The 71,653-nt window shown below is 45.9% G+C and overlaps 3 protein-coding genes across 5 annotated transcripts; 2 read left to right on the plus strand and 1 right to left on the minus strand.

The window, feature by feature from the left end:
* Positions 1-4,404: 4,404 nt before the first annotated feature.
* Positions 4,405-5,987, minus strand: LOC100502420 (LIM domain-containing protein PLIM2b). The gene is made up of 3 exons (NM_001196898.1): positions 5,688-5,987; positions 5,017-5,498; positions 4,405-4,893 (listed from the first exon to the last, which is right to left on the minus strand). The coding sequence occupies exons 2-3, from the start codon at positions 5,164-5,166 to the stop codon at positions 4,630-4,632; spliced, it is 414 nt and encodes a 137-aa protein (NP_001183827.1). The 5' UTR covers positions 5,167-5,498; positions 5,688-5,987; the 3' UTR covers positions 4,405-4,629.
* An 18,743-nt stretch (positions 5,988-24,730) lies between these two features.
* On the plus strand, positions 24,731-29,181 carry LOC100272454 (uncharacterized). The gene is made up of 3 exons (NM_001146928.1): positions 24,731-24,981; positions 25,452-25,581; positions 28,237-29,181. The coding sequence occupies exons 1-3, from the start codon at positions 24,846-24,848 to the stop codon at positions 28,844-28,846; spliced, it is 876 nt and encodes a 291-aa protein (NP_001140400.1). The 5' UTR covers positions 24,731-24,845; the 3' UTR covers positions 28,847-29,181.
* A 6,633-nt stretch (positions 29,182-35,814) lies between these two features.
* Positions 35,815-44,845, plus strand: LOC100194030 (uncharacterized). Of its 3 annotated transcripts, none has more exons than XM_035967731.1 (10): positions 35,815-36,637; positions 37,059-37,119; positions 38,966-39,200; positions 39,423-39,661; positions 40,474-40,725; positions 40,836-41,016; positions 42,488-42,576; positions 43,191-43,264; positions 43,345-43,492; positions 44,203-44,845. In XM_035967731.1, exons 1-9 carry the CDS (start codon positions 36,270-36,272, stop codon positions 43,421-43,423), a joined length of 1,578 nt encoding a protein of 525 aa, XP_035823624.1. In that variant the 5' UTR covers positions 35,815-36,269; the 3' UTR covers positions 43,424-43,492; positions 44,203-44,845. The 3 variants fall into 3 exon arrangements, with proteins under 3 accessions (XP_035823624.1, XP_035823623.1, NP_001346307.1); XM_035967730.1 differs by having other exon boundaries at positions 36,011-36,637; positions 37,026-37,119; NM_001359378.1 differs by having other exon boundaries at positions 36,172-36,637; positions 43,345-44,797.
* The last annotated feature ends 26,808 nt before the right edge of the window (positions 44,846-71,653 follow it).

Here is a 71,653-nt window from a genome sequence, read left to right on the forward strand (position 1 = left end):
TTCGACTCTATGTCGATTAGAGGAGTCTAGGTCGGTCTGCCGAGCCTAGACAACCCCTAGGATCTCTCCTCCCCGACGGGGTCCCTCTCGGGAGCGAGATCCAGGCGCCGCCGGCGACCTATCGCCGCCCCTGCGCACGCGCGGACCGTCCGGCCCCAAGGCGTGGACCGTCCGGCCGTCAGGCAGGGAACGTCAGCCCTGCGCCAGGTAGCGGACCGTCCGGCCCCTGGCCGCGGACCGTCCGCGCCTGTGCAGAGAGCACCGCCGCCAGTTCTTGTTGAGTGTTTGGCACCCGAAAAAGGTGTCAACATACTTTTTGGCGACTCCGCTGGGGATTAGGTGTCTAGACCTGCTAAAAATCGACCCATAGATGGTCGATTCTAAGGATCACACCAAGATCTCCACCACCAACATCATCAAGCCGACCATGGAGGCGCTCCCGGCTGATGACCAAAGACCCTTTGAAGACCTCATAATGTGCGATGAGAAGGAGGTGATGCGGCAATGGAACGAACAACGCGACAAGGAAGAGGCGGAACTACTGCATAAACTCTCCGAACGGCGCAAGGAGGCGGCAGAGAAGTATTTGTCACACTTCACGATGGATCGCCACCAGAAGATCATCCGTCAAGGGGAGATCGATATGGAATCGCTCCTACCTCCACTTCTGGGTCCCGCTGTAAGTACTCCAGATCTATCTCTTACGACTTTCATGGATCAATGAGGAGATCAGTTAAAGCAATATGTAGATGAATCTATTAAAATGCATTTACGTGCATACGAAAAATCAGCTGCTCCTAGCTTTCCATCGCGAGAGTCTAATACAGAGCCACCCACGTCAAACACATCGGCTATAAACAGGTCACCCTTGACCCGACCATCATATGGTATGCCGATGCACACTTTCGTGTCACCATCACAACCGCAACCACTAGGCACGCGACAGGTACTAGACGCGACCGGACCGTCCGAACATCATCTCAGACAGTCCGGTTATACCGCGGACCGTCTGGCGTATTTCGTCGGACCGTCCGACCAGATGCAGGCCCGCAGACAAAACACTCAGGTCACACCGTACATGGCCGGACCATCAGGGTACAACCCTGAACACTTCGGCCCCATCACGGACCGTCCGGTGCATCACGCCGGACCGTCAGGATATGTTGCGGACCGTCCGCCATCTTATGCCGGACCGTTCGGATATGGCATGAACCGGCCAACGTATTACGCCGGACCATCCGACTCTACACGAGTCCACGCGCAGACTACCCAAGTCGCGCCATATATGACCGATCCGTCCGGGTACAGCCCTGGACCATTCGGTCCGATCGTGGACCGTCCAGTTCTTTACGACAGACGGTCTGGATACGAGACTACCCACGTAGCACCATATACGGCTGGACAATCCGGATATACCTTCGGACCATTTGACCAGGTCGCGGACCAGCCGGCCTCTTACGCCGGACCGTCCGAATATGCATACGCAGAGCCGAGAGCTGCGCAATACGCACAGTTCCCACATTCATCGCAACAACATTATGGTGCCCCACCAGCAACACATTATAATCATACCATACCACCTCATGGACATAGGGTTGAATACTGTTCGGCCACAAGAGAGCCTGAGAGGTATAGGGCAGGAGCTGGTGACATTAATAGGACACCTAACACACACCTCAAACATCTCTGGGAGGAAAGCTGACACAGTGATGTCAGGCAACCTGAGATTTCCACCCACAAACTCAATGGATGGTCGCCAGACATGGCAGAGAGGATTAGAGACGAGGTAGCCGGGATGTTCAGGGACAAACTCGGTGTTAGTGTGTCAGGTACAGGGCAATCGTATCGGAAGCCTTATAGCCACCGATTCGACACCGTGCCATATCCACAGGGAACTAGAATACCAGACTTCTCTAAGTTTTCTGGTGAAGGTGGGAAAAGCACACACGAACATATTAGCCATTTCATAGCACACCTAGGAGAATTGGCTGATGGGGAAGCCTACCGCGTTCGTTTATTCTCGTTGTCCCTTACTGATACTGCGTTCGCATGGTACGCAGCCTTGCCACCAAACTCTATTAACTCTTGGGAAGAACTAGAGCGGAAATTTCATGAACACTTCTTCTCTGGAGAACATGAATTAGAATTGGCTGACTTAGCCTCGGTCCGATAGGGGCCTGAAGAATCGGTTAATGACTATATCCGGAGGTTCCGGGACACTAGAAATCTATGTCGCAGAAAAACAACTAACAGGGCTGGCTTTCAATGGGTTGCGACCCTACTTAAAAGAAAAACTAGATGGCACCCAATTCTTTTCGCTAGTGCACTTGCACCAGTGGGCTATGACCTGTGAAAGCTGAAGTAAGGAAACATTAAAATCGGCTAGCTATAAGATGCATCTAGTGGGATACGATAATTCAGACGATGAATCCACGGATGTATACACCACCGAACTGGTTTGGCCAGGACAGGCTAAACCTTCCGCATGTTCTGCTTTACAGTCGATTCGAAAGAATCGACAAGAAGAAGTTAAGTTTACTTTTAATGTTGCCAAATGCGATAAAATATTTGACGAGTTACTATAAAACGGCAACATTAAATTAACTCATACTATTCCTCCTCCTGATGAATTAAAAAGGCATGCTTATTGTAAGTGGCATAATTCTTTTTCTCATGCCACCAATGATTGTAATGTTTTTCGTCGACAAATACAATCGACCATAAATGAGGGTCGATTGGCTTTTCAGGAGATGCAAGTAGACACACAACCTTTTCCTGTTAATACAATAGAACTCACATGCAAAAAGGTCTTGGTTCGGCCCGAAATGGCCGATAAAGGCAAATGCAAGGGCATCGTCATTGACAATCCTCGCATGTCAATCATATCACAAAAGGAGATTGCTCGAAAGGCTTCGGACGAGAAGGCTAAAAAGTCCGAAGACGCCGGGGGGCAGGAACAATTAATGAACCAAACACATCAGCCTAGCTCGAGCATCGCAGATGGTCCCGCACCTACATGCGGACGGTCCGGTGCTCAGACAAACGGTCCGGCTAACTCAGCCGGACAGTCCACCTATGACCAAAGGCGTCGGACTTTACATGAGGCAAGGAAAAAGATGCAAGGGCAAAGCACATATAGTCGGCTGATCAAAGTCGACCCTACTTTTGATCAGTTGCTGTCCAAAAATACTAGCAAAAAGACTGTTCCACGTGATCGGTCAACGAAGAAAACCCGGTCACCTGCTAAATCGAAACGGTCGAACAAAACGGCCCAAAGGCGACGCGACAAGCATCGCCTGTTCATCCTATGAGACCAGGGTACTTTCCACCCATTTATTCATCGTCAGTATATTGTCCTACTCAAATGTGGAATGGCACAACGATGAATCCATGGTACATGTATAGTCCCTTTGTCTATCCAGGCTGGAGGCACCTCCATTCTATTAATTTTGATCCATTAATCAAATGATCATGGCCGAGAAAGATACAATCCAAAATGGCCTTTATACATTGGTGCTTTATTGAATGATCTCTATTTTGAAAAGCCGATGACGTACATCAGGTTTAGTTCATATGCTTTTGGTTCGTCAAACTTCACCAAAAGGCAGTGGGGCATATGTTGGAAGCCAAAATGAGGCCGTGCGGACGGTCCGGCCCGCGCATGCGCAGAGTCAGTTAGGGTTCCTAGTTTCTCGCGGGATTTGTTACCTAAAACCGTGGGATTGACTCGGAAATCAGTTCGAAGCGGATCCAGACCTCCCCCTTTATATAGATGAAGGGCTACGGCCTACGGCCGATTGAACCCCCCAACAATCGATCAAATCAAGTCTATTACTCGTTTTTACCTTATGCATTAGGAGTAGTTCTAGTCTAGTTCTAGTTTAGCCCTAGTTTAGTATTTCAATCCCCAAATTATCTGCTTCTCTTCGACTCTACGTCGATTAGAGGAGTCTAGGTCGGCCTACCGAGCCTAGACAACCCCTAGGATCTCTCCTCCCCGACGGGTCCCTCCCGGGAGCGAGATCCAGGCGTCGCCGGCGACCTATCGCCGCCCCTACGCACGCGCGGACCGTCCGGCCCCAGGGCGCGAACCGTCCGGCTGTCAGGCAGGGAACGTCAGCCCTGCGTCAGGTCGCAGACCGTCCGCGCCTGTGTAGAGAGCCCGCCGCCGGTTCTTATTGAGTGTTTGGCACCCGAAAAAGGTGTCAACAATTTCATATTTTTGAATTTTAAACCGGAATCTACTAAAAACCGAAGGTTTTCACATCTCGCTCAGTACCGAACGGGAAAAAACACCGAAAAACGGTGATCCCGGACCAGGAAGTGAAACACTACGTGCAGGGGCTGACAACTACGCGAGTGAGGGGGGTAGTGGAAAAGCAATGCAACTGAAGCCAAATGTTTACACCCATATACTCATTTCATCGTCATGAATCCAAAGCCTCATAATACATAACAAGCAATTCAACATGCACTTGTTACAATCCCAGACTGAACCAAGCTGCCAAGGTTACAAAATAAGAACATATACTTGTGACGACTACTTACTGATGCAGGGTTCGTATATATAGAGGAGATAGACACGTACGGCTCTATTTCTCTTTGCGTTGCTGCTAATCTTTGTACGTTCTACGCCGATTGCGCGGGTGCTTCCGGCTCAGCCGCGCCTGCGTCCGCCGGTGGCTCCGGTCCGGCCTCCGCGGCCTCGTTCTTCTTGGTCTGCGCCGTCTCGATGAGGTGGTTGTAGCTGCCCTTCTCCTTGAACAGCTGCGAGAAATGGATCTTGCAGTAGAGGACCCCGTTGAGCGCGGCGTAGGAGGACGTGGTGAGGATGCAGCCCCCGTGCGAGCATTTGAAGCAGCTCTTGTGGTAGGATTCGCCTTCCAGAGTCATCTGAGCAAGAAGATCAAGCGTGCCACCATAATGATTTGGTCATATGATTAAAATAGATCTCTTTTTTTCAGATCTTTGGCACACAGTTTAATGCTGTTTGGCAGAGTAACAGAATTTCTGTACCTTCTCCAATGGATACACTGTTTTCTGGCAGGCCGCGCATTTATCTTGAGTTCCAGAGAATGCAGATGATAGCTTGCTTGGAGCCTTTGCCTGCAGAGATTTACAGATTGGCATCGTGCGTAAGTAGTCAGCTATTACCGATGATGGCATGGCCAATAAAGTTTTAGAACTTATTGAGCATTTGAGCCATATTTGTGTAGAAGATTTGAGGAACCGCACCTGGTCGTTCTTGTTTGAAGATGCTCCACCTGAGTAATTAACACAACGAAATTAAAGGGTCCGAATTGCATTGCATTGCATCAGGCACCAGAGTTGAGCGTTACAGCATCACGCGCTGTGGACGGGTTCAGAAACATAGGGGGCACAGTATTCAGCTGTAGATTACCTTGAAAGTTCTTTGAGAAGGTCCCTGTCTCCTTGAAGAGCTGTTCAAAGTGCGTCTTGCAGTACAGGACGCCGTCCATGGAAGAGTAGCTGCTAATCTGGAGGAGACGCATGCAGAAATGAAAAAATGAGACCGTATTTCTACATGTTCATCTGTCGAGATGATCTGAACCGAATCAAACAAAGCTTCGTTTCTTTCGATGCAAATGAGCATTAGCGCATTGCCGCACACATCGCAAGCAGGGCGAATGCGCATGCGGAGTTGAGCTCAGGCCACGCATGCATACCGAGAGGACGCCCTTGCAGTGGCTGCACTTGAAGCATGTCTTGTGGTACGAGACGCCGTCGGCGGTGAGGAGGTCGATGATGTGGACCGTCTTGTCGCAGGCTTTGCACTTGTCCTGCGTGCCGGTGAAAGACATGGCGATCGAGCTCTGTGCTTGCACCTGCCAATCAGGACTCCAGCCTCAAACGAAGCCCGTACGTCTGGCTAGCCGCTGCTCGTGCAGGCGGTCCCCCACCGGCAGGCAAAACCGATGAGCAAACGGGCGCGGACGGAGGAGAAAGACGCTCGTTCGCGATTAGGGGGAGGAAGAAGCAAAGGTTGACGGCTCGTGAGCGAGACGGATGCTCCTTAAAGGACAGGGCGTGAGCTCGGGAGCAAAGATAGGAGGCGCGCGGGTTCTAAACCGCACAACCAAATTAGGACAAAGATAGTTTTTTTAGCTTCGATCGGGGAGCGGTGGCGACGCCCTTCTCCTATTTCCGCGCCCGTGCCTAACGGACGAAACGCTCGTTCCTCTGAAGGTTGTGCGAGCCATGAACAGACGTGGCGAGATGTTACCCATCTCGGCTGCAGGAGCCCCCCGTCGTGTTAGCAAGTTCTTCCCGCTCTTAATTTAGTTTGAATAAGTCCATTTTGCTCGTCTCAACCTAGACTATGTTTGAAACCACTACATCTAATAGTTAGCCAGTAAATAAATTATTAGTTAGGTTAAACCAACTAACGAACTAATTGTTAGTTGTAAAGTAGCTAATACTTTGTTATGGTATTCATTGAGAGTGTTTGAAAACCAACAAATATTTTTTAGTAGCTAACTATTAGTTCTAAAGGTTTCAAACAGTGCCTACGTTTTTTCGCTAGCTACAAAATCGAACATCTAACCTACTATTGTTTTCTTCGGAGGGGTTTCTCATTTTTTTCTTTAATATTTAGATCAAATTTGGAATCTCTAGAGCTAATAGTTAACTAGCTAATAAAGTGTTAGCTAGATTCAATCTGATAATGAATTAATTATTATCTATGAATTAGCAAACGATTAACTGTGATGTTTGGAAGCTCTACTACTAATTTTAGCAGATAACTATTAGTTCGAAGGTTATGATTCTTTCATAACCTTCACAGATGATTACTTTCGTTATGGCTTAATTTACCCTATCAAAGAAAGGTCAGAAGCTTTAGAAAAGTTCAAGAAGTTTAAGATAGAAGTTGAGAACCAACATGATTTGAAGATCAAGATAGTAGTGTGGATGGCATACATCGTATGGACAAATTCTAGGACCTTTTGCAAGGTTCCTTGAAGAAAGTGGTACTATAACACAGTACTCAATACCAGATGGACATGGTAAGAACTATGTTGAGTTACTCTAGTTTATCACTCGGCCTTTGGATGAAGGCTTTAAAAGTCGTTATCCATAAACTCAATAGAGTTCGTAGTAAATTAATATGCAAGACTCCATATGAGTTGTGGACTGCAAGAAATCCACATCGAATTATTTATATATTTGGAGACTGACCAAATGAAGCAAGAATCTTTAATCCTAGACAAGGAAAATTAACTAAAAACAATAAGTTGCCATTTTATTGGCCACCATAAGAAGTCAAAAGGGTTCAGATTTTACTGTCTAGACCAACATACCAAGTTTGTAGAAATAAGACATGCGATGTTCTTAGAGAATGAAATGACCAAGGAGAGCATGGTACCCTCGAGAAATATATCTTGAGGACAAGAGGATGCATGACCAATTCCGATGGTTTAAGAACCAATGAGTTCGGTGGTACATAATTGGTCTCTATAATGCATTGGACTTGATGTGTCAATTTACCAAAGTGTGGAATATAGAAAGATAAAAGAACATGAAAGTTGAGAATAAAGGGGAGAATGTTGGGTGTGTTCTCTTGCTTGATCAATGAGATCGAGACTAAGCCTATCCTAACTGCACGTGCCCTTATTAATCGAGGGCACTATCCTATCTATTGGTTGAAACTTGAAACCCCCGGTTGTAGGCACTATATTAATTAACACGGCAAGGGTCGACACGGAAGCCAAAACTTCCTGCTCCTAAAACCCTAGATGCCACAAAATCTAGAGAACCTGATCTCCTGTTAATTAGTGTCCTAGCAATCGAAATCACTTGACCTAGAACCGATGGCTCCTGTGGAAGCAAATGTCCCCGTGCCCAGTCGGTGACGTCCTATTGCCAGATTCTACTACACAAGGAGGAGGCGAACCTATCTCAGATGCGAGTGCTGAAGTTCCGGATACCACAGAGACACTTGCCCCAGTTCATCTAGGGCCTGAAGGTATAACCACTTATCGTGTTCCTCTATTTTTAGATCAAGACATAGTCATATATTCGTTTAAAAGAGTAAATAAATCAGAGATTGCTACCTATAAAAAGTCGTTACGTTGTTGTCAAGGGACAGAGAGGATCTAGACATCACATCTACGGGTTTATATTACCTGAACGGAGGTAAAATGAGATGCGCAAAAGAAAACTAAACGACGCCGACTGGCGACTGCAATCAGAGCACAAACCATACGTATCAGCCTGACGACGGCACAAAGATTTTCGTCGTTCTTTAATCCTCGTGCATGTCTTTTCCATGATAAAAACGTCCTACCGCACTCAGTGCAGGAAACTTCTATTGGCGCTTCTAATTATTTGTTACCAGTGTACTACTAGTAATTACTAATTAGAGCCAGTAACACGCGTTTGGATTCAGATAGCAGACACCAAGACCGGCTTGGGGCCTTTATTTGGTCTAAAAACATCGTTTATGTAACTGTAAGTAACAGTTGTGTTACTTTCTGGCTGCTGGGAGCCTTTTGGGTCGTGTCCAGTCCAGGTGTCCTCGTCCAAATGCAAGCAGAAGTCGTCCAAAAAATTTGTTTGTGGACGGGTAAAACTGAGCTGTGGCATGGCGCGCACCTGCTGGTCGCTGTTACTCCTCTGTGACTTGAGAGGTACATACCACCCGGTACTTTTGTAAGTACGCCGAGATATAGTCGTTATACTGACGAAGGCGGGATAATTTTTTTTTTTAGGAAAACAAGAGTAGTAGTATATATAGAACATCTGTCCGTTTCAAAGATTATTACTGTAATTAATGAGTTCTTGTTCACGGTAAGATTAAACGTTCTGCGCGTTATCACACTAAGAAATACTACTCTGGGTGGTCCGTATAGAGAGTACTTACTCTAGTCCAGGGCAGGTTCCTTATTCAATAATTCAAAACCATCTCATGCATGCACGTTTGGCTAGCTCTTACGTACGTCACGTACTCCTAATAAGAAATACAGTACATACAGCAGTAGTTGAGGGAAAAAAAAAACAGATTCCTAGCTACGTACGTAGTAGAGTAGTCACGTCAGCTCTTTCAGGTCGTCGCAAGCAGTATTCAGTTTCCAGTGCGAAAAGCAAAACCAAACAGCTTGACTGACTTGAGAGATGCTCCATCCTCGATCGGTCCAGCCAGTCCACGTCCCGCCGTCTCGTAGCAAACAGCCTATACGGCCATGCACATGAATAAGCGCTGGATCGTATGTTCTCAACTTCTCATGCCATTAGAACATTCACACAATTCTCTTCTTATTAACAACTCATATACGATAGTACCGTGGTTTGTTTCACTGTTAACCCACGTGGATTCTAGCAAGTTAAAAGTCATCCCAGTCTATTCCAATACACTTTGATCCACGTAGAATTAAAATAACCAAACAATGCTTTATTTAGGTGGTAGACCGAACGTACTGCAGTTCCAAAGTCCGAGAGTGGTACTGCAGCTAGCGGTCAGCGTCACAGTCGTTACTTACCTACCCAGCCGTCCTGTTCCGGTGAACTGCCTCTCTAGCTCTCTAAGGGCCCGTTCGTTTCTGTGGGATTGCATCAAAAATTGTTCCTGTTGATTAAAACTTATATAAATTAGAGAATATGAACCTTACTCTGAATCCGGGCATCGAACAAGTTCGTTCATCTGTGAAATTGTTTGGTGCGCTGCCATCTTCATGAAATCGTGCATGCAGTAACTTCAGAGAAGCTGGATGCGCGCCTCACAATGCTGCTCGCCTGCTCCAGCAAGAGTCCCCGGCCCCCCAGCCCTGTCGTCGATGAATGAATGCATGCAGTGTCAATGTGGTGCGGACGACGTGCAGTGCAGAGTGGTTACACATCATCACAGGGGCGCGGAGTCGCCAATAATTGATCGTTCAGCCTTCCAATTTAATGAATGTGTTCGTTCTTCTTCGACCGTACCTCGGTGAGCTAGACCGCACGCAACTGCCGCCTCTCGAGTTTGTCTCTCGTTTTACTTGTGCTTCCGCTTCCCACTCCTTGCGACGACGACGCCACCAATCATCGGCTACAGTCGTCAAGAACTCAACCGCGCAGGAATTATCTGCAGTTCCGTATCAGTTTGACACTATGGTCAAAACTCAAAAGGGGGTAGGATGGGAGCTAGGCTTTCTTTCCTTTCTTTATTTTTATTAGCTTTCTATTTTTCAAATGGATAGAAAAAACATTTTGCAGTTGTTTCAAAGAAGACAAAGAGAGAGTACGAGTATACGTTTCATAGTTGTTTTAACCAAACAGTTTATAGTTTTTTCATAACACGTATATCATTTTATAATTATTTAATCAAACAGCTTTCAGTTTTTTTTTCTCAACGCATAGATTATAGTACTTCTTTTATAGCTTACAGTAGTTTTTTCATAGCTCTCAGCTCAACGAAACAAAGCATATATATAATAGACCAATAATCATGCATTCTGCATCATCTATTTATAATGAATTGCTAGTTGCTGTCACTTTGCATCGAGATTATTTTCTCCACATGCTCATGCATGACATGCATGCAAGCAATTTAATCTGCGTGGTCATGAGCAACGCAACAGCACCTTGTTCTCACAAGCTTATATTAAAGTTTAATCATCACCGATCAGCACCTTGTTTTTAGAAGTTTTAGGGCATGTTTGTTTCAGATTTCAACCGTGGTTTGGGGCTTTTACAATCCAAAACTCGAACTAGAAGGCAAAACTTGACCCCTTATGTCAAAATCGGGTTTCTAATTACGGTTAAACATTTACATGGGGCCCACATGTAAATCTCCGTTTCTTTGAGGAAAAAAAAGCATAACACGTAGAAATCGATCTACCTAACTCAAGCATGAGAAAAAGAATGCATGGAGGTTAGCACGATGCTAGGGATTCTGAAGCGTTCATCAATGGACTTCCAGTTTAACCAGTGTTAATTAAGCTCAAATAAGAATGATATTCAGATAAAAAACTTGTTTGGTTCGTCATAGCTCTCAACTGAACAAAACAAAGCATGCATATATATAATCATGCATTCTGCATCGTCTATTTATAATGAATTGCTAGTTGTTGTCACTTTGCATCGAGATTATTTTCTCCACATGCTCATGCATGACATGCATGCATCCAATTTAATCTGCGTGGTCATGAGCAACGCAACAGCACCTTGTTCTCACAAGCTTATATTTAAGTTTAATCATCACCGATCAGCAAATGATGGTCCAGCTGTCGGCTTCACATAATTTGTCGTCTTACTCTTACACTAGTTCTTCCACACTGGTTCATGAGAAATGCCGGTACTACTAGCTAATCAAAGCGAAACACCTAATCCACGATCGAGCTTATTGTTAACTAGAGTTGAAGCACCAGTCAGCAGATCCAACAACTTCACGGTTCGTCGCTTTCCCTTCCGATTTATATATGTTCGAACCAGGTCCGGACGGTCCGCGCCTGTGGGCCGGACGGTCCGCGCGTGCGCAGAACAGATTAGGGTTCCGAGTTTTGTGCTACGGTTGTTAGCTATATTCGCGGGATTAGCTCGGAATCAGTTGTGTAAAGGGTCCAGCCCCCCTCCTCTATAAATAGAGAGGTCTACGGCCGATTTGTAATCATCAACAATCGAATCAATACAACTTTTATTCGCATTTTATCCTAGGAGTAGTTCTAGTCTAGTTTAGGTTTAGCCTCTCGATCCCCAAATTCTCCGCCTCTCTTCGACTCTACGCCGATTGGAGGAGTCTAGGTCGGCCGGCCCGAGCCTAGACACCACCTAGGATCTCTCCTCCCCGACGGGGTCCCTCCCGGGAGCGAGATCCAGGCACCGCCGGCGATCCTCCGCCGCCCCTGCGCACGCGCGGACCGTCCGGCCGTCAGGCAGGGAACCCGAGCTCCTGCACCAGGTCGCGGACCGTCCGGTCCTGTGCCGCGGACCGTCCGCGCCTGACCAGAGAGCGCCGCCGCCTCGCGCCAGGTCGCGGACCGTCCGGCCCTGTGCCGCGGACCGTCCACGCCTGACCAGAGAGCACCGCCGCTGGTTCTCTTGAAGTAATTGGCGCCTCCAAAAAGGTGTCAACATACTTTTTGGCGACTCCGCTGGGGACGACATATCTAAGCTCATCAAATCGACCCTCAATGGCCGGTTTAAGGGATAGCTCTGATATTTCTCCAAGCAACATCATAGAGCCGACTTGGGAAACCTTGCCGGCTGACGAGCAGCTCCAGTTCGAGGAGCACAAGGAGCGGATGATCCAGGAGGCGAAAGCAAAGTTCTTGGCCAACTTCAAAGTGGACAGGAACAACAAGGTCGTCCGACATCGGGCGACGGATCCGGCTTCGCTCCAACCCACGCCAGATATCCCCAATGTAAGTAATACCAACGATCTGCAATCTCTTAGAAATTATGTAGAAGATCAGCGTGAACAAATGCAGAACATCATAGGGGGTATGCAAAGCGATCTTAAGAGACTAGTATGTGCATTTGATAAATCTAGTACCGCAAATTTTCCTTCGCACGAGGTTGAGTTAGGAGATAACGCGTGTAACACATCGACTACAGGTTGTCACGACCAGTCACAACCCCTTTATGGGATACCGATGGACACATACCCTAATCAACCGCAAATCGGCAGCAAACCAGCCGATCTGCACATGCTCGGACCGTCCGCACGTGAGCGCGGACCGTCCGGGCCAGCAACAGTCGGGCCTATTTTTAATGAGTTACCTAGATATGCGCCCGAGCCACCACACACGGCACAGAACCTAAACTACCCAGTCGGGCCGTCCGCGTACAACAATGGACGGTCCGCACATAATCACGGACGGTCCGGGCCAATGTCCGGACAGTCCGCACATGACCTTTTTGAGGAGGATTGTTACCGGAATCCTCACCCGTCCCAGCAGCACTTCCCATCACACTATACAATGCATCAACCCATTAATTCAAGATCCAGAGCCCAGGAAAGCTTTCCGGCCCCACCCAGGAGGCCGGAAAGAAACGATCAAACCTATGGCCCATATAGGGCAAATGAAAATGCACCACGTAACTCAAACCAATGGGGGGAAAGACAGCATGCTAATATCCAGCCAACCCCACCTATGTTTGACCAGAGAGCCGGTGGTCTCGCACCGGCTGCCATTGATATAGTAAGGGAAGAAATAGCCGGGGCGTTCCGAGATAAGCTCGGAGTAAGCATGGTCCCTGAGGGGCAATCATATCGGAAACCTTATGACAGCCGATTTGATCACCACCCATACCCACAGGGAACCAGGATACCCGAGTTCGCAAAGTTTTCGGGTGATCAAGGGAAAAACACACGCGAACATATAGGCCAGTTCTTAGCACAATTGGGAGAATTGGCCGACACAGAGGCATTTCGCGTACGTTTATTTTCATTATCGCTAACAGGAACCGCGTTTGCATGGTATGCCACTTTACCTCCTAATTCCATTTCATCATGGGGGGGATCTAGAACAAAAATTTCGTGATCATTTTTTCTCCGGTGACTATGAGTTGGATTTGGTAGATTTAGTGTCGTTGCGACAGACAAAAGATGAATCGGTTAATGATTACATCCGGAGATTCCGAGATATAAGAAACCGATGCTTTCAAATTCATTTAGCAGAGAAACAGCTAGTAGGATTAGCCTTTAATGGTCTGCGATATTATTTAAAAGAAAGATTAGAAGGCATCCAATTCTTTACACTAGCACAATTACACCAGAGAGCTTTGGCTTGTGAAAGCCGAAGCAAAGAAACTGCTAAAACAATTCGTCACAATGTACATGTAGTAGAATGCGACCAAAGTAGCTCAGAAGACGAATCAGCAGAGGTGTATGCTGCTGAAATGGTTTGGCCAAAGCAGGCCAAATCTTCGGCTTGTGCCTCCTTACAGCCGGTTCAAAAGAAACGGCAAGAGGAGGTTAAGTTTACATTTAATGTTGGTAAGTGTGATAGAATATTTGATGAATTACTTAAAAATGGCAACATTAAAATAAATCACACTGTTCCATCCGCCGACGAGCTAAAACGTCGTGCATATTGCAAGTGGCATAACTCATTTTCTCATGCCACTAATGATTGTAATGTATTCCGTCGACAGATTCAATCGGTCATTAACGAAGGACGATTGAAATTTCAGTAAATGCAGGTGGATACAGATCCCTTTCCGATGAACATGATTGACTTCGAGGGCAAGAAAGTCCTAGTTCGGCCAAACACAGCCGATAAAGACAAAGGCAAAGAGACAATCATCGGCAATGCTAAAGAGGCCGATGGGGATCGTAAAGTTTCTTGCAGGAAAGTGGTGGCCGAGAAGACTCCCGATGGAGGGGAGACCCTAAAGGTGACCATCACAGCCTCCAGTACTGGGGGGCAAGTGCAGACAGGGAGACAGATGCAGGAGCCCGTGCTGCGTATCCCGGACGGTCCGGCACGTAGGCGCGGATGGTCCGGGACCCCACCGGACGGTCCGGAGAGCTCCGACGGACAGTCCGGCCGTACTCAGGATTCACAACGTCCACGTACTTTCAAACCACGACGACCAGAGATAGGTACGTGGAAAACAAATACATTCAAAGCAGCTGGTCGGTTGGTTAAAGCCGGCCCAACTTTTGATCAATTATTGTCTAAATACGTAAAAAAGAAGGCTGGCCCCAGTGACCGGCCAGCAAAGCGACCCCGCTCACCCATTCATGAGCAGCGCCAGGTCAGGCCGATTGGACCACCCCACCAATCGGAAGAAATGAAAGGTCATACTATACAAGTGAGACCTAACATACCTGCATGGACACCTCCACCTCCATATCCACCTATGCCATATCCGTACACATATTTACCTCCGCCATATGTCACAAATCAAATGTGGGGCATGCCACCATATCCATTTGGGATGCCGCAGTACCCCGCCTGGGGGGCACCTCAAACATCTGTTTTCAACAGGTTGACGCCACCAGTACAAGACCGATTGAGCACTACTCAATCCGGTCACCAGGCACAAACCCAACAGGATTGCCGGACTACTCGGCCTTCAAGGCCGACCAATCCGACAGGGGGGCATATGCCTGCAGCAACTCAAAAAACAACAAAAGGGGACATCATCAAAATAGGCACCGCAGATGTTGTCATACAGGGAGACAATAAAGGGCCGATGATTTTCGGCGAATCGGCCAACGCAACCGAAAAGGATACGGCTACCATCAAAACAGCCGATCCAAAATACTCCATGCCTCGATGGTGCCCAGCGGGATTGTCACGATCCCAAAAGAGAAAATTACAGCGCCTAAGAGCAAAGGAGAGCCAGGAGAAGGAGGCAGAAAAGACATTTAATGAAACACATCCATTATACCCGCCACCGCAGAAGAAATGGAGACCGAAGGCCGTTGAGAAAAAACAAACGGCCACAGAAATAGAAAGTCAATCTGCACCAAGCGCGGACCGTCCGGCCCCTACGCGCGGACCGTCCGCCGTTCACCAGGAAGTCTCTGGACAACCTGCACCAGGCGCGGACCGTCCGCCGTTCACCAGGAAGCCTCCAACGACACGACAACATCAATGGAAGAGGACGACCTGCTGGGAGAAGACCTGGTCGACTACGAGGCTTCTCCAGAACACCCAGGTATGGATGTAAATATTATTACATTTTCTGCCGATTGTACTATTATCGGCGACGATGAACCTGTTGTTACCCAGTTTGATTTTGGTCCTAAAGAAGCCGCCTTTACTAAACCAAAAGAATCAGTAAATCATTTAAAGCCGCTCTTCGTGCGCGGCCACATTGATGGGATACCGATTGCTAAGATGTTGGTAGATGGAGGGGCGGCTGTAAATCTAATGCCTTATTCATTATACAGAAAATTAGGTAAACAAGATGACGAACTTGTCAAGACCAACATGACCCTCAGCGGTGTTGGAACTGATAGTTCGATCAAAGCCAGGGGAGTCACGTCCGTTGAATTAACCATCGGGACTAAGACCCTTGCTGCTGCATTCTTCGTCGCTGATGTAGAAGGAAATTACAGTTTAATCCTAGGCAGAGATTGGATTCACGCCAATCAATGTATACCTTCTACATTACATCAAATGCTGATACAATGGGTAGGCGATGACATAGAACAAGTACGTGCTGATGTATCGGCCTGCATCGCTGTGGCCGATGCCCCTGTACTCTGGACCTATGAGACTGCTACATGTCTCACAGGAGTAGACTTTTCTGATTATCAATTCATAAGTATAGATAAGAAAGGTTTCATTCCTGTAATGCTAGAGCCGATGGAGAATCGGCTAAATCCTAAATAAAGTTAAATGATGAATACACACAAAGTTCATGAGTCTTTGGTCACGGACAGTTCGGCCGCCAAGGCCGGATGGTCTGGTCTTTCACAAAAGAGATCGGACTTTAAGACCGAGCATCCACCACAGCGAAAAGATAGTATTACGGATGATCCGGTCCCCGAGACCGGAAAGTCCGCCATCACACAAAGATCATCTGATTCCTCTGTGGGGGACATGATAGAGGAATTCAGAGATCTTGATAAACTAGGACAGGGGTTTACATCGGCCGATCCTTTAGAGGAGATTGACATAGGAGATGGTAAAACTCCAAGGCCGACTTTTGTAAACAAGACCCTGGAGACCTATTCTAGAAATGAGATGATCGGTCTATTGAAGGAATATTCAGATTGTTTTGCTTGGAATTACACTGAAATGCCTGGACTAAGCCGAGAAATTGTCGAACATCGGCTGCCTATTAAGCCTGGTTTCAGACCTTTCAAGCAGAAAGCTAGAACATTTCGTCCAGATCTTCTCCCACGAATCAAGGACGAAATCCACCGGCTGCTAGAAGCTAATTTTATTAGACCTTGCAGATACGCAGAGTGGGTCTCCAATATTGTGCCGGTGGAGAAGAAGGAGTCAGGTAAGCTTAGAGTATGCATTGATTTTCGTAATTTAAATAAAGCAACTCCTAAAGATGAATATCCCATGCCCATAGCCGACACATTAATCAATAATGCATCAGGAAATAGAATTATTAGCTTCCTTGATGGTAATGCCGGATATAATCAGATTTTCATGGCCGAAGAAGATGCGTCTAAAACGACCTTTATATGTCCAGGCTTCATTGGTTTATTTGAATGGGTTGTCATGACATTCGGTCTTAAAAATGCTGGTGCTACTTATCAGAGGGCTATGAATCTGATCTTCCATGAGTTGTTAGGAAACACTGTGGAAGTCTACATTGATGATATTGTAGTCAAATCGGCTGAGTTTAGTTCTCATATAGCTGATTTGCGCCAAGCCTTTGATAAAATGCGTCGGTATGGTTTAAAAATGAACCCACGTAAATGTGCTTTTGGAGTGTCGGCTGGGAAGTTTTTAGGATTTGTCATCCATGAACATGGTATAGAAATAGACCCTGACCGAATCAAGTCTATTCGGAATGTGGGGCCTCCGACGTGTAAGGTCGAAGTGCAGAGGTTTCTCGGCAAGGTGAATTATTTACGAAGGTTTATTTCTAACTTAGCCGGGAAAATTGATGCCTTCACCCCTATCCTTCGGCTTAAGAATGATGCTGAATTCACTTGGGGGGCAGAGCAGCAGGAAGCATTTGATCTCATTAAAAAATACTTGTCTTCAGCTCCCGTGTTAAAAGCACCACAAGTAGGAGCACCATTCAGATTATACATTGCAGCTGAAGACAAGGTTATTGGGGCTGTTCTGACACAAGAAACTGAGGGAAAGGAGCATGTGGTGACATATCTAAGCCGAAGGTTGGTGGATGTTGAAACAAGGTACACTTTTATTGAAAAGTTATGCTTATGCTTGTTTTATGCATGCACCAAATGTAGATGTTATTTACTGTCTAGTCATTGCACTGTTTCTGGTCAAGCCGATGTAATCAAGTACATGTTGCATAACCCAATTATGAGTGGTAGAATTGGTAAGTGGGCTTATGCACTCATAGAATATGACTTGGCTTATGAACCATTGAAATCTATGAAAGGCCAAGTCGTAGCGGATTTTATTGTAGAACGTCGGGTTAATGATATTCATGAACTAGACATATCATACCTCACTATTACTCCTTGGACTTTATATTTTGATGGATCGGTTTGCAATGAAGGGCAAGGAATTGGCATTGTGCTTGTTTCACCAAGTAATGTCTCCTTTGACTTCTCTAGCCGATTGAAAACGTATTGCACTAATAATCAAGCTGAATATGAGGCCCTCCTATTCGGTTTAGAACTGTTAAATGGTATGGGAGTAAAACATGTGAAGGTATTTGGTGATTCTCAGCTGGTTGTCCAACAAGTGTTAGAAGAATATCAATGTCTTGATGGTACTCTAAATAGTTATCTTGAGAAATGTTGGAGCATAATCCATTCTTTTGACGAATTCAGTATTCGGCATATCTCTAGAGTTGAGAATCATAGAGCTAACAACTTGGCACAAGATGCATCGGGTTATCGGATAAAGAGAGGGAAATTTCACAAAACTGAAAATCTGATAACCAGTGCAGAGCCAAATTCCCAGGTCGCGGACCGTCCGCGTGTTGACGCCGGACCGTCTGAGGTTACCAGAAAGGTTCTCTTAATCGATTCGGCTGACAATGAAGCCGATACAAGTGATTGGAGGACACCTATACTTAATTATTTGCAAAATCCCAATATCAGGACAGATAAGAACATTCGACGAACAGCTTTCAAGTATGTTTTGATGAGTGATGAACTCTACCGCCGAACGGTTAATGATGTCCTGCTTAAGTGCTTGGGCCCAGATGATGCTATATTAGCCATGGCCGAAGTACATGAAGGAATTTGTGGTACCCATCAATCAGCTCCAAAGATGAAGTGGTTGTTGCGAAGGTCTGGTTTTTATTGGCCTAGTATGACAGCTGATTGTTTCAAGTACTACAAGGGGTGCCAAGTGTGTCAAAAATTCGGCGACCTACAGTTGGTCCCTGCAGCCGAATTACATCCTATCATCAAGCCTTGGCCATTCAGAGGATGGGGATTAGACTTTATTGGAGAAATTCATCCTTCATCATCAAAGGGGCATCCGTTTGTGTTAGTTGCCACTGACTATTTCACCAAATGGACTGAAGCCGTTGCTCTAAAGAACATGACGCACAAGGAGGTAATTGAGTTCATAACTGAGCATATTATTCATAGATTCGGCATTCCCCAGACCTTGACTACAGATCAAGGTACTTCTTTTATGTCAAAGGAGGTACGTGAATTTGCTGAATTATACAGAATTAAGCTGCTTAATTCGTCTCCATATTATGCTCAGGCCAATGGACAGGCCGAGTTTAGTAATAGGACGTTGATTAATTTGATAAAGAAGAAGGTATCTGATAATCCTAAACATTGGCATAAGATTTTGTCTGAAGCTTTATGGGCTCATAGAATATCTAAACATAGTGCTACTAAAGTATCTCCTTTTGAGCTTGTCTATGGGCAGGAAGCAGTGTTACCTGTGGAAATAAGTTTGAATGCTGTCAGGTTTGCCAGACAAAATGATCTAACTGCTACTGATTATTATAATTCAATGATGGATAATATTGATGAGGTGACCGACAAGAGGATGATAGCTTTGGGAGCAATAGAAAAGGACAAGATCATGGTAGCCAGGGCCTACAACAAGAAGGTCAAAGCAAAATCATTCCAAGTAGGAGACTTGGTGTGGAAGACCATTCTACCTCTAAGGAATAAAGACCGAAAGTTCGGGAAATGGTCGCCAAGCTGGGAGGGTCCTTATAAAGTGAAGCAGGTGATGTCTGGTAACGCTTATTTACTACAAACATTACAAGGCAAGGATTTACCTAAGGCTTTGAATGGGCATTTCCTCAAACAGTACCATCCTAGTATGTGGCAAGATGCCTAAGAAAACCGATGTGATCACATCGAGTTAGTTGCTTTTGGTTCGCCCAGCTCCACCAAAAGGCAGGGGGGCATATGTTCGAACCAGAAATGAGCCGGCGGACTGTCCGGCCCTGAGGCCGGACGGTCCGCGGTCCGGACGGTCCGCGCCTGTGGGCCGGACGGTCCGCGCGTGCGCAGAACAGATTAGGGTTCCGAGTTTTGTGCTATGGTTGTTAGCTATATTCGCGGGATTAGCTCGGAATCAGTTGTGTAAAGGGTCCAGCCCCCCTCCTCTATAAATAGAGAGGTCTACGGCCGATTTGTAATCATCAACAATCGAATCATACAACTTTTATTCGCATTTTATCCTAGGAGTAGTTCTAGTCTAGTTTAGGTTTAGCCTCTCGATCCCCAAATTCTCCGCCTCTCTTCGACTCTACGCCGATTGGAGGAGTCTAGGTCGGCCGGCCCGAGCCTAGACACCACCTAGGATCTCTCCTCCCCGACGGGGTCCCTCCCGGGAGCGAGATCCAGGCGCCGCCGGCGATCCTCCGCCGCCCCTGCGCATGCGCGGACCGTTCGGCCCTAGGGCGCGGACCGTCCGGCCGTCAGGCAGGGAACCCGAGCTCCTGCACCAGGTCGCGGACCGTCCGGCCCTGTGCCGCGGACCGTCCGCGCCTGACCAGAGAGCGCCGCCGCCTCGCGCCAGGTCGCGGACCGTCCGGCCCTGTGCCGCGGACCGTCCGCGCCTGACCAGAGAGCACCGCCGCTGGTTCTCTTGAAGTAATTGGCGCCTCCAAAAAGGTGTCAACAATATATAATAATAATAACCAATATAATCCAAGCCTCGCATGCATACAGGAGAAAAGGTCCCAATGCCGGTCTCAACAGAAGACAGTAGTATCATTCCCCTGTATCTCCTTGTTAGGATTTGCAACACGTATTCTGCATCTCTGCAACTTTTATTTGTTCTTCGTGTGGTCATTCTAGTATGCTTGGACTGTTGCTTCTTTCTGCACTAGCGCGGCGTCACCACATGTATATAGTATATGTATCAAGCTTGAGTATAAGTATATATTTCCAGCAGTCCTACGTACGTCACCACAATATATATGTTATCTTTGGCCATTAACTTGTATATGTCTGTATTTATACTTCTTTGATACGGACCCTATACCGTATATCTACGTCGTCAAGGGCTACCTTTGACAACAGTTTAGTTTCCTGCCCCCATATTCTGCTGAGTTCGCGTGTCTATTTCAGATGCTGTTGCAACTGAACCTCCCCAGTTGACCTGCACTCTTGTATAAGATTTACATGTCTCACTTCATTCGCTGATGATCACCATCAACATTTCAATCTCCGCACATATTTGGTCACATATCCACGTACGTTTGTTTAGTCTACACGATAAGATACGGCTTGATTTCAGGTCGATTTCAATTTTGTGCAGTATTATTTGAGACATGAGGAATTGAGGTAACATCAGTAGTTTGTTTGGTTTGAGTAATGAGTTAGTCCGTTATGTTTTTACTCTTTACTATTTTGATTGGTTTATAGAGTGAAATAGAATGATTCATTAACACCAAATTTCTCATAAGGTACTCCCTCCGAATAAAGAGGTAAGCCAATCTTCAATTTTCGTATGCTTTACATAACATTATCTTTGCATTTTGCAGATGCCCCTTGACAAAACGCATGACTTAATAACACCCAAGCATACTAAGAGCACTCATCATTTCGACATTCTCACAATGCATTCTAGCGATTCTAGTGAGATCTAGGCACTTTTTCGGTTGTTCTTGTTGTTTTGTGAGACCACGCTCTTGTGATCTTGACTCTTATGTTGTGTTGTTTGTGTTTGCTCTTGTGTTGTACTCTCCTCTCTCTCTCTCTTACTGTTACTGAGTTGTAAACTCCATTAATCTATATACGGATGCAAAAGACTTCAAATTGTGGAGATTCCTTGCGAGAGGATTTATATTGACATAAGGATGATTGTGGCACTCAAGTTGGTCATAGGATCGCTTGAAAGCGGTTGAGATCAACCCTTGTCCATTGGAACACCACAATGTGGAGTAGACAAACATTTGAGCCATAGGTATATCAAGGTTCGGTTGGTTTAATCTTTATGTATATGAGTGATTCAATATGTGTTGTTAGGGGTCGCTATTGACTAATGGCTCAAAAATGATTTTCAGTCATGATCGTCTACACATCAACCTAACAAATCACACACTTAAGGAGTTAGAAAAGTTGCGTAGATGATTGACTATAGTGCAAGTTGGAGATTGTTGATTATATACCAGATAGGCATTCATAGTCTACAAGAATGGTAATGGGGCTTTAGATTAAAGTCTATTAGCAATGGTTTATATATACAAAGGGTATCACAGTTAGGTTAGAGAGACATATCCTTTGTTGCCACTCTTCCTAGGTTAGGTTAGAGAGACATATCCTTTGTTGCCACTCTTCCTAGGGTTACGGGCACCCAATCAATTGTTTCCTTTCCTTTCGCTACACATATAATGCTAGCACACTGACGTCACGATGTTTCATCTTCATATATACGGATATCATGGATACATTGCCGCTGTGGTGGTGGTTGTGTTGATTGGCAACGAACATGAGTAGAGCGAGTGAATGCGTCGCTATTGTTGGTACGTGAGAACAAATGATTACTTTCACTATATATCTGTCCTCTTTTTCCATTGCACTAGTATTCTAGTGGTAACAATACATGATTATCTATTCACATATTATCTTAGTCGGGCGTGGCAGATATGCTAGTGGGCTGTGTACCCTTTTTTGCAATTGAAACTTGTCACACGTACCCCGTAGAGTTGAATCCCATCAGGTTACCGATCGACCGATGAGCCCTGCCTGATTCATCAGCAGAAGAAATAATGAAGTTATTGACCTTCGATTGAAACGCTTGGTCGTCTGGTGCATAGCATAACATGAGTAGGAGTAGTATACAAACATTGCATGCCCTTCGATTGCCGCACTTGTCTATTTAACCAGCTGGGCAGCCCCACACGGCCGCCGGTGGGCGGTGGGCGAGGGACACGTACACAGCATCCACATTTGTTTTGGACCCCAGACGGTCCAGACCAGACCGGGTAGCGCGAGCAGATAAAACCCTTTTCCTAACTCCTGACAGCTAGGCGACCACCAGCCCCGGCCCCCGGCTGCTCCTGGGCCCAGACAAATCGAAACATCACACACGCATGCGCACCGTGACATGACACGGACCACCAGCGTGTTAGTGACAGCACCAGCTGGGAACGGACACCACCGCGCCGAGTTGGTGTGCGATTCTCCTGGCCTGGCCGGCTCGCCAGGGTAGCTAGCTGGAGTCCGGGGTCCGGGCGCTGCCCATCGATGAACTAAACGATCGGTCTCCCCACTACGTTTCCCATGCATTGACCAGCCGCCCGCGCGTCGTCGGTGGTGACGGACGGACGCGCCCGCGCCGCGCGGCACACGGGCAGGAGAGAAAGAGGAGAGACAGCACACAGCAGCGCGGCATCCGCGTGCGTGCGTGCGTGCGGACGGGGGAGAACGCTGGGAAAAAAAAAACCCCGTGATCTCGTGGACGCTTCGCCCGCTTTGGCTTTGGGCGCGGCAGGTGCGTGCGGACACGTACGGAGCGGCGTACGGCCCCGCCCGCCCGTGCTCGCGTCGGCGGTTCCGCTTGCCCCCACCTAAACACGGAACCGGCGCCGAGGACTTGGGCGCCGCGGCCTACGGGCACCGCCGCTTAAAATGGGGTGGTGGAGCGCCACCAGCGTGGTACACGCCGGCAGGAGTTGGCCACCAGCAGGAGGAGAGAGACGTCCCGAGCCCAAGGGTCCGATTTGAGGCCGGGGTCTCTCGGCCACGGGCGAGATTACCTGTCAGGCAACTACAAAAGCGTTGCAAACAAAGAGCGCGTAATAAGCCCCCGGCGGGGCTGGAATTTGCGCCTTCTTTTTGGACTTGCTGTTCGCCCGCGTTGAATGCAAGGGCAAGCAAACGACTCTTCCGTGTGCTGTGTGTTCTGGGGCCTGGTAAGCTGTGTTCCAGCTCCAGCTACTAACATTCTTGGCTTCTATTTGAAGCAAGTCCCTTTCCGCCGTAAAGAAAAGGGACGGGGCAAAGGTAGATAAACACTTCTTCTTTTAAAACCCCGCTGCACTGCACTGCACTGCACACTTTGAGAGCAATTTCTGGGGCAATTTGCAAAAAAAAAGGGCGTCAAGAACAATCAGTGCTCGAGGCTACTCCAGCCTTACAGGTGTCTCAGTGTCTGGCGATTATGACTGATGATCTACGGCGCGTGCTGATTTCACCGTTTGACGTAACTAGTAGTTGGTGCCAGTAACGCAGACAGTGACCCACGTAGTATGGCTCGGAGAAAGAAAAAAAAATTGCCTAGGAAAGTGACAGCCTCTCGGATCGTCATCATCACAGGCTCCCCCTCAGCCGCCGGGCGCGTCTCAAGTTGGCTACTACGTCGATAATGGTAGTAGGTTCCAGCGCTATTGCCTCCCGTGCAAATGCAACTCACTGGCAGCCCCGTGTGACTAAATTCCAAGGCCTTGCATCGCACGCTGAGTGCCCACTCTGCATCACTGTGAATGCTGAACCCCAGACGCAGGAATTCAGAACGCTAATTAAGTCATTATAAATAAACGTCCTAACAAAGACTCGATTTTTTCCATGATGCAACAACCAAAGTAGCGCGACGAGATTTTTTTTGCTGTGATGACAGCGCCTTTTGTTTATTTCTCGGCCAACGAGAAAGGGCTTGGCACGGGGGGCTTCAGGTTCAGGCACCACCGTTGTTTGCCTATAAAACGACCTACCAACTGCGCGTCCTTCTGAGACCCCAGAGCGAAGAAGCCCCGGCCTCCTGTAGAGCTGGTCTCCCTCTGACCCTCTCTCCTCTGCGCTTCCGCTGCGTCGGCCGGCCCTGCTCGTAGCTTGGAGGCGGCGGCATTCTCCGGCAATGGGGTGCAAGGCGTGCGACAAGCCCAAGCCCAACTACCGCAAGGGCCTGTGGTCGCCGGAGGAGGACCAGAAGCTCCGCGACTACATTCTCCTCCACGGCCACGGCTGCTGGAGCGCGCTCCCCGCGAAAGCCGGTAAGACCGACAATTCGCCGCCGCCGCCGCCGCATGCGTCTGCGTTTTCCTGTCGAGTGTGTGGGAGGAGCGTTACTGAGGTGGTTTGGGTGCATTTGAATTAGAAAACCAGAACCCCGAGCAGTGCCAATTGCCGTGTTATCTGAAAGAATTCCTCTCTTCAAATGGTCATCAAGGAGGAGTGCTCCTGCTGTTCCTTTTTTAAAAAAAAAAATATAAGGAATTCCTCTAGCCGGCTCACCCAGTCACTCTCGAGCCCTTACTGTCCGTTTGTTTTCCAGAAGAAAGAGAGAGAGAGAGAGAGAGAGAGAGAGAGAGAGAGAGAGAGAGAGAGAGAGAGAGAGAGAGAGAGATGAGAGCTCTGCCTTACGTAATTACGTTTCGTCGCATGCCGTAGTTTTTTCATCAGACCATAAACAAACGCGCGCGCATTGGTCTGGAAACTGAGGAATTCTGTGGCGTCGGCACAGGGCTCCAGCGGAACGGCAAGAGCTGCAGGCTGCGGTGGATCAACTACCTTCGGCCGGGGCTGAAGCACGGCATGTTCTCCCCGGAGGAGGAGGAGACGGTGATGAGCCTCCACGCCACGCTCGGCAACAAGTAAGCACCATCCCCCGCCGCGCTGCAGCTTGGCACCATCCCACTGCACGCAAAAATGATTGAGACGACACGACACACACAGTTCTCCACGTTTCCCTGCCTGCCGTCGTCTCGCCTTTGCTGGCATGATTTTTTTCTACACACTGCTGCTATGCTATCGCTACTACTGCTGGCCGCTCCTATCCCAATCCCTTGCATTGTCCCTGTCCCTCCTGCTCCGCGCGCTACTAGGTGGCCCAGGGGACGAGCTGGCGGCGGCCGCCGCTCCTGGCACACGCAGACGCAGAGACGACCGGAAAAACCGCACCGGTGACGATGCCCGCCGACGCCGAGAGACCTTTTCCGTAGTGGAGTCGATGGTGACGTGCATGCTGCACGACGCTGCGCGATCGAATTTCGGAGGAGATCTTTTTCTTTTTCCCCTCTCCTCTCCCCTCCCCCCCCCCCCCCCCCCCCCCCCCCCCCCCCCCCCGCTCCGTCCGAGTGCACGTTGTGCGATGATTAGAACGGTTTTTTTTCCCTTTCCTTTGGCGTAATATGTTTGTTTATCGGGAAAGGTGTGGACCTCTCTAGTGGCGCAACGGACAAGTTGGGCCGGCTACATAATGAGAGCTTAGAAACGCTAAATGCCACACAGTAGTAGTAGCTAGTAGAGTTGCGTCCGGCAGCAAGCTATCTCAAATTATACATGTCCAACGGTTCGTGCCGGGCTGGCCCGGCCCGAGCACGGCTGGGCCCGGCACGGGAGGCACTAGTCCAAGCCCGGCACGGTTCACCCATCGTGCCGGGCCGGGCTGGCCCGTAGGCTGTTTGGGTTGCCCAGACCCGGCACGCCAGATATTAGATGGGCCGGGCCGGGCTTAAAGCACGGTAGGCCCATCAGTTCGTGCCGGGCCCGTGCCAGAAATACATAGAATCTTATACAGATCACATAAAAAACATCTTGAATACACATATATTGAATCTTATACATAAATCAGAATTCACATAAAAACATATTCTGAGCTTCAAGCAGCCGTTCCTCAGCCTCTGCGGCTTTGACAAACTCGTCATCCATGGAATCATCATCCATGGACATTGGAACACCCACGCAGTCGGCGTCTCCGGCTCCCTCACGGCAAGCGCTGACCTAAGATCTTCATCCAAAAACAATGTATACAAATGAGAGGGACACCACTACACCAGATCTACCTAGTACGGTTCAGTGAATCGAATTAATACCACCTTACCTGCGCTACCGGAGCACCAGATCCACCGACCGTGTGGTTGAGAGATGAGACCGGAAGGGGACGTCGGTACCGGAAGACGAGGGGAGCAGAGACGCGACGATGGAGATGGAGCAGAGACCGGAAGACTACGGGAGCCGAGGGGAACCGGGAGCCGAGAGGGAGACAGGGTGGATGTGGGTGAAATACCTGAGACACGGCGAGCCCGTGGAGCAGCGAGCCAGCGACACGACGTCGGCGATGGAACACAGACCGGAAGACGAGGGGAGCCGGGACCGGGAGGGAGACGAGGTGAAATACCTGAGGCCCGTGGAGGCGGAGCACAGACGCGGCGATGGAGCAGAGACTGGAGGCCGAGCCGCCGAGGGGATCCGGGAGCGGGAGGGAGACACGCCGGCGCCGATGGAGCAGAGACCAGGCGGCGGCGATGGAGCAGAGACCAGGCGGCGGCGATGTACTCTAGGTCTAGGGTTTTCTAGAATCGCCGTGAGCGCCAGGCGATGGAGCAGAGAACAGCCGCCGCCCGCCAGACGATTGGAGGAGTGGAGGGTTTTCTAATCGCCAGACGCCAGGGGAGGCCGGGAGGATAGGGTTTTCTCCAATTCAGTCGTGCCCGAGTCGGGCCTGTCCGTTTAACGGGCTCGTGCTCGTGCCTGCACTGTGGGCCGACCTATCGGCCCAAGCACGGCACGGGGGTCGTGCCGGGCTGGCACGGGCACGGATATTGTCGTGACGGGCTGGGTTTGGGCCGTGCCAATCCGTGCCGGGCCTCGTGCCGCCCAACGGGCCGGCCCAATATGGACATGTATATCTCAAACCCATTTTGCCATCTCTCTCTCTCTATTTTTTGTTGTTGCATGTTTGAATTTGTGTACAGTAGTAGAGGGCGTCGTACAAGGATCGGATCAGCAACAACATCGTCCTGTCGATACGCACGCAGCACAGCTGCGCAGGGAGGACGATAACATGCCGTCGACTCGTTGGACCAATCCGTGTTGGCCTGCGTGTTAACCAAAACAGCTGCTTTGACAAATCGGAACTGGCACGTAGCAGCTAGTTGGCTGGCTCTCACGAGAAGATGAGATTCTTTATTGGGGGCCTCGCAATTATGCCCACCAGCAACAAAAAAAAAATCAAAGGCCCCCGTGGCCCACGTGAATAGACTACGTACACGCTCGTCACTTTCAACCAAACGACACATTTTCTTTAGGCCATCGGCACGGCACGGGGAGAAAGCAGGAGGAAACCTCAGTTCCTAATACAAAAAGGTTGGGGTTTTCCACTAACCCCACCGACAGAAACGGGAGCCTGGGTGTACCGCAAGGCTGAACTGTGCTGTGCGTGCGTGGCATGCGACCGTGACTCTATTAGCTTTCTTTCCAACAAACCCCCCAATAGAGCAGCTATTGACGCCGATTTTGTGCTGCAGGTGGTCCAGGATCGCACGGCACTTGCCTGGCAGGACCGACAACGAGGTCAAGAACTACTGGAACTCGTACCTCAAGAAGAGGGTCGAGGGCAAGGACCAGGGGCCCAGCACGCCCGCGCCGGCGGCGTCCAATTCGGACGACGACTCGCACTGCGTCAAGCAGCGCAGGGACGACGACGGCACGGCGGACTCCGGCGCGTCGGAGCCGCGCGAGTCGTCGTCGGCCGACGACTCGAGCTGCCTGACGGACCCGCACGCCTGCAGGCCCCACGCGCCCGTGCCGCCCAAGGTCATGTTCGCGGACTGGCTGGACATGGACTACGTGGGCGGTGCCCTGCCGGCGACAGCACCAGCAGCACCTGGTCTGCTCGGCGCTGCGGGCGTGGCCACGGCCAGCACGGGCGACCGCGATCAGCATCAGGTGATGAGCATGAGCCAGGGGTCCGTTCAGGTGGATGGGCCATCCGGTGCCGATGTGTCCCTGCACGGCTTCGATGACAGCGGCGCCGGCTGCTGGGAGTTCCAGGAGCACTTCGATGCCATCGATCACATGCAGGCGGCCGGCTTCTGCGACCTGCTCTCCATGAGCGACTACTTCGGCCTCGACTAGACTCCAACCCTGGTTGGTCATCCATCGTTGGTGAAAGGATTTGCGTTTTTTTTTATTTACACTTTGTTAGAAGTCTCGGTGAAAGGCTTGCTTGTGTTGTAAATTACTGTCGTGTACGTATAGATAGAGGAATTTTAAAAAGCAGATAAAAGTCAAGGACCTACATTGTAAAAATGTTGTCGTGTTTGTTGTGGTTCGCTTTGTAGAGTAGAGCACCGACGGAAGGAAAAGGAACAGATGTAGTAGTTATACTAGCAAGTACACATACGTTGCTACCTTTACATTTATACTTGAGTGTCAAATATAAATATAAAGACATGTGTGTTTTATTGTCTAGGTAGATATGATTGTGGGTTTAGAGTCAACAATCATAGTTCAAATACCCGTTTACGTATGATTTTAGTTGTTTATCGTTCAAATGTGAGCCTGATAACGGTGCAAAGTGGTGTTCCATATTATAGAGATATATGAATAGAAAAATATTGAGAGTTACACGCTTGCATCTAGCTATTGGGTTGCGCAGATTGTGTTTTCTTAATTCGAAAATAGAGCATCATCTTTCCGTATCTTTTTTCTTTTTCCAATTGATGGATAGGTAGTAGCGTAGCAGAAAAACCCAAAATTTGTATGGACCAAAATAATTTTTATAAGCTTTTTCGTTAAACCTACGAAATTTGGTCAATTTTTGTTGGCCTTCGATAAAAATAGTTGATAGAAATAATTATTTTTTTATCGTCTTTTGTTAAATAACTGATGAAAATTAGTTTACACTGTCGTGTGTCCTTTCTCCCTCCTCACTGGCTCTTGCTCTCTTTCTCACTCCACCCATGCCTATGTCTACCGCCACTCATGTTCCTCGTGCCGCCACCCGCATCAGCCCCACGCCTCCGTCAACGTTCCACTTTATTGTGGCAATCACCATGGGTATCAATCCTAACAACAAGATGTATGGAATTCATGTCCCTTCTGTCAAGGTAACGGAGATAAGATTTCAGTAAATATTTCAATTAAATATCTTGTATTATACCAATCTAAAATAGATGAAAACATATATATATATATACATTAATTACTAGTTATAAGATTCTTGAAAACTTAACTACTAAAACAGACATCATTGCTTCTGCCATTAACAATCAATTGAGCTTTAATAAAATGATAGAAACCTAACTAAATTGATTAGCGGTTGTTGTCCCAACTGTAAGAAAAATGGACCCTGAGCCATTTAGCTCAATAGGTTTTGGTGTTTGATTATCAACATAACATGTGGACTAATGTATTTCCCAAGTGTTTGCGTGTTGTAGTTCACAGGATGCGAAGTGGATTGGACTAAGGCTCTAAGGATGCAACACCTTAAAAAAGACATTATAAAACCCATAGAAGACATTACAAATTCATATTGAAGACACTTTATACATGCTAAGAATCCAACACATCAAGAAGTAGAAGTGAGATACAAAACTACAATACAAAAGTGAAGTTGACAAAGTTGAGAGAAAGGGCTGACTGAATTGGACGTGTTTCACAAAATCAAATCTACTTAAATTGACATGGCTTCAGCTCTAAGATTTAGATAATTTTATAAGCTTTCCAAAAAGTCCAAGATCATCAAAATCGAAGTTCGGAGCTAAACGTCATGCCCACAATACAAAGTCAGAATTGCTGAAAAAACTGCAACAGCATATAGGATGCCCGGTGCACACCGGACTGTTCATTGTGCCCAATTTGCTCAAATTGGTATGGCTTCAACTCTGGGGTGTAGAGAATTTTATAAGCTTTTAAAAAAGTACAAGATCATCGAAATCGAAGTTCAGAGCTAAAAGTTATGGCCAAAATACGACAAACGAGCATGGGATGTCCGGTGCGCCATCTTCGGAAGCTCCATCGGCTACCTTTAACGGCTAGTACATGTGGTATGTCCGGTGCACCTGTCCGGTGCGCCGCAGAAAGCTGCAGAACTGCTTTCCAACGGCTATATTTGAGTTGGGCCTATACATACTTCCCTCAAACGGGCATTTGGAGGTGTGGGAGCCCAAGCAACATTCCAAGTCATAGCATAGGCATTTTCAAGTGCTCATACACCCAAGTGCTTAATAGAATCACTCGTTGATTAGCGTGTGTGCTTTGCGAAGTGCTTAGGTTAGTTAGACCGCTTTAGCGCTTGCTCTAGGTGAATCCTAGTTAGTTGAGTGAGTTTAGATAAACCACCAACCCCTCGGCTCTTGCGTGAGCTATTGTAATTGTATCGAGTGGGACGAGAGTCTTGCAAGACCGTGACAACCACGTTTGTGTCACGGACGCCACCGTGTACCGGAGGGAACGAGGCCCGCAGCGTTTTCAGCCGGAAGCTCGATAGTGGAGACGGTGGGGAGCGTCCGAGAGGAGCCGGAAGCGGAGCACCACTTGCGCGTGGAGAAGACCCGCGACTCTCTACGGAGTTACTCAACCGTGGTGCTTGGTTTTCGCGTGGGCTTCCCTTTGCGTAGGGGCACCAACGAGGATTAGTTGGGACCTTGTGCGGTTCCGGATACCTCGGTAAAAATACCAACGTCATCCACGATAATTTGCATCTCTACCTTACTCTTTAGCTTCCGCATTTACATTAAGCATTTAAGTTTCAATCTTGTCTTTCTAGCTAGTTTGTTTAGATTGAAACTTAGCTTTCGCGGTAGAGATAACAACACTTAGACAAAACCTAGTTTGCACATTATAGTTTGATTATTTTCATAGGTTTTGCTTTAGGGATTTATTTGTGACCTAGTTTAGAGAAAGTTTTAGAAGTCCTAATTCACCACCTCTTAGGTGTCACGCGTTTTCTACACCAACCTTCGAACAAAGGTAAGACCATTGGTTAGTCTAAAAAAGTTGCAAATGCGAGTGCGGTAACTATGAGAGGAGGCAAGTCTACTTGTGATCTAGACAATGTGAATGAAATGGGAGAAGAAGATTGACAACACATGATAACAATGTCAAGATGTAAGAAAAGATGGCTCTCCATGAGTACTATGGCACAGTGGCGTAGATAGGGGTATGCTCTGGCATATCCCATGTGTCTAGTGTATACACGATATATATAAATATATTTATAGAAAGAATAAAAATATATCTAAAAATGTTCATCATAAAAATAAAGGTTGCGATAATTGGCTTTGTAGCTTGTGATTTTTTTACGTTTTGCCTATGGCATCCGGACTTATATAACGAATTCTTGGATGGTCTCTTAAAAAGAACAATAAAATAAAAAAGTCGATAATCCAATGCTCGATCACTCAGATTCTTCGACAGGCACGACCCGTGAGATGCCGCTTGATGTTAGGTTGTTGGGTGTGGGCTTATGAAAATGACGAAACACCAAAAAACATAATGTTGGGTCTTGATTTTTGAAGAGTCAAGACATTGATTATGTATCTTAGAATGACTCAACTAAAAACTCAGACAAATCTCATTTTCATGCCTACACTACATTTTATTTTGTTTTGGTGATAAAATGCACAACACATTGTTTTTGGACTAACATCATCTTGTATGAGCATGAGCACAAGTAATTAAAGCAAATTGAGAAAAATGCACTTTTAGGCTTGAAAATGAGCATACTATAAATCTATGTGGTTCCAAGTAAAAAAGGTACGCTTCTAACACATAGTCAATTGTTTTAGATACTAATCATATTTGTCTAAGTGCTAGAAAACTCATCAAGTCGAGCAAATTTGAAGAAAAATAGTTTGACTAAGTTTGGCCAAATTTGGGCCAGTCTGGAGCTAGGTGGTCAGCAGCTCTGCCCGCGCCAACGGTCGACGCGTGATCAACAGCGGCTACGTCTGCTGGGCCAACGGTCGGGAGGCCCTGAGAGCACCTAGAGGGGGAGTGAATAGGTGATCCTGTAAAAACTTGAAACTTAATCCACAAAACTTGATTAGGAGTTAGCACAACTAAGCCAAGTGGCTAGAGAGGAGAGCTTGCACAACACGATAACCACAAAGAGATCAACACAGAGATGGCAAAGTGGTTTATCCCGTGGTTCGGCCAAGTCCAATACTTGCCTACTCCACGTTGTGGCGTCCCAACGGACGAGGGTTGCAATCAACCCCTTTCAAGCGGTCCAAAGACCCACTTGAATACCACGACGTTTTTCTTTCACTTTACTATATCTCACTTGCGAGGAATCTCCACAACTTGGAGCCTCTCGCCCTTACACTTTGATGTTCACAAAGAAGCACGGAGTAAGGGAGGGATGAGCAACGCACACAAGACACGAAATCAGAGTACCAACACGCACACAAGTCACAACAAGAGCTCACAACACAACCCAACGAGTTCACAACTCAAATGGAGCTCTAGTTGCTATCACAAAGAATCAAATCGCGGAATCGAAGTCTTGGTGCTTAGGAATGCTTAGAGAATGCTTGGTCTTCTCCTCCATGCGCCTAGGGGTCCCTTTTATAGCCCCAAGGCAGCTAGGAGCCGTTGAGTGCATTCCAGGAAGGCAATTCTTGCCTTCTGTCGCCTAGCGCACCGGACAGTCCGGTGCACCACCGGACACTGTCCGGTGCGGATTTCTTTCATTCTTTGGCGAAGCCGACCGTTGACGCTTTGGAGCCGTTGGCGCACCGGACACTGTCCGGTGCACACCGGACAGTCTGGTGCCCCCTTCTAGCCGTTGGCTCGGCCACGCGTCGCGCACGGATTACACGGCCGACCACTGGCCCGGCCGACCGTTGGCTCACCGGACAGTCCGGTGCACACCGGACAGTCCGGTGAATTATAGCCGTACGTCGCCAACGATTTCCCGAGAGCAGCAAGTTTGCCTGAGTCAGCCTGGCGCACCGGACACTGTCCGGTGCACCACCGAACACTGTCCGGTGCACCATCGGACAGTCCGGTGCACCCAGACTGAGCTGACTTCGGCTGAACAAAGTCATCTTTAATTCCAACTTGATTTTTTCTGTTTTCAGCACTTAGACATAATACATTAGTCTCCAAAACAATATACTAAGTCTTAGAAACATACCTTTATACTTGATTTGTACTTTGTCCACCATTTAACACTTAGGCACTTGTGTTGGACACTAAATCACCAAAATACTTAGAAATGGCCCAAGGGCACATTTCCCTTTCAGTCTAGTGTGCACCGACAGTCTAGTGTGCCAAGCGACCGAAGGCTCCAACGGCTGACTCAACGACCACTGTGCAGCGTTCGATGTGCACCAGACAATCTGGTGCACCCTTCGGACAGAAGGCAACCAGAGACTTCCAAATGGAGGAGCAGCAGTTCCTTAGCCCTTTGGGGCTATAAAAGAGGCCCCTAGTCGCCTCTACCTGGTACAAGCACACTTTGAGCACTTTACAACCTCGAGACTTCGTAACCACGCTGTTGATTCATTCGAGAGAGATTTGAGCGCGTTATTGAGTTGTGACTATGTCGTTTTGATTCTTGCGCTCTCTTCTTCGCTTGTGTGCGTGTTGTTGCTGCGATTGTGCTCGTGTGTGTATTGTTACTTCCTCCTTACTATGGTTTTGATTGAAATCATTTGTGTAAGGCGTGAGAGACTCCAATTTATGGAGATTCCTCACAACCGGAATTTTATATAAGTAAGACAAATGTGGTACTCAAGTTTGATCTTTGTATCACTTGATAGGGGTTGAGTGCAACCCTTGACCAAAGGAGGTCACAAAGTGAAGTAGGCATTGGTCGAACCACGGGATAAAATCGTCGTGTCTCTTGTCCATTCACTCTATTGCGATTATTGTCTTCTTGAGTTCTCATATTCATTTGTATTATTGCTCCTAAGTTTGATGCACATCTCAAAGGAGCAATCAAGTGAAGAGCTCTCTTCTCTTTTCTCTAATCTCAAACTTGGTTTGATTTACTCTAACTTAACTATTAAAACAAGTTTGTTGTCTTGAGTGGTCTTGAGTTAAATTTTACAGAATCACATATTCACCCCCTCTAGGTGCTCTCAGTGGGATATAAAACGAAAGGAAAAAAATGAAGAGGGTGGTCACCTAGCCACCCCTCCTAGAGTTTTCCCACTTTTCCTTTTTTTGCTTCTGTTAAGATTCTTCATGAGTCTTAATTTTGTTAGGAAGGTGAAATTTTGGAAGAATGACTAACTCTGGGTGACTAACTGCCAGCACTAATCTTTTTGTCCTAGCCGTGTTATTATTTTCCTTTTTTAGAGGATGAAGAACGTGGTAAAGAAGGTGGTCAAGACAACAAGGGATGCTATGAGTGAGAAAGTAGGGATCGACGAACAAAACTATGAGATAGAATACCATGCTAAATATTGTGCACATTCAATAAGGATGCTAGATCCTAATAGGATACTCTTGTTTTCAATTAACAAGAGTACCAAAACTACACCGCTATCTGAGACCGCACTATACACACCAAGGCATTCGGTAAAAACGTCCTCATCAAATAGGTATGGATTTTGGATTGAACTCTATTTTTATAAATATTGGCTGGCATTTTTTGTAACCTAACTGGTTATAGAGGGACTAGACTTCTCACGATAGATTTTTTATGCTCATTGCAAACTTCACGTGATGAATTTTATTTTTATATCTTCAACCAAGAGTATGATCTCACATAGTCACTTAAGTATTGTTTTTGGTTTTGCTGAAAATTGCTCTCTAGATCTTGATCATGCCACTTGTAGGTTCAATAAAATTGAGCTCTGTGGATCAATTACCAATCTTAATGAATGTGAATACCAAGTTTTGTAAATCAATTACCAATCTTAATGAATGTGAATAAGATATTCACAATCATGCCCTGCATTTTTTCACTATTGGTTATGAGTGACTTTATTTTCTTGTTCTAATGTGAGACCCTAGAGAAATAACGATTGAATATTATTATATGCTATGGTTCACAAGTTTCATGTTTTATCTATCAAAGCATTGGTTGCTCGTCAGCAAGGTGTATTAGAAGAGGTGGACCTATTAAGTTCACTTTTAGAATTAACAAAATGGTGAAATTAACTCTAACTTCATTTTTTTTTTGGTGAACTGAGTTGTTGATTGTTGAATTTGCAAGCGTTTGGCTAGAGGTCTGTAAAACTGAGTTGATTTTCGTGACGAAGCCTTCCTCTTCGACGCTCCACTGCGTCTGCGCCACTGCGGATTGAAGTAATTTGCCAGGGCCATTAGCGTAATTGCTCCTCCGTTAATACAAACCCACAGTTGCCCTAATAAGGTTTCGAGTCTTACGACGATCCGGCGACGCTACCTTTCCGTCGCTCCTCCCCCACCCACGAACCCTGCCGGAAGGGCAAAAAGGGGTTCGAAATTGGTCCTGATCCAGGAGCCAATCCTACAGACTTCACCTCCCAAATTCTTTTCCCGATCCGATCTGCAAGTTCTCCTTGGATCCTGCATCCTCCAGCCGATTCCTGGGAAGATCTGAATCCTCCTCTCGACCATGGATCCACGCGCCAGGTATCCTTCGGGCATGGGCAACGGCCGCGGTGGGAACCTCAACTACTACGGCCGCGGCCCACCGCCGCAACAGCCGCATCAGCACCACAACCACCAGCAGACGTCGGGGGCGCACCACCACCAGCAGACGTCGGGGGCGCACCACCACCAGCAGTACGCGCAGAGGCAGCACCAGCACCAGCACCACGGCCACAATCGCCATCAGCAACAGCAGCAGCACCACATTTACCAGCAGCAACAGCAGCAGTGGCTGCGGCGGAGCCAGATTGCCCGCGAGACCTCGGGCGCAGCCGTGACCAGCGAGCCGAAGTCCCTGGCGCCATCCACGGCCGCCGATGGCGTCGATTCGAGGTGAGATAACCTGAACCTACGGTTTTGGTGATAGGTCGTGTCGCCGTCGTTCCTAGTGCGTTTTAGTATGTAGTTTAAGCACCGGGGGAGCGGGGCTTGCAAAATTGAACCAAATGCAACTTGAGTACTTGACCCTTGCTATCTGTGCGCGAAGCCGCAAACCTGGTGATTGGTGTCTCATATCGGTAATTTTGGTGGTTTATTGATGCCCAAAGATGTGTTCCGAATTCTGATGCCACAGGTTCGGACGGCTATGACTACAGTTTGCTGTATTTTAATTTCGAAACTAAATTAGGTGACTAGTAATACCCTGTACTAGTAGCCGCTAGTTACGTTCCCAGTTGTTTGCTTGGTTTATTACACTAAAAAAAAACTCTTGTGGAGATAGTTATACAGGAACTGTGCTTATCCATATGTGCAGTTCACAAGATTGGAAGGCCCAATTGAAGCTGCCGCCTCCAGATACACGCTACAGGACAGAGGTATGTTATGGCATTTCAACCCCCCTTTCTGTTGCAAATTTAGAATGTTGTAAATTCTCCTTCCATCCCATCTACCAAGGTATAGGTCACTTTATCTTTGTTCTAAGTCAAAAGTTCTCTTACTTTGACACATAAATTATCCCAAGGCTACGGTAAAAGTTCAATGCAGATTTTTTTTCTTTAGTTTTAATCATTACATCACAGTCATGGTGGAATGCAATTCTGATCGCCAGAAATTTCTGAGGGACCTAAATTTGATAAGTGTCCTTTTCACAGGGAAGAGTCATCTTCAAACACCCCCATATTTGTGTAATTATTACATGGTTGATGGTATCTATTTGTGTAATGCTAGGAATCTAAGATCAACTTTGATTCATCCTATCTAGTGACACCAAGGGAATATGATTCACTATACAACTGTATACTGAACTGTTTAGACAATTAGCTGGCACCTTAGCTGGGCTTTGCAAGCACGGTGGCCATGGTTACAAAAAACTGATCCTAACAGACCATGGTCTTCTCTCCCCATTCATGTGTGCCCGGAAGTGCGATCTTTTGTGGGAGTAGCAGTTGTGACACAGCTTGATGATGGTTCTAACACTCTTTTTTGGAAAGATCGTTGGTTGAATGGAAACTGTATCCAAGACTTTGCACCTGCGTTGTTGGGGCTGGTTCCTAGACGTCTGATTGATTCCTTGACAGTCCAAGATGCTCTCCCAGGTTTTCAGTGGATGGCAAGCTTGAGAGGTGCGTTTTCAGTAAGAGTTATTGCTGAGTTTCTTGACCTTTGTGAAGCTTTAGAAGGCAGGGTGCTACAGCCCTAGGGGTATAAGACTGGCATATATGGAAGTTTGCTGCTTCAGGTTTCTTTTCTATAGGTTCAGCAGTTCAGCTTATAGTGCTCTCTTTCCAGGAACAATTGAGTTTGAACCGGCTGAAAGGGTATGGAAGTCTTGGGCTCCTAGAAAGTGCAAATTTTTCATTTGGGTAGTTGAGCATGACAGATGTTGGACAGCCGATAGACTCGCCAAGCGAGGTCTCGACCATCCAGAGAGGTACTTGTTGTGTGATCAGGCTGTTGAATCGATCAACCGTTTGCTAGTTGGGTGCGTCTTTGCCAAACAATTTTGGCTTGAGCTCGTGAAGATTGGATGCTGGCAAGGCCTCTGTCCTCAACAGGATGACCATTCCTTCGAGACATGGTGGATGGGTAGTAGCTCCAGAGTGATTGAGACAGCAAGGAAAGACTTCAACTCTTTTGTTATTTTAGGAGCTTGGATTATCTGGAAGCATAGGAACAGGTGTGTTTTCCATGGCTGCAGCCTGAGTCTGGTTGTGGCCCTTCGGGCAGCAAGGGAGGAAGCTGTCCTTTGGTCTCTAACAGAGATCAAAGCTTTGTCTTCCCTTCGGATCGATGAGCTCCTGTTCTACCTGTGGTAGAGTTTTAGGCCTAGCTAGTGCTGAGTTGTCTGTAGAGTTCTTTTACAATGTGCGTGTGTGTGTTTCTTTATTCTAAATTCTGGCCTCCGTAAGGAGGTTTCCTTGTACTTGGTCCATTTTGGACCTCTTTTATCTCCTTAATATTATTGATGCGCAGTTCTCCTGCGTATTCGAGAAAAAAAATAGCTGGCACGGTTGAACTCAGAAATGTTGTGCTGCCCAGCTTTCTACACATGACTTTCTAAAGTTTCCTTGCGAATGACATGTCTTCTTGGTCCAAGGGGGGGGGGGGGGGAGTTCTGAACAGATATGATTCAATTTTTCTGTGTTACTTTTCCACCTACAAGTTTGGTATTATGTTGTTGCTACTCTGCGCTCATAATTTATTATATTAAATATTGTTCAGGATGTTACAGCTACCAAGGGAAATGAGTTTGAAGACTATTTTCTCAAGCGTGAACTCCTAATGGGTATATACGAGAAGGGATTTGAAAGACCGTCTCCTATCCAAGAGGAAAGCATTCCTATTGCTTTAACTGGTAGTGACATTCTTGCAAGAGCGAAGAACGGAACTGGCAAGACTGCTGCATTTTGTATTCCTGCACTGGAAAAGATTGATCAAGAAAAAAATGCTATTCAAGGTCTGTTCTAGAGTCTGCAACTTTATTTTTATTCAACGAATTTGAAAGATTCTAAGATGATTTAAACTTGACGTCTTCCATAACAATAATAGCAGTGGTCTTATTTTATTTTTCATTACTCAGGCTCCTTTTTTGTGTGCATGAATTTCTTTGATACTTAGATGTAATTTTCACTGAATATTTCATGAAAAAGCTTGAGTAAGGTCTCTTTATGCCTTGCAGTTGTTATATTGGTTCCCACAAGGGAATTGGCTCTGCAAACATCACAAGTTTGCAAGGAGCTTGGTAAGCATTTGAAGATCCAGGTTATGGTCACCACTGGTGGAACCAGTTTGAAGGATGATATTGTTCGTCTGTACCAACCTGTGCACTTACTCGTTGGAACACCTGGGCGTATTTTGGATCTTACAAAGAAAGGTGTTTGCATTTTGAACGACTGTTCAATGCTTATTATGGATGAGGTAATTTATTTCAAGCTTTATCTGAGTGCTTTCATATTGCTACCTCATGTAAATGACCACTTTTATCACCATTGTGCTGCATTTTGTTCAGTAATGTATCTTGCCACTTGTTTGTAACCCTAATGTCAAAGAGAATCCTGTTGGAAGGAGAATTCTTGCCAAGTTGTTCAATGTTAAGCTTTTAATTAACAACCAATGATTGTGCCAAAATCAAATTTATCTATAAGTCAGTGAACGTCTCTGTCAAATTTGCACCCTAACTGGATTACCTACTGGTTGATTCAGCCTGCACCTATCTAAATTCAGTTTTCACCTGGAACCTGTTAATCAACTAGTCACCTTTTGCATTTCAACATAGAATGGGAGTTTTTCTTATTTTAACAGTGGAACTCTGAATATTAGATTTGACCCAAAAATAGCAGGGTTTAGTGTTGGTTGCAAGATGGTGGTGCACTCTTTTTTGAAACCGTGGTGTGCATGGCGTTGTCACTTGGACTCTATTAAGATAATTCCATAAGATGTGTAAAATAAGAATGAACGAAGTGGCTAGATTGCTAGAATGATCCTGAAAGATCATATCTAAGCTTTAATATGTCCCTTCATAACTTTTCAGTTTGAATTTGTGCTTAGGGACAAAAATAGTACCTACTGAATAGAAACATGCTAGTACTCTGTTACGCATTATCTAAGTTAGTAATGAACTGTTCTTTTTCTCGAATAATATTTTGTTTGAAATATTTTATTTTTGTGATTTTGGTTCTACATTTTTGACGTTTCCACAAATAATTATATAGATATCTCTTCCTTTCCAGGCAGACAAGCTTCTCTCTCCTGAGTTTCAACCTTCCATAGAACAGTTGATTCGCTACCTCCCTGCTAGTCGACAGATTTTGATGTTTTCAGCGACATTCCCTGTGACTGTTAAGGAGTTTAAGGACAAATATCTGCCTAAACCTTATGTGATTAACCTTATGGACGAACTTACACTGAAGGGAATTACACAGTTCTATGCTTTTGTGGAAGAAAGACAGAAAGTTCACTGTCTCAACACTCTCTTTTCCAAGGTTTTGCTGATGGACACCTCTATCATTTCATGATTTATTTGACTAGGCATCTTGCTTCCCACCTAAGTCATAACGCTCAAGTCATTCAATTGTTGATTGTTTTGGTACAGCTTCAAATCAACCAGTCAATAATATTTTGTAACTCTGTAAATCGTGTTGAACTATTGGCGAAAAAGATCACAGAGCTTGGCTATTCTTGCTTCTATATTCATGCAAAGATGCTACAGGACCACCGTAATAGAGTTTTCCATGATTTCCGTAATGGAGCATGCAGGAACCTTGTTTGCACTGGTATACTATTATTTCTCTTGTGGATTCAACTCTTTCAGTCATTTTTTTTTCTTATGTACAATCTTTGTAGTTCAATGTCAGTGTTAAGTCACTCATTTCCTTATCCGTGTCAGCCAGTGGCGGACCCAGGATTTAAATCTAAGGTAGTCGAGGATGAAAATAATACCGTGTATAATTTGATATCACATATATTTAATTTATATCAATTCAGTATATAAGCAGAAAATAACTAAAATGTGTCATAATCTCATAATGCATGTGATTCACCAAATTAGGTTGCAAATTACATAGCTTTGTATTTTTGGGCCTAAACACGGACTAGTAGTTTGCTATTGCACAAATTACATGGTAGTCGGGGGGAATCCGGATCCTCGGCAGTCGCGCAGTCGACTGTTGGGAGGTTGACAGGTGGGGCCGTGGGGTCTTCCGACGTCGACGCGTGAGAGCAGTCGACTGCCGAGGATCCCAATCCTAGTCGGGGGCCTATCCATAATACCCATTGGGTGCGCCCCTGCTGTCAGCAATATGTTGGTGACAGCATAATTTGAACTACTATGATTCATTATGTTGCTCCATAGTTCACAATGCACATTAACGAGGACATTCCTGTCAGCAATATGCTAGTTGGTAGCATAAGGGGCTGATTGGGAGAGCTCCAGCTCCAGCTTCTCCGAAAAGAATCACTCCCAACCAGTGAAACACTCACAAAATGCCAACTGATTCATGTGATGAACAGGAGAGAATCACTTCTCCATTTACACTAGGGGCCCAAAAACATGCTTAACCCTGCTCCCTGTTATATTCTGGTATGGATCAGCAGAGAATCAATTCCCATCAGCTCCCCACCCTGCTCTCTCCTAGGAATCCAATGGAATCACTCCATTGGATAATCAAGGAGCATAACTGAAGGATCAGGGAGCAGGGCTCTAAATAGGGCCTAACTTGAACTACTACAATTATGTTGCTCCATAGTTCAGAATGCACACTAACAAGGAAGTATTAGGTATAAGCAAAAAAATGTGAAATAATCATCCATAACCTACTGACTGATGTGATTCAATCAGTTTCCTCCAAAGCATTGTAGTTCGGATAGAGAGGGAAACATGCCCTGACTATACTCTTTGTTCTTTAATATACCATTTTGAGATGTATACTCCCAAGGCTATGGAGAAGCATAGGTGAAACACAGGACATGCAAATTGCTAAGGTCAAACATTTGTTTATTAATTTAGTTCGTGTGGTGAAATCTAAATGGTAAAGATGCTAGAAATCCTTCGATGTCAGTCAATTCTGTTTCCACCATCTTTTTCTATCAATTGGTTGCTGGAATGTTATTGTGTAAGATTATGAATGCCATTCTTCTGTTAAACAAAATGTGAAGGAGCCTTAAGGTTTTGGACTGAGTGGCATGTAGGTAGTTTGTATTGCTTGTTTATGTTTTCTAACAAACTTTGTATCTTTTGTTTTGCAGATCTTTTTACAAGGGGAATAGATATTCAAGCTGTGAATGTTGTTATCAATTTTGATTTCCCCAAGAACTCTGAAACATATCTCCACAGGGTAGGATTGATTTAACTGTTCCTTTTATCTGTTTTCACTTTGTTTCATAACCTAAAATATAAGTGTGGCATACTAATATACTATGATGCACAACTGACATATTTTAGCAGTTTTGAGGCACTTTTTTTAAATAAAAAATGCTTGTTGTTTACAGATTATCCTTCGCCTCGTTTGTATCCTTGGAATTGAATTCCATTCTAATAATAGTAATTTAGGCACATATCAATTAAGCTAATTTGTGTTTATACAAAATATATCTATATACTATTATTTGCAAGATGTCGGAGATATTTACGTGCTACATTTTTATTATAGAGGAGTGAGCCGAAGAGCGTCCTATAAGTTGTAGAGTAGAAACAAATTCTACTGACACATAAAATCATTTCACATCCTCCACACCGTGAATTTGAGATAGTCTTATATCTGAACTTTAGAAAGTGGCGGAATGTTAAATTCCAAGCTAAATAGGTTACTTTATTAAGTAAATTTCAATTCCTCCAAAATGCATGGATCCAAACGCCCCATTAGTGATATTTAGGAATTGAATCTGTCTGTTGCATTCCACTTGTGGCATCCATCTTTGGTAAATTTAACGCCCTCTTTTGGCTTGCCAGGTTGGTAGATCTGGGAGATTTGGCCACCTTGGTCTGGCCGTTAATTTGATCACCTATGAGGACCGGTTTAACTTGTACGTAAATTTTCCCACTACAACTGTTGACCTTTTCTATTACCGACATTGTTCTGACAGAATACTGTTTCTGGTAACAGGTATAGGATTGAACAAGAGCTTGGGACTGAAATAAAATCAATTCCTCCTCAGATAGACCAGGCTATATACTGCCAATAATCTGACCGTTTTCATATGCTTTCATTTCTCCGCGAATAATGAGAACTTTTGTAAATACCAGCTCATCAGGTAATTATTTTTAGTTCTTTTTGGGGGTCTATCTGTCTGTCTGCATGGTCCATTGACACCTGCTACTTGGTTCTTTAAGCATAACTTAACAATATCCTAAAAATACTGTTTCAACTGATCCCTTTTGCACGCTCCATAGAATGATTTAGTGGTTTTGTTGCCAGAACATAAAATTGCTGAAATTCTTCAATGTACTTTACATTTGAATTGTACTACATATTGTTATCATTTTTTTGTTTCATAGAAGTACATGTGCAAGTATGAGTTAAGTGGGTTTTAACTGCCAGCTAGGATGCTTCAACCTGCGATTGACTGTAACATGTTATTAGTTTATCTACCTTTTGTCCGCAAGACATGGTACTTGGTAACCGTGTCCTGACCATTTTATCCAGATCTCCAAGGAGTCGTTAACTTTCTTTAGCTGTTTTGCAGATTTAATACTTTGTCACTTGTATAGTGACGGAGTTGAGCGTAGATTGTTTATTCATGAACTTGAATGGCTTAAGTCTAAAATTCAAACTTGAAATTCTTAACATAGTTTCATAGAGATGCTCCATTGCTGGAGCCTGGAGGCAACTGGAAAGTTTGGCACCCGTTAGGATTTAACCTGCAAGAATTCACTCGATTCTGTATATTTAGTGTGTTAGTGTGTATAAGTGCATGAAAAGAGCCAGTATGTGAATAGAGTTGACCCTATGTTATATGTGCAGGTTTTATGGTGTTGATCTCGTTTGTTGCATCAGAGACAATTCTATGTTGGTGGATAACATTAGATGAGGCACCCAACTTTTTTTATTACACCTTGTCATGCTGACACTGTTATGGCTATATGAGGGCAAATGTCCTGCCACATTAGGCACAAAGTAGTGTATATTCTAGGTGCCTATTCCTAGGCCCTGTCCTGCTTTTAGTTTCTTTTTCTCTTATTTTCATCCTATTGTGTCATTAGCTGTTTCACACAGGACATTTTAACCCTGTTGCTGGTTCTGGGCGTGTGATCTGTCGGTGCTCACACAAGCTTGTTGCCCGAGTCGAACTTGGGGATGTGGGCCTCAGATGGGTTATTGGGTGACAGGTCGGCCATTGAACTTGAAGTCTGGAGTCTGAACGGTAGTGAACTGGTTAAGTTTGCAAATAATCGGTGGTGAGCTGCATCATGTTGTGCTGTCTTACCCTTGCAGTCATGTCACTTTTGCTTGGTGCCGTGGTCACCATTTAGATTTGCTTGGATAAAACGCTCGTCACGTTTGTGCTGACTTTGTGTTCGGCACAAGCAACCTGTCCAGGTTATGTGTAAAGAACTGTTTACTTGTTTTTTTCATAATAACAAACGTTGCAGCTGTTTTTGCACTCTGTTTCTTTCCTTTTCGTGATATAATTACCTGAGCTGCTCAGGTTAGAGAAATCTTGGAAACAAACATCTAGTACTCCTATAGCCCACACGGTTCATCTTAACCCCTTGGGTGCTGTTCTTTTGGGTGTGGCGTGAGTTCGTGTGTGGTGTCTCTGTAACCCTTTCTTTTAATGAAATGATAAGCAAGATCGAGAAAAAAAGATTGCTTGACTTGAGTCACGTACATCATTTCGTCAAATGCGTTGCTCTTAAATTTGACTTTGGTTCGCCATGGTGCTGACATTGTTTCTAGTTGGGTTTATCTTATCTTTGCAGGTTTATGCTGGCCAGAAATCTCAACATGTTACTGGCTTGCCCCCGAAAAGGTTGTATGTGTATATATACACTAATTAATTCACCTTCCCTGCCTGGGCGAGCCTTCTCTCGCCATGGCTTTGGCCAGGTGAACTAAAAGTGGCAACTGGCAAGTGCAAACGACCTCTCGCTCCCTCGTGACACGCCTTCGTGCCAGCATGGGAGGGTAGGTTTTCCTCATTTCTCCATGTTGATTTTGCAGCGCCATATTTGTCTCGAGGCGTGAAGCTTTCCCATGTTCTCTGTATTTCTTTTTTAGAATGTTTTCTGCCTTCCACCATATATGGGGACAGCCAGAGGTGAAATCCAGATGAACCCAAAATTATGCTTTGCCAATTGCCCATAGGGGACAACTGAGCTACAGTATAGTTCTCGAGTTCCTTTCATACGCGAAATCTCATCGGGAAAGTAGTAAAATTCTTTCATGAGTGATCCAGAAAACTTGGCAGCACTTCTGGTTCTACTGGAACATCTATCCTTTTAAGAGAAGAAAATTACTGCATTATCCGCGCTGTAGTGGCTGCACACATACAAAAACGTTAGTAGGAGAAAAAGAAAGCGACTAAGTGAGGCAGGAGCGAAGTAGGAGAAAAAGAAAGCGAGGCAGGGGCGGACCCGGAGCGGTCCTTCACTCCTGCTGTGTGCTGAGACCTGAGAGCTGAGCCCCCGAGCACATGTCCGGCTGTATCATCATGATGGCGATGCCCCTCGCCACCCTGCGAGTACCACTGCATCGACAGCGGCAGCGGCCGCAGCTAGACAGGAACTCTGAACTCTGCATTTACTTCCTGCCCTTGCTCAAAATCCGAGCTACACTCGTAGGGCGTAGGCTAGGCTCCTTGTTGAAGGCCATTCCATGCCCTTCACATCTTCATCTCGTCATCGACTCGTTGCCCCTCGCCGGCGCACTCGGATCCTCTGTCGTAACGGGCGATGTAGCCGCCATGGGTCGGCTAACACGTGGGCCCGGCCGCAGACTGGCCCCGCACTCGCCGCGGGACGTTAGGCTGGCTGCAGCGGTTGCCGCCAGCCAGCACTCCACGCCAGCAGCGTTGCCCGTTGCCCCCCTGCAGGACCCTTACCGGCCGGTCCCTTTCTCTCTCCCTGCTTTAGATTCACCCTGTTCATTTCTGTAGCAGTGGGTTTACGATCAATTGTTAGTAGATAAAAAACTGATATTAGTTAAAAAGTAGATATAAAAAATAATATTTTATGGTTGTAGTGGGGTATAATGAAAAATATAGGGGAACTGCTGTGGGAGATGAAAATTTAGGGGGTAAAATGTTGATGATATGACACAAAAAATGATATAGAGGGAAAAAATAGAGAAAACCGCTGTGGATAGACTTAAACTTGTTTCAACGCTTTACTCTATACCTCCCCTCCCCCTAATCCTGTATCAATTTAGCGTCACAACCACGGTGCATCGTCTGTCTCTACCCCCTCTCCTACCCTTGCTGCAAGCCACAGCACGCCCGATCAAGGGTGATTTATGTCAACCCCCTTGCATCAAATTCTGTGCACACCATTATTTACTAGGTCAGTACCCGTGCGTTGCAACGGGAACATATAATACCATGATAACTTATATACAAAATGTGTCTTATATTGTTATAAGAAAATATTTCATAATCCATTTGTGATCCTAGCCATACATAAATTTTGTTATTTTAATTTAGTTGTTTCACTACTACATTGCAACCATCAGTATCATGCAGACTTCGATATATGTCATGATTTGCATGGTCTCATTATTGGAGAGCACGTGCCACACCTGCCGGTAGAAGTTCCGTCGTACATCGTTAGTCATCAGGCACGCACCACCATACACGCTTGCTTAAACAAAAAATGCAAGTGTGTGTTTGCGAAGAGAATTAAAGGTAGGCCGGCACAAAAGGTACCCCGACGATGGCGAGTGGTCATTGTTGTCGGTCCACCTCTGCTCACCTCCGGTGTCGAGATGACGCCACAATCCTTGATATAATAGTCGTCGAACGCGCGCGATATGGTGAGTACCGATCACTCTTGGCTGGGCTGCCAAATGAAGTGCACCCCGGGCTCATCAGCGAGGTAGTACACCTGGTCGTTGCACCACCGGATGTGCTACTCCTCTACATACATCTTGTTCGAGGACACTCACACAACAACAACAATGGTCATCATTCCAGCGCACAAGAATTCATGGTCGGTCAGTAGCGACTTACGTGGCAGGTTAGGCTTCAGGTGCATGATGAGCTAGACGGCGTGATGGCGTCGTCGTAGGTTGCGATGCCCAGAACAACCCGAGAGTCGTCGACATTGGCGACGACCATGAGGTTCCCATGTTTGACGATGGACAGCGCGGTGCAGCCGCTCTAGACCACGTCCAAGCGGCGGCTGCGCCGGAGCTTGCCGTACACAGCGGCGCATGGGCCATGTAGGACTGCTTCCAGAGTTCGAACTGTCAGTCGCCAAGTTTCTTCTCGTCGTCGGTGAGCGACGCCAACGCGAGCGCCTCGTGCTAGTGGTGTTTGTTCGGGGTTTCCAAGTAAGAAACATGGATTCATCTTTGGCATTGGTTTATGAAAATGGTTTATAAGTTAGATCCATGGAAAATATTATGGAGAATAAATGTTACACATGCAAAAAAAAGTATTTAAGTTGAAAATATTATTCAAACAAAAGAAATTGCATGCAAGGCTCTTCTTTAAATATTACTCCCTCAATCCAAAAATATAATTTAATAATCTCAGTGATACTTATCTACTACTACACATTGTGCAAGGGTAGCAGGTGGGCTTCGGGAGAGATGTATTATATGTTTTTACTATAATAGATGTAGACATAAACACACATGTGGTGTAGTGGTAGCTACAAACACATTTATTTGAGAGGTTCGCGGGTTCGAATCCCCTTGGAGCCTGTTTTTTTAATTTAATTTTAGCTAGGCGTGGGATGCACGTGGGAATGAGAATAGGCTTTGTGGGAGGGGGAATGAGAAAGACACGTGATAGCCGGGAATGGAAATGTGAATAAGCTTTGCAGGGAGGGGGAATAGGGAATAAGAAAGACAAGCAGCTAGGAATGGGAATGAGCGCAGAACACGGAATGAGGGTCTCCCTTACCGTCTTAATAGGTACTAGAGATTAGTTGAGAAAAATGATATTAGATGATGAAAAGATATAAAAATAGTATTTTATAGTTTTAGTGGGGTATATGGGAAGAATTTAGAGGTAACCGTTGCGGAAGAGAGAAAAGTAGAGGGTGAAATTTGTATGACGTGACACAAAAGTGAGATATAAGAGACGAAATTTAGAGAAAACTGTTGCAGATAGCATTACATAGAGGAGCCGCTAGCCTCACTGGCTCGCCCCCCACCTCCACTGTCTCTTCATATATCACTCCTTTTCCTTCTTATATAAAATATTTTCTTTTATATATTTCCCCCAATAGCGTTGTTTATATCTTATTCTCTATGCCTTAAATATTTATATTAGAAGATATATTTTGCTCTATACGTATCTATTTGTCATACCTTTAAATGACTAATACATATTCAAGTTTTGGTTAATCTATTGTTTAAAGTATAAAAATAGATAGATGGGATGCGAGAGAGCCACTATACACACACACCTCTCCAACCATTTTTCCTATACATCTTCCATTACATATGCTTTTGATTATATTTTACTACATCCTTCTAAAAGATATCTAAGAATTTTATAGAAATGGATGTTTGGAAAATAGGAATATAAGAACATGTTCACCCATTCTAGTGAAGATAAGAGTAGTTGAATTTTTGCTAGGTAGGACCATCATCCAACAAAAGTGTAGCTATCCTTTCTCTTGTGCTATAAAAATGATAAGTAGAGCAGCACAAAAGATATGTCTAGAATTCAAAGTCTATGGTTCGAAAAACACATTTCATGATCTTAAGGCCAAGCCTAGGCAATCCTACGACTCCAAAAGCTTCATAATGTGATTTGTATAGATGAGAATAGAACCCTCACCAACATCAAAGAAGAGGAAGAGCTCGCTGGTCCTCTTGCTCATATATCATTTGGGGTGTGTAATCTTGGACTATGTTTCTATCAACTCATTTGAACATAGGATATTGCGCTTCTACGTTCCAAACCTCTATAACCAAAGTGATCAAAGCTTAGGGACTCAAATAACACAACATGCCAAATTCAAGGACCCAAATGACTCCAACATGATACACCATGTCAACATCTAGTTTGAATAAACCCGGTTTTGTATAGCCAAGTTAGAGTACGTTGATGCATTTTACTTTATCGAAAAGTAGAAATAAACTAGTAGTGTAAAGGTAAACCAATAGTGTTCGGTTCTAAGTTTTTAAAAAATACCGACGATTAAATTTTTTATAGGATCTCCTGGAATAGGATGGTAACGTAGAGGGGGAGTGAACATGCTTGTAAAAGTTTAACTCGAAACTCTATCATCGTAGAGAGCGTTAGTGCCGGCCTATAAGAGTGACATTGTCGACCTACGTAGGGAAATTTAAATCAAATTCAAAATGTAACCTTCAGAACTTAGATCAGATAAATTTCTAGCCTTTAGCGGGTATATGGATTACAGATCGAGAGCTAAATCAAGTATATCACTAGTGTGCAAGTAGATCGATCACAAACCCTAAAACAACAATATGAACTTGCAAGAATGTAAATGAAGCACACTAGGCATGGATTTATCTCGTGGTTCGACTCACTACCAAGGCTTACCTAAGACCACGTCGTTGAGGATGTCACAAAAATCTTAGGCTTGCCACCGGGGCTTGCCCTTCCCTCATTCTCAAATTAAGAGACCAAACTCTTTAAAGTGAGGGTGATTTCTTAGCTGTGATTCGAGTGTTACAAACATATCTAGGTTGCCACAACACTTGGCAAGTGCAAGGATGATGCATAGTCGTCTAGGAGCAAGGTCCAAGAGTAAAACCCCCTAGAACCATCGGCCAAACAAACGTGAACCAAATGCTCTTTGAGATGGGAAATCAATGGATCCTCTCTCCAATTAAACTTTGTTGCCTTTTCTATCAAATTTTGATGGTTGGAATCAAAGTTTTACTTGGGAGCTTCACATGGAACAATGGAGGAGAGAAGACTGAGTAGTTTTTTTTTGTCTAATAACAGTCAAATGCGAGGAAGGAACAATAGCCACTGTAGATGAACATATGAGTATTTATTCTCAGAGTTCCAATGACTATGTTAAGGGCGGCATTGTCACCCTAGCCAAATCAAAAGATAGGATCTAAAATTTTAGTGGCTAATTTTGGCTAGGTATAGGGATGTTGAAAGGGAATTAGGCTTACACCTAGTTCCTAATAATTTTGGTGGTTGAATTGCCCAACACAAATTATTGGACTAACTAGTTTGTTGTAGTGTATAAGTTATACAGGTGCTAAAGGTTCACACTTGGCCAATAAAAAGACCAAGAGTTGGGTTCAACAAAAGAGCAAAGGGCCAACCGAAGGCACCTCTGGTCTGGGTGTGCCACCGGACAGTGTCCGGTGCACCACCGGACATGTCCGGTGCACCAGAGGACTCCAACTTGAACTCGCTACCTTCGGGAATCTCCAGAGGCACTCGCGCTATAATTCACCGGACTGTCCGGTGTACACCGGACAGTGTCCGGTGCGCCAAGGAAGAGCGGCCTCAGGAACTCGCCAGCTTCGGGAATCTCCAACGGCTAGTCCGCTATAATTCACCGGACATGTCCGGTGTGCACCGGACTGTCCGGTGCAACTCCGGAGCAACGACTATCTCCGCGCCAACGGCTACCTGCGGCGCATTAATTGCGCGCGCAGCGTGCGCAGAAGTCAGGCGTGCCCATACTGGCACACCGGACAGTAAACAGTACATATCCGGTGTGCACCGGACATCCAGGCAGGCCCACAAGTCAGAAGCTCCAACGGTCGGAATCCAACGGAACTGGTGACGTGGCTGGGGCACCGGACATGTCCGGTGCGCCATCGAACAGACAGCCTCCACCAACGGTCAAGTTTGGTGGTTGGGGCTATAAATACCCCAACCACCCCACCATTCATTGCATCCAAGTTTTCCACTTCTCAACCACTTACAAGAGCTAGGCATTCAATTCTAGACACATACAAAGAGATCAAATCCTCTCCAATTTCACACAAGGCTTTAGTAATTAGCGAGAGAGATTTGCCGTGTTCTTTTGAGCTCTTGCGCTTGGATTGCTTCTTTTCTTTCTCACTTGTTCTTGTGATCAAAACTCCATTGTAATCAAGGTAAGAGGCACCAATTGTGTGGTGGCCCTTGCGGGGAAGTTTTTGTTCCCGGCTTTGATTTGAGAAGAGAAGCTCACTCGGTCCGAGGGACCGTTTGAGAGAGGGAAGGGTTGAAAGAGACCCGGCCTTTGTGGCCTCCTCAACGGGGAGTAGGTTTGAGAGAACCGAACCTCGGTAAAACAAATCCACGTGTCACACTCTTCATTTGCTTGCAATTTGTTTTCCACCCTCTCTCGCGGACTCGGTTTTATTTCTAACGCTAACCCGGCTTGTAGTTGTGTTTATATTTGCAAATTTCAGTTTCGCCCTATTCACCCCCCTCTAGGCGACTATCAATTGGTATCAGAGCCCGGTGCTTCATTAGAGCCTAACCGCTTGAAGTGATGTCGGGAGATTACGCCAAGAAGGAGATGGAGACCGGCGAAAAGCCCACTACAAGCCACGGGAGCACTTCATCGGAAGAGTCCCGCACCAAGAGGAAGGAGAAGAAGAAGAGCTCCTCCAACAAAGGGAAGGAGAAGAAGTCTTCTGTAACACCCCAGGTGTTACCCTGGCTAGAGCCACCTTGGCACTAGAAGATGTGTTCACAGGGGTAAAGACTTAGGGCACCACATAAGAACTTGGAGCTCATGTGCTAATCAAGTTGCCAATGACATAAGAAGCATTACTCTAATCCTTGCACACTTACTACCTTGGATAAGAGGGGAGAAGAACCCTAGACCTCTCCTAAACCCCTATCTTCCAAAACCCTAGGCAAGGAGGGACAAGAGAGTGAGCAAGAGGGCAAAGCATGTCTAACTCTTACCCAAACCCTAACTAACTTGGTAACCATCAATTAAGGGGGAAAATGTTGCAAAAAGACCCCTGGAGAAACCCCAATTCAAATCTCCAAGTGGAGAGAGAGCTAGAGCTCTCTATTTCCCTCTAAGTCACATTTTAGCCCTAATCCAAAGACCAGCCGTGTTCACTTTGAAGATGGCGCCAAAACCACTTGGGTTCTATACCAAAAATGTGGTATACCACTCAAGGCACCCCCTGGAAAAATTTGAGACCGAGACTCAGACGTTTGACAGCTCTTGACATCAGTTTTGTCGCTGAGTGGGTAGAGAGACAAGCCAGATTTGGCGCCCGTCTATCTCCCGATCTAGGGCGTATCATCCCTTGGAACTCACACATGTGAGATAGCCCTAGGTGCCAGGAGGAGGTCTGCGCCGGATTCATGGCGAGATTCGCACGTTTGCGATCTCTGGAGACGTTTGAACACTGGAAGAAACTCACCTCCACGTGTTCGACGCCTTCTGCCCGCGCCAGAGCACGCTCGCGCGCGTCCCCGCATGCCCCGCGCCGCGCCCGAGCCAAACCCGCGCCGTGGCCTGCGCCCGAGCTTATAAAGCCCTCCCAGGCTTCGACTACACCCTTCCGCGCACCCTCCACACCTCACCGGAGTTAGCTCGTCGCCGTTTGCCCGTGCGCAGCGAGTCCGCGGCCGCCCAACCCCTCTGCCACCATAGACCGGCCAGCAGAGCCATCCCCAACCCCGTCCTGCCCTCGGAGAAGCTTGTGCACACCTCCGTGAGGCTCCTCGAGCAAGGAATCGGAGTTTCCTTCGCCGGAGAAGCCAGTCCACGCTCGCCGGAGCTCTCGACCCCGCCGGAGTACGTGGACCGGGTAAACCACTCCACCACCCTTCGATTCCTTGTGCACACAGTTGCTGCGTGACCCCAGAATGCTCACCGTGCCCTCGGATTGAACCAGTTCGCCGTGGTTTGGCCGGTATACTCGCCGCCGACGAGGACACCCGCCTGCCAGCGTGGACCGGGCGATTCCGGCCATCTCCGACGTCGAGCCGTACCTCGACGTGACCGCCAGAGTCTCCCCGAGCCAACCCCACCCTTCGCCAGACCTCCCTCGCCTCCGGTAAGCCGCGCCGCCCTTTTCTTTTCCGCGGTTACTGTTTGCATAAGGGGAAGGACTGCGGGTGAGAGGGAGAGAAGGTTAGGGGGTTTTGTGAAATGTCAGAGACGCAAGGGAATAGTGACGCGAGGGTAGATTTGCGAAGGTGGATTTAGTTTAAACCTAGGGACCTCGGTGTAAACTGTTTTTCCAGAAAACCTTTATTAAATCTGTTTTTAAATTGAACAGAAACTTTGAAAATGCATAACTTTTGTTTAAATCATCCAAATTTGGTCAAACCAATTTTGTCAGACTCCAAATAATGAAACCTATTTAGGAAAAATATAAAACCTCTATGTACTATAGAAAACTTTAAAGCTCTGATTTAATTATAGTTTTGACCAAAAGCTTAATAATAAGGCCAAAATTAGTTGCACTATTTGACTAGGGTTAGAAAAATTCTGAGAAGTTTATATATACCTACTAAACCAAATAAAAATGCTAAACCCCTCTGTCCACTCCATTTAAGTTAGTTTTACCCCTTATTCTATAATATGCTTAAGGATAGGGAAAATAGAAAATGTAATTTAATTAATGGACCAGAGAGTACCTCTATTTTTGTTAGGTTATTTATTCAATATAGTTCACTGGAAAAATATATCATACCCTGTTTTAGTGTAAAATAAATAAGATCTCTTTTGTTTTAATAAAACAAATGAAACTTAGAAAAACTCTACAAAAATAACCCCCAGGTAAAAACACCCCCACCCTTGGGATAACTAATATTTCATTAAGAAGAACTTAGGAAAAATAGGAGATCTGCTGTTTGACATTTTTCAAATAATAAGGTAGTAGAAAGAGCCTTTTTGACATTAAATTTAAGAAAATCATAACTAAATAACCACCCCTTAGTTTTCTGTGATTTTTAGCACAGAGGCCTATTATTGCTATGGGATACCAGCAAAAATAACCTTTAGGACAGAACCTACCCCTAACCAAGAGGTGTAGTGTAAAGTGGCCCATTTTGCCTAACTTTTGTTATTTTTGTTTAAAGCCTAGCCTTGGTACTTAAAGCCTCAACTTCTTAAAACAAGTTAGAATAGCAAAGGGCAACCCACTGTATTTTTTACAGAATTTTTGGAAATTTATAAAACCCTGTTGTAGTTCAAACCTACCCTAGAAACCCTAAATGGGAATTAATGAAAGGAAAAAGGATAATGTGAATCAAGGTTATCCTAGAACCCTTGTAATCTGTCCACTAAAATGTATCAAGGCAATACCAAACCACTATGTTATCCTAAAAAGAAAACCCTAAGTTACTTCTTAACTTAGTTTCTTTAGCTTAATGTTCTTAAATCTTGCATAATCATGACATACATGTTCATTGCATTTCGATAGACTGTAATCTTGCTGACGGAGAATACATCCTCGTGCCGGAGCAAGGAGCTGCTCAGGAGGTAGCCCCAGATCCAGCACCCGAGCCTGCACCAGAGGACCTGCCTGCCACTGCTTTGGAAGGCAAGCCCCGGTTTTATGCATAACCTTTTATTTATGCTATTTTGCTTCACTTAATAATTGTAGGATTGATTGTGCACTTAAGTGTAGGAATTGTTTGAAACCTTAGTTGCATGATCTCAGGAACCCTATTGAGATGAATACTAGTATGCTAAGGGTCTGTTTGGTTGGGCTGTGGCTGTAGAAAAAGTTGCTGTGGGCTGTGAGCTGTGGAAAAAGCTACTGTAGGCTGTGTGCTGTTAAAAAGCTAAAAATCGTTTGGTGGAAACCACTAAAAGTCGTTAAAAGTTCTTCGATATATGTTTTCACAGTTCCATCCAAAAGCCACTAAAAGCAGGTCCAGGGGTGCTTTCAGTTTTGCACTACGAGAAAGTCGGCTTTTAGAAAAAGCTGCTTCCTGGATCCAGCCATTTGGTTGGCTTTTGGCTTTTAGGGGGCAAAAGCCAAAGCCAAAAGCCAAACCAAACACACCCTAAGTCGAGTAGCTGCTTTATTAAGTAGGATCTCGGTAGAAGACGAGTGATTTTTCTAGCACTCGCGCGAGGTCAGGACATTGGTTGTACCCACTTTCATATCGTACTGATGTTGGTTGTGGACAACAATCCATGGGGATTGGTTGTCCACGGAATAAAAATTTTGAATAAGGATTAAGGTGTGGTACCGTGAGTCAAGCGTTTGAACGTACTAAGCACATGCCGAGAAATATGGTAAATCGGTAAGCCTAGTACCTGATTGAACCTGGCAGTGGACTTTACCCCTCACGCGACCTGAGACGAGGTCTCCCATTCCGGTTATGGTGGGTACAAGTGCGGTCACTGCACGACGGCCAGTCGGGGTCAGTGAGGCATTGTACGCCAAGGCGGTGAGCCCTGATCTGCTGACGGGGAATCGATGGGGACGGTTGATGTGTGTGGGGACGGAGTGCCCCTGCATGTCGTGTGTTTAGGTTTACCTTGCAAGGATAAAAACTCGATTCGAATCGTCTGCTTCTCGCAGCTAATGAGACTGCTTGATCCATGCTGCTACATTGAGTAACAAGTGGAAATGTGGTGACTGGCAAAAGATGTTGATTGCTATAAATGTTTGATATCATGTATGAGTAGCTAGGTACTTATCTAGTTTAAAAGGATCATACTAAAACTTGAAAAGCTAAAATTTGATTTTAGACTCAGCTAGTGCTTTTGGCAAACCAAACCCCTCAGCCAAACAGCTGCATGTCTAGAGGTAGAGGAGTAGACTCCTCACACCGGGTAAGTCTAGCTGAGTATTAATATACTCAGCCTTGCTTGTGGCATAATTTTTACAGGTTCTCTGGAGGAGATGGTTGCTGGGATAACTTGGCCGTCCACCTTGCCACCGGGTTGGACTGTCGAGTGGGACCCTGCCTCGGCGGAGGAGGAGCATGAGGAGTGATGGGACAGGCTTCCCCATCTCTCGGTTTAATTACCGTTAGTTTTATTCCGCTGCATGTCGAACAATGATGGTTACTTTTGCAAAAACTCCGATGATGATGATGGTGATGTAATAATTTAACATTGTGACATGTATGGTTTTATGCTTTATTGTATTTGCTCTGTGACTCACCTTCGAGTGAGATTGTGGTACTTGATCCTGTCAGTGGCCGTGTCGGACTAGATCCGAGGGATTGACGGGTTATTCCTAATTAAGTGTGGTCTAGCCTCTAAGGCGGGACTTGGGCACTTAAGTTGGAATAATTCGGGCAGTTCCGCCACAGCTGGTATCGGAGCTTGTACCACCACAGAGGAATCAATAAAATGTAAATACCATCAATTTTCTAAATAAAACTTGATAGAAACAAGGTTGGATAGATAGTAGGACGAGCAGGATAGACCTAGGACGTGAAGCCTTAGGTTAATAGAAGGGTAGCTAGGTGGCTAAGTTAACTAGGCCCTATAGACCGCTTTTACGGGATGGGAGTTCCTCCCTATTCCTTTTATCTTATTGTGAGGTCGTTTAGGACGAGCATGCATGCATTCATGATTAAGCAAATGGATAACTGAGTAAAGGACTTAAAAACAAGATAACAACCAACTAGGTCTCCAGTGCCTTTCCATTAACTAAAGAAGGGCTGAGTTTTATTTTTCCTTGTTCTTTTATAATTCTTTTTCTTTTACTTACGCTTAATCGTACACAGATGACTTCCCACGGATCCTCTGATGACGGAAATGCACTGACCCACACTGACGGACTTGCACGAGAGGGCTTTCCCCGCATTTTGTGGGAAGTACTTCAGGGGGCCGGATACACGACACCCCCTCAGTACGCGGTGCAGCAGTTCGAGAAGCACCGAGTGCCTCGCTGTAGGGTGAGGATGACCTTGGAGCCTCATTCCCTGCAGCCAGGATGGCGCTCCTTGGACTCCGAGTCTTTCGGGTACCGGGCAGAGGACACGATCGAGGCGATCGCTCTGCATGGATTGACTACCTTCTGCGGATTCCATCCCTTGGAGCTGGCTACCCACCCCATTGGCTTGTTCCCCGCTGAGAAGGAGGACGACCCAATGTGGAAGGATCGGGTGGAGCATGCCAAGGATATCTGGGCCATCTACCCAGGTCAGACTGCGCACTTGACAGTATGGTGCATGAATGCTCTGTACCGTCTGCAAGTGATGCGCGGTGAAGCAATGTCCCATCTGATGGCACTGCTGGAGGCGACAAAGATCACGCTGGATAACAGAGAGGAGCTCGTGGTTGATTTATCTCAAGAAATGGTGGAGAAGGATTTGCAGGTGGAGCAGCTATCCACGGATATTCAGGAGTTGGAGGAGCTGGTAGGCACCCGGGAGAACACCATCGAGGTTCTGGAGGATCAGCTCCTTAACACTCAGCAGCAGCTCGCTGAGGCTAACGAGCACCTGGACATGCATCACCAGGAAATCCAGGACCAGGAGGCCAACGAGGACGTCGACATTGAGGGAGGAGATGAGCCTACCTCTAGTGTGGACACTGCTGGCTCGGGAAGACCACCTTCCCCCGAGTCGAGTGTTGCTTCGTTCGCTCACTAGGTGTCCAGGGTAGGCTTAGAAGTTGGATAGTCGGACTCCTCGCAGCTAGCTTAGCTTTTGCACCCTTGGGGTACTAGGCTAGATAGAGTTGAGTCATTTTGGAACAATTTGATGTAATCATGTTGAACTCTCTTGGGAGCTTGTTTGATGGATGCTATTATCAGTTTAAATTAGAAGGAGGAATTTATGCCTCTTAAAAATCCCTTTTGTTGAAGTCGGAGTCTATCATGCTATTTTAACTTTTTCCCCGTGATAAAATCTTGAAATTTGGAACTGTGGTGTTAAGTAAGTATGAGGTTTTTCAGATGGCCGGGAGGCAGCGTCGTGGCCAGAACGAGCGCGTTCCTCCACCGCCGCCACCACCTCCCACTCTGCAGGAGCTCATGGCTCAGTAGAATGAGATCCTGAGACAGCTGGCTCAACGTCAGCCACCACCCCAGCATTATGGTGGTGGAGACCACCAGCGTCACCCCGCGGCGGCCACCTATCAGGAATTCCTTAGCACCCAGCCTCCATTGTTCACAAGGGCGGAGGACCCACTTGACGCAGATGTGTGGCTGCGAGTGGTGGAATCCAAATTCCCACTGCTCCATGGAGTTTGCTCAGAGGTCACCAAAGTCAGGTTCGCCACCCAGCAGCTTCGCGGACCCGCAAGGACTTGGTGGGATCATTTTCTTGCTATGCAGCCAGAGGACCGAGAGGTGGAGTGGAGGGAGTTCAAGGCAGCTTTTAGAGGACACCATATACCAGCCGGGATCATGGACAGGAAGCTCAATGAGTTCTTGGCACTCACTCAGGGCAACAGGACAGTGTTGCAGTATGCCCAGGCTTTTAATGACTTGTGCCAGTACGCAGGATATCATGCAGATACAGATGAGAAGAAGAGGGACAGATTCAGGAGGGGGCTCAGCACTAAGCTCCGGGATCGTCTCAACACCGTCAGGGTCAACAGTTACAATGAGTTGGTCAACATGGCTATCTCCCAAGAGGACTGCATTACAGCTAGGCAGGCAGAGAAGAAGAGGAAGACCCCTGTGGCAGGACCCTCAGCTCAGCCACAGCGCTTCAGGATTGTGTCCGACACCCAGGGCAGGGGGCCCCAGCAGCAGCAAGGGCGATGGGTAATCCGACCTCAGCAGCAGCAGGCACCCAACCGCAACCAGTTTTGAGCTCAGAGGAATAACCAGCAGCAGCAGTACCGCCAGGCAAATGACAACAGATGCTTCACTTGTGGCAACACTGGGCATTATGCCAAGAATTGCCCCAGGAACCAGCAGAGGCAGGGGCAAAATGCTAATCAGAACCAAGGCAAGAGGCAGAAGGTGCAAGTGAGGCAAGGCAGGCTGAACTTCACCACCATGGCTGACATTCCTGAGGGAGCACCCGTCATGACTGGTATCTTTACAGTTTTGAATTATCCTGCGATTATTTTATTTGATTCGGGTGCATCGCATAGTTTTATCAGTGCTAAGTTTAGTGCCAAATGCCAGTTGCCCTTTCACCATACCGATGGGGGCATTACAATTTCAACGCCAGGAGGCAGAGTTGCCACTTATCAAATCAACAGACACGTGCCCATAAAGTTTGGTAGTCTAATAATTAAAACCACCCTCCTCATTCTGGGGCTGGATAGTGTGGATATTATATTGGGAACTGACTGGTTGACCAGGCACCAAGCAGTTATGGATATTGCAGCCAGAGCCATTGAGGTGCACTCACCAACTTGTGGTGAAACCACACTATTTTTACCTGACCAGGGTTGTACCCGATCTTGTGCCTTTGTTATGTTAGAATCCCCGGTGGAAAAGATCCCAGTGGTCTGCGACTACCCAGATGTTTTCCCAGATGAATTGCCAGGGATGCCACCTGACCGAGATATTGAGTTCGCCATCGAATTGCAACCCGGGACTGCTCCTATCTCCAAGAGACCCTATAGGATGCCTCCCGCGGAATTGGCAGAATTGAAGAAACAATTGCAAGAATTGTTGGACAAGGGGTTTATTCGCCCAAGTACTTCACCATGGGGATGTCCAGCTTTATTTGTAAAGAAAAAGGATGAGAGTTTGAGGATGTGTGTTGACTACCGCCCTCTCAATGCGGTGACTATCAAGAACAAATACCCGCTGCCCCGTATTGATGTTCTGTTTGATCAGTTGGTTGGAGCCAAGGTATTCTCCAAGATAGACCTTCACTCAGGATACCATCAGATCAAGATCCGTGCTAGCGATATTCCCAAGACAGCTTTCTCTACCAGATATGGGCTGTATGAGTTTTTGGTGATGTCTTTCGGGCTGACCAATGCCCCGGCTTATTTTATGTACCTGATGAACTCCGTGTTTATGCCAGAATTGGATAAGTTCGTGGTCGTTTTCATTGATGATATTCTGGTCTATTCCAAGAATGAAGATGAACATACTGAGCACCTGCACATTGTGCTTCAGCGACTGCGCGATCATCATCTTTATGCTAAGTTGTCTAAATGTGAGTTCTGGATAAAGGAGATTAAATTCTTGGGTCACACAATTTCTCAGGATGGGATATCAGTTGATCCTGAGAAGGTGCAGGAGGTGATGGATTGGAAACCCCCGACTACAGTGAAGCAGATTCGGAGTTTTCTGGGATTGGCAGGGTATTATCGACGATTTATTCCGGATTTCTCCAGAATTGCCAAGCCAATGACCGAACTGTTAAAAAAGGGAGTCAAATTTGAGTGGAGCCAAAAGTGTGAGGATGCCTTTCATACCTTGAGGCAGCATTTGACCACAGCCCCAGTGCTGGCTCAACCTGACAACACCCAGCCATTTGAAGTTTACTGTGATGCTTCTGGTACCGGATTGGGATGTGTCTTGATGCAAGAGAACAGAGTGATTGCTTATGCTTCCCGGGCACTCAGACCCCATGAGCAGAACTACCCTACACATGACCTGGAATTGGCAGCCGTAGTTCATGCTCTTAAGATATGGAGACACTATTTGATGGGAGCCCACTGTAACATCTATACTGATCACAAAAGTCTCAAATACATCTTCACACAGGCAGATCTGAACATGAGGCAAAGGAGATGGTTAGAATTGATCAAGGACTATGATTTGGAAGTGCATTACCACCCAGGGAAGGCCAATGTTGTGGCAGATGCCTTAAGCAGAAAGGCCCAGTGCAATTGCATGAGCGTGAATGTGGGAGTTACCACCCTGTGTGATGAGTTGTGCAGATTGAATCTAGAAGTCGTTTCTGCAGGTGACCTAAGCTATATCTCGGTGGAGCCCACGTTGCAAGAACAGATAGTCAGGGCACAGGTTGAGGATAAGGGTGTTCAGATTATCAAGGATATGATCAAGCAAAAGGCAGAAAAATACAAATGTTTCCGACAGGACAGCAAGGGAATTCTATGGTTTGGAGATCGATTGGTTGTTCCCAAGAACCCTGAGCTCAGAAAGCAAATACTGGATGAAGCTCACCTTTCAAAATTCTCCATGCACCCTGGTAGCAACAAGATGTATCATGATCTCAGATCTCTATATTGGTGGACTAGAATGAAAAGGGAAATTGCCAAGTACATATCCGAATGTGACACCTGCCAGAGAATAAAAGCTAGTCACTTGAAGGCAGCAGGCCCTTTGCAACCCCTTTCCATACCATCTTGGAAATGGGAGGACATTTGCATGGACTTCATAGTGGGATTACCCAATACTTCCAGGCACCATGATTCTATTTGGGTTATCGTGGACAGGTTGACCAAGACTGCTCATTTCTTGCCAGTGCATACCACCCACAGGGCAGAGAAGTACGCTGAAATTTATGTTGATCAGATAGTAAGGTTGCATGGTATTCCCAAGACCATTGTATCTGACAGGGGAGCACCATTTGTGGCACGATTTTGGGAGCAATTGCAAGAGTCACTTGGGACCCATGTCATCCGAAGCTCAGCATATCACCCTCAAACAGATGGCCAAACAGAAAGGGTGAATCAGATTTTGGAAGACATGTTGCGAGCATGTGCACTACATTATGGGAAGGATTGGGATAAGTGTCTGTCTTTGGCGGAGTTTTCTTACAATAACTGTTATCAATCCAGTCTGAAGATGGCACCTTTTGAGGCATTATATGGGAGAAGATGTAGGACCCCACTGAATTGGTCTCAAGCAGGAGAAAGGGAAATTTTTGGGCCAGATTTGGTACTCGAGGCAGAGGCAAAGGTGAGGCTCATCAAGAAGAACCTAGAAGCCGCTCAAGCCAGGCAAAAGAGCTATCATGACAAGAGGCGGAAGCCTCTACAGTTTGAAGTGGGAGATCATGTCTATCTTAAGGTGTCACCCACCAAGGGTGTCCAGAGATTCGGAATCAAGGGCAAGTTAGCTCCTCGCTACATTGGACCCTATAAGATCAAGGCAAGTTGTGGACCCGTAGCCTATCAAGTGGAATTACCACCTCACATGTCAGCAGTTCATAATGTGTTCCATGTATCTCAGCTGCGGAAATGCGTTCGTCTACCCACTGAAGTGCTACCAGAACCAGACATTGAGATAGAACCAGACTTGTCCTACCAAGAGTACCCCGTCAAGGTATTAGATCAAAAGGAAAGATCAACTCGGGCAAGGTCAGTCATAATGTATAAGGTTCAGTGGAGTCACCATTCAGCAGAAGAAGCTACATGGGAGACTGAGGATTTTCTACGCTCTCGCTTCCCCGACTTTCTACCCAAAGGAGTCGGTATGTAACCCCAAAACCCCACCCCCACCTGCCCTTTGAATTCAATCATAAGAAAAACTTAGATAACAAGGATAGTCTAAGTTTTGGATTTAACTTAAGAAGGGCTTCCTTCTGAAGTTGCAAAGAGGATGACATTCGAAGAGCAGTTAATAGGAGAAACTTAAGTGTAAAGGAAAAACAACACCAGTACACCTTCAAGCACCCCTCCAAGGGACTCTGTCTGAAATCTCGGGACGAGATTCCTTTAAGGGGGGAGGGCTGTAACACCCCAGGTGTTACCCTGGCTAGAGCCACCTTGGCACTAGAAGATGTGTTCACAGGGGTAAAGACTTAGGGCACCACATAAGAACTTGGAGCTCATGTGCTAATCAAGTTGCCAATGACATAAGAAGCATTACTCTAATCCTTGCACACTTACTACCTTGGATAAGAGGGGAGAAGAACCCTAGACCTCTCCTAAACCCCTATCTTCCAAAACCCTAGGCAAGGAGGGACAAGAGAGTGAGCAAGAGGGCAAAGCATGTCTAACTCTTACCCAAACCCTAACTAACTTGGTAACCATCAATTAGGGGGGAAAATGTTGCAAAAAGACCCCTGGAGAAACCCCAATTCAAATCTCCAAGTGGAGAGAGAGCTAGAGCTCTCTATTTCCCTCTAAGTCACATTTTAGCCCTAATCCAAAGACCAGCCATGTTCACTTTGAAGATGGCGCCAAAACCACTTGGGTTCTATACCAAAAATGTGGTATACCACTCAAGGCACCCCCTGGAAAAATTTGAGACCGAGACTCAGACGTTTGACAGCTCTTGACATCAGTTTTGTCGCTGAGTGGGCAGAGAGACAAGCCAGATTTGGCGCCCGTCTATCTCCCGATCTAGGGCGTATCATCCCTTGGAACTCACACATGTGAGATAGCCCTAGGTGCCAGGAGGAGGTCTGCGCCGGATTCATGGCGAGATTCGCACGTTTGCGATCTCTGGAGACGTTTGAACACTGGAAGAAACTCACCTCCACGTGTTCGACGCCTTCTGCCCGCGCCAGAGCACGCTCGCGCGCGTCCCCGCATGCCCCGCGCCGCGCCCGAGCCAAACCCGCGCCGTGGCCTGCGCCCGAGCTTATAAAGCCCTCCCAGGCTTCGACTACACCCTTCCGCGCACCCTCCACACCTCACCGGAGTTAGCTCGTCGCCGTTTGCCCGTGCGCAGCGAGTCCGCGGCCGCCCAACCCCTCTGCCACCATAGACCGGCCAGCAGAGCCATCCCCAACCCCGTCCTGCCCTTGGAGAAGCTTGTGCACACCTCCGTGAGGCTCCCCGAGCAAGGAATCGGAGTTTCCTTCGCCGGAGAAGCCAGTCCACGCTCGCCGGAGCTCTCGACCCCGCCGGAGTACGTGGACCGGGTAAACCACTCCACCACCCTTCGATTCCTTGTGCACATAGTTGCTGCGTGACCCCAGAATGCTCACCGTGCCCTCGGATTGAACCAGTTCGCCGTGGTTTGGCCGGTATACTCGCCGCCGACGAGGACACCCGCCTGCCAGCGTGGACCGGGCGATTCCGGCCATCTCCGACGTCGAGCCGTACCTCGACGTGACCGCCAGAGTCTCCCCGAGCCAACCCCACCCTTCGCCAGACCTCCCTCGCCGCCGGTAAGCCGCGCTGCCCTTTTCTTTTCCACGGTTACTGTTTGCATAAGGGGAAGGACTGCGGGTGAGAGGGAGAGAAGGTCAGGGGGTTTTGTGAAATGTCAGAGACGCAAGGGAATAGTGACGCGAGGGTAGATTTGCGAAGGTGGATTTAGTTTAAACCTAGGGACCTCGGTGTAAACTGTTTTTCCAGAAAACCTTTATTAAATCTGTTTTTAAATTGAACAGAAACTTTGAAAATGCATAACTTTTGTTTAAATCATCCAAATTTGGTCAAACCAATTTTGTCAGACTCCAAATAATGAAACCTATTTAGGAAAAATATAAAACCTCTATGTACTATAGAAAACTTTAAAGCTCTGATTTAATTATAGTTTTGACCAAAAGCTTAATAATAAGGCCAAAATTAGTTGCACTATTTGACTAGGGTTAGAAAAATTCTGAGAAGTTTATATATACCTACTAAACCAAATAAAAATGCTAAACCCCTCTGTCCACTCCATTTAAGTTAGTTTTACCCCTTATTCTATAATATGCTTAAGGATAGGGAAAATAGAAAATGTAATTTAATTAATGGACCAGAGAGTACCTCTATTTTTGTTAGGTTATTTATTCAATATAGTTCACTGGAAAAATATATCATACCCTGTTTTAGTGTAAAATAAATAAGATCTCTTTTGTTTTAATAAAACAAATGAAACTTAGAAAAACTCTACAAAAATAACCCCCAGGTAAAAACACCCCCACCCTTGGGATAACTAATATTTCATTAAGAAGAACTTAGGAAAAATAGGAGATCTGCTGTTTGACATTTTTCAAATAATAAGGTAGTAGAAAGAGCCTTTTTGACATTAAATTTAAGAAAATCATAACTAAATAACCACCCCTTAGTTTTCTGTGATTTTTAGCACAGAGGCCTATTATTGCTATGGGATACCAGCAAAAATAACCTTTAGGACAGAACCTACCCCTAACCAAGAGGTGTAGTGTAAAGTGGCCCATTTTGCCTAACTTTTGTTATTTTTGTTTAAAGCCTAGCCTTGGTACTTAAAGCCTCAACTTCTTAAAACAAGTTAGAATAGCAAAGGGCAACCCACTGTATTTTTTACAGAATTTTTGGAAATTTATAAAACCCTGTTGTAGTTCAAACCTACCCTAGAAACCCTAAATGGGAATTAATGAAAGGAAAAAGGATAATGTGAATCAAGGTTATCCTAGAACCCTTGTAATCTGTCCACTAAAATGTATCAAGGCAATACCAAACCACTATGTTATCCTAAAAAGAAAACCCTAAGTTACTTCTTAACTTAGTTTCTTTAGCTTAATGTTCTTAAATCTTGCATAATCATGACATACATGTTCATTGCATTTCGATAGACTGTAATCTTGCTGACGGAGAATACATCCTCGTGCCGGAGCAAGGAGCTGCTCAGGAGGTAGCCCCAGATCCAGCACCCGAGCCTGCACCAGAGGACCTGCCTGCCACTGCTTTGGAAGGCAAGCCCCGGTTTTATGCATAACCTTTTATTTATGCTATTTTGCTTCACTTAATAATTGTAGGATTGATTGTGCACTTAAGTGTAGGAATTGTTTGAAACCTTAGTTGCATGATCTCAGGAACCCTATTGAGATGAATACTAGTATGCTAAGTCGAGTAGCTGCTTTATTAAGTAGGATCTCGGTAGAAGACGAGTGATTTTTCTAGCACTCGCGCGAGGTCAGGACATTGGTTGTACCCACTTTCATATCGTACTGATGTTGGTTGTGGACAACAATCCATGGGGATTGGTTGTCCACGGAATAAAAATTTTGAATAAGGATTAAGGTGTGGTACCGTGAGTCAAGCGTTTGAACGTACTAAGCACATGCCGAGAAATATGGTAAATCGGTAAGCCTAGTACCTGATTGAACCTGGCAGTGGACTTTACCCCTCACGCGACCTGAGACGAGGTCTCCCATTCCGGTTATGGTGGGTACAAGTGCGGTCACTGCACGACGGCCAGTCGGGGTCAGTGAGGCATTGTACGCCAAGGCGGTGAGCCCTGATCTGCTGACGGGGAATCGATGGGGACGGTTGATGTGTGTGGGGACGGAGTGCCCCTGCATGTCGTGTGTTTAGGTTTACCTTGCAAGGATAAAAACTCGATTTGAATCGTCTGCTTCTCGCAGCTAATGAGACTGCTTGATCCATGCTGCTACATTGAGTAACAAGTGGAAATGTGGTGACTGGCAAAAGATGTTGATTGCTATAAATGTTTGATATCATGTATGAGTAGCTAGGTACTTATCTAGTTTAAAAGGATCATACTAAAACTTGAAAAGCTAAAATTTGATTTTAGACTCAGCTAGTGCTTTTGGCAAACCAAACCCCTCAGCCAAACAGCTGCATGTCTAGAGGTAGAGGAGTAGACTCCTCACACCGGGTAAGTCTAGCTGAGTATTAGTATACTCAGCCTTGCTTGTGGCATAATTTTTACAGGTTCTCTGGAGGAGATGGTTGCTGGGATAACTTGGTCGTCCACCTTGCCACCGGGTTGGACTGTCGAGTGGGACCCTGCCTCGGCGGAGGAGGAGCATGAGGAGTGATGGGACAGACTTCCCCATCTCTCGGTTTAATTACCGTTAGTTTTATTCCGCTGCATGTCGAACAATGATGGTTACTTTTGCAAAAACTCCGATGATGATGATGGTGATGTAATAATTTAACATTGTGACATGTATGGTTTTATGCTTTATTGTATTTGCTCTGTGACTCACCTTCGAGTGAGATTGTGGTACTTGATCCTGTCAGTGGCCGTGTCGGACTAGATCCGAGGGATTGACGGGTTATTCCTAATTAAGTGTGGTCTAGCCTCTAAGGCGGGACTTGGGCACTTAAGTTGGAATAATTCGGGCAGTTCCGCCACATCTTCTTCTCACCACAAAGAAAAGAAGGAGAAATCTTCTTCTCACAAGCCGCATCGGAGTGGGGACAAGCACAAGAGGATGAGGAAAGTGGTCTATTACGAGACCGACACTTCATCAACATCTACCTCCGGCTCCGACGCGGCATCCGTCACTTCTAAGCGCCAAGAGCGCAAGAAGTATAGTAAGATCCCCCTACGCTACCCTCGCATTTCTAAACATACACCTTTACTTTCCGTCCCATTAGGCAAACCACCAACTTTTGATGGTGAAGATTATGCTAGGTGGAGTGATCTAATGCGATTTCATCTAACCTCGCTCCACAAAAGTATATGGGATGTTGTTGAGTTTGGTGCACAGGTACCGTTCGTAGGGGATAAAGACTATGACGAGGATGAGGTGGCCCAAATCAAGCACTTCAACTCTCAAGCAACAACAATACTCCTCGCCTCTTTAAGTAGAGAGGAGTATAACAAAGTTCAAGGGTTGAAAAGCGCCAAGGAGGTTTGGGATGTGCTCAAAACCGCGCACGAAGGAGATGAGCTCACAAAGATCACCAAGCGGGAAACGATCGAGGGGGAGCTCGGTCGGTTCCGGCTTCGTAAAGGGGAAGAGCCACAACACATGTACAACCGGCTCAAGACCTTGGTGAACCAAGTGCGCAACCTCGGGAGCAAGAAGTGGGACGACCACGAAATGGTTAAGGTTATTCTAAGATCTCTCATTTTCCTTAACCCCACTCAAGTTCAATTAATTCGTGGTAATCCTAGATATACTAAAATGACCCCCGAGGAAGTTATCGGGAATTTTGTAAGTTTTGAGTGCATGATCGAAGGCTCGAGAAAGATCAACGAGCTTGATGATCCCTCCACATCCGAAGCTCAACCCGTCGCATTCAAGGCAACGGAGGAAAAGAAAGAGGAATCTACACCAAGTCGACAACCAATAGACGCCTCCAAGCTTGACAATGAGGAAATGGCGCTCGTCATCAAGAGCTTCCGCCAAATCCTCAAACAAAGGAGGGGGAAAGACTACAAGTCCCGCTCCAAGAAAGTTTGCTACAAGTGTGGTAAGCCCGGTCACTTTATTGCAAAATGTCCATTATCAAGTGACAGTGACAGGGATAACGACAAGAAGGGCAAGAGGAGAGAAAAGAAGAGGTACTACAAGAAGAAGGGCGGCGATGCCCATGTTTGTCGGGAGTGGGACTCCGACGAAAGCTCTAGCGACTCCTCCGACGACGAGGACGCCGCCAACATCGCCGTCACCAAGGGACTCCTCTTCCCCAACGTCGGCCACAAGTGCCTCATGGCAAAGGACGGCAAAAGGAAGAAGGTAAAATCAAGATCCTCCACTAAATATGAAACATCTAGTGATGATGATGCTAGTGATGAGGAAGATAATTTGCGTATCCTTTTTGCCAACCTTAACATGGAACAAAAAGAAAAATTAAATGAATTGATTAGTGCTATTCATGAAAAGGATGACCTTTTGGATTCTCAAGAGGATCTCCTAATTAAGGAAAACAAGAAACATGTTAAGGTTAAAAATGCTTATGCTCTAGAAATTGAGAAATGTGAAAAATTATCTAGTGAGCTAAGCACTTGTCGTGAGATGATTGACAACCTTAGGAATGAAAATGCTAGTTTAAATGCTAAGGTTGATTCACATGTTTGTAATGTTTCAATTCCCAATTCTAGAGATAATAATGATGATTTGCTTGCTAGGATTAAAGAATTAAACATTTCTCTTGCTAGCCTTAGGAGTGAAAATGAGAAATTAATTACTAAGGCAAAAGATTTTGATGTTTGCAAAGTTACAATTTCCGATATTAGAGATAAGAATGATATACTACATGCTAAGATTGTTGAACTTAATTCTTGCAAACCCTCTACATCTACCATTGAGCATGTCACCATTTGTACTAGATGTAGAGATATTGATGTTGATGCTATTCATGATCACATGATTTTAATTAAGCAACAAAATGATCATATAGCTAAACTAGATGCTAAAATTGCCGAGCACAACTTAGAAAATGAGAAATTTAAATTTGCTCGTAGCATGCTTTATAATGGGAGACGCCCTGGCATTAAGGATGACATTGGCTTCCAAAGGGGAGACAATGTCAAAATTAGTGCCCCTCCTAAAAGATTGTCAAATTTTGTTAAGGGCAAGGCTCCCATGCCTCAGGATAACGAGGGTTACATTTTATACCCTGTCGGTTATCCCGAGGACAAAATTAGGAAAATTCATTCTAGGAAGTCTCACTCTGGTTCTAACCATGCTTTTATGTATAAGAGTGAGACATCTAGTTCTAGGCAACCAACCCGTGCTAAGTTGCCTAAGAAGAAAATTCCTATTGCATCAAATGATCATAATATTTCTTTTAAAACTTTTGATGCATCTTATGTTTTGACTAACAAATCCGGCAAGGTAGTTGCCAAATATATTGGGGGCAAGCACAAGGGGTCAAAGACTTGTGTTTGGGTACCCAAAGTTCTTGTGTCTAATGCCAAAGGACCCAAAACCATTTGGGTACCTAAAGTCAAGAACTAAACTTGTTTTGTAGGTTTATGCATCCGGGGGCTCAAGTTGGATACTCGACAGCGGGTGCACAAACCACATGACACGGGAGAAAAAGATGTTCTCCTCATATGAGAAAAACCAAGATCCCCAACGAGCTATCACATTCGGGGATGGAAATCAAGGTTTGGTCAAAGGTCTTGGTAAAATAGCTATATCTCCTGACCATTGTATTTCCAATGTTTTTCTTGTAGATTCTTTAGATTACAATTTGCTTTCTGTTTCCCAATTATGTCAAATGGGCTACAACTGTCTATTCACTGATGTAGGTGTCTCTGTCTTTAGAAGAAGTGATGATTCAATAGCATTTAAGGGTGTGTTAGAGGGTCAGCTATACTTGGTAGATTTTGATAGAGCTGAACTCGACACATGCTTAATTGCCAAGACTAACATGGGTTGGCTCTGGCACCGCCGATTAGCCCATGTTGGGATGAAGAATCTTCGTAAGCTTCTAAAGGGAGAACACATTTTAGGATTAACAAATGTTCATTTTGAGAAAGACAAGATTTGTAGCGCATGCCAGGCAGGGAAGCAAGTTGGGACCCATCATCCACACAAGAACATCATGACGACCGACAGGCCACTGGAGCTCCTACACATGGATCTATTCGGTCCGATTGCTTACATAAGCATCAGCGGGAGTAAGTACTGTCTAGTTATTGTGGATGATTATTCTCGCTTCACTTGGGTATTCTTTTTACAGGAAAAATCTCAAACCCAAGAAACCTTAAAGGGATTCTTGAGACGGGCTCAAAATGAGTTCGGCTTAAGGATCAAGAAAATAAGAAGCGACAACAGGACGGAGTTCAAGAACTCTCAAATTGAAGGCTTTCTTGAGGAGGAGGGCATCAAGCATGAGTTCTCTTCTCCCTACACCCATCAACAAAATGGTGTAGTGGAGAGGAAGAATCGAACTCTATTGGACATGGCAAGGACCATGCTTGATGAGTACAAGACTTCGGATCGGTTTTGGGCCGAGGCGGTCAACACCGCTTGCTACGCCATCAACCGGTTATATCTTCACCGAATCCTCAAGAAAACATCCTATGAACTCCTAACCGGTAAAAAGCCCAACATTTCATATTTTAGAGTTTTTGGTAGCAAATGCTTTATTCTTGTTAAAAGAGGTAGAAAATCTAAATTTGCTCCTAAAACTGTAGAAGGTTTTTTTCTTGGTTATGACTCAAACACAAGGGCATATAGGGTCTTTAACAAGTCCACTGGACTAGTTGAAGTCTCATGTGACGTTGTGTTTGATGAGACTAACGGCTCTCAAGTAGAGCAAGTTGATCTTGATGAGATAGGTGATGAAGAGGCTCCGTGCATCGCGCTAAGGAACATGTCCATCGGGGATGTGTGTCCTAAGGAATTCGAAGAGCCTCCAAATGCACAAGATCAACAGTCCTCCTCCACACAAGCATCTCCACCAACTCAAAATGAGGACGAGGCTCGAGTTGATGAAGGAGAAGATCAAAGTAATGAGCCACCTCAAGATGACGGCAATGATCAAGGGGGAGATGCAAATGATCAAGACAAGGAGGATGAAGAAACAAGGCCGCCACACCCAAGAGTCCACCAAGCAATCCAACGAGATCACCCCGTCGACACCATTCTCGGCGACATTCATAAGGGGGTAACTACTCGATCTCGGGTTGCACATTTTTGTGAACATTACTCTTTTGTTTCCTCTATTGAGCCACACAGGGTAGAAGAAGCACTTCAAGATTCGGATTGGGTGGTGGCGATGCAAGAGGAGCTCAACAACTTCACTAGGAATGAGGTATGGCATTTAGTTCCACGTCCTAACCAAAATGTTGTAGGAACCAAATGGGTATTCCGCAACAAGCAAGACGAGCATGGTGTGGTGGCAAGGAACAAAGCTCGACTCGTGGCCAAGGGTTATTCACAAGTCGAAGGTTTGGATTT

This window comes from Zea mays, chromosome 5 (genome assembly GCF_902167145.1).
Source record: "Zea mays cultivar B73 chromosome 5, Zm-B73-REFERENCE-NAM-5.0, whole genome shotgun sequence".
Taxonomy (NCBI): Eukaryota; Viridiplantae; Streptophyta; class Magnoliopsida; order Poales; family Poaceae; genus Zea; species Zea mays.

What these genes read in the sequence shown, in the direction of transcription:
- LOC100502420 (NM_001196898.1), bottom strand. Translation starts at nt 5,166, where the DNA reads ATGCCATCATCGGTAATAGCTGACTACTTACGCACGATGCCAATCTGT. An exon ending in CAGTGTATCCATTGGAGAAG is followed by an intron (nt 4,894 to 5,016) that starts GTACAGAAATTC and finishes CTTCTTGCTCAG; the next exon opens with ATGACTCTGGAAGGCGAATC.
- LOC100272454 (NM_001146928.1), top strand. Translation starts at nt 24,846, where the DNA reads ATGGGGTGCAAGGCGTGCGACAAGCCCAAGCCCAACTACCGCAAGGGC. An exon ending in CGCGCTCCCCGCGAAAGCCG is followed by an intron (nt 24,982 to 25,451) that starts GTAAGACCGACA and finishes GCGTCGGCACAG; the next exon opens with GGCTCCAGCGGAACGGCAAG. An exon ending in CACGCCACGCTCGGCAACAA is followed by an intron (nt 25,582 to 28,236) that starts GTAAGCACCATC and finishes TTTGTGCTGCAG; the next exon opens with GTGGTCCAGGATCGCACGGC.
- LOC100194030 (XM_035967730.1), top strand. Translation starts at nt 36,270, where the DNA reads ATGGATCCACGCGCCAGGTATCCTTCGGGCATGGGCAACGGCCGCGGT. An exon ending in GCCGATGGCGTCGATTCGAG is followed by an intron (nt 36,638 to 37,025) that starts GTGAGATAACCT and finishes TTGTGGAGATAG; the next exon opens with TTATACAGGAACTGTGCTTA. An exon ending in AGAAAAAAATGCTATTCAAG is followed by an intron (nt 39,201 to 39,422) that starts GTCTGTTCTAGA and finishes TATGCCTTGCAG; the next exon opens with TTGTTATATTGGTTCCCACA.